At 35.2% G+C, this 72,089-nt stretch overlaps 3 protein-coding genes across 3 annotated transcripts; all 3 read right to left on the bottom strand.

Moving 5' to 3' along the window:
• Nucleotides 1–29,479: 29,479 nt before the first annotated feature.
• LOC121739704 (UDP-glycosyltransferase UGT5-like) lies at nt 29,480–56,576 on the bottom strand. Its single transcript, XM_042132239.1, has 4 exons — nt 55,601–56,576; nt 55,306–55,528; nt 55,018–55,237; nt 29,480–29,768 (listed from the first exon to the last, which is right to left on the bottom strand). The coding sequence occupies exons 1-4, from the start codon at nt 56,423–56,425 to the stop codon at nt 29,480–29,482; spliced, it is 1,557 nt and encodes a 518-aa protein (XP_041988173.1). The 5' UTR covers nt 56,426–56,576.
• A 2,831-nt stretch (nt 56,577–59,407) lies between these two features.
• LOC121738533 (UDP-glycosyltransferase UGT5-like) lies at nt 59,408–62,229 on the bottom strand. Its single transcript, XM_042130669.1, has 4 exons — nt 61,258–62,229; nt 60,959–61,181; nt 60,193–60,412; nt 59,408–59,752 (listed from the first exon to the last, which is right to left on the bottom strand). The coding sequence occupies exons 1-4, from the start codon at nt 62,080–62,082 to the stop codon at nt 59,464–59,466; spliced, it is 1,557 nt and encodes a 518-aa protein (XP_041986603.1). The 5' UTR covers nt 62,083–62,229; the 3' UTR covers nt 59,408–59,463.
• Nucleotides 62,230–64,674: 2,445 nt separating this feature from the next.
• On the bottom strand, nt 64,675–67,663 carry LOC121739882 (UDP-glycosyltransferase UGT5-like). Its single transcript, XM_042132474.1, has 4 exons — nt 66,790–67,663; nt 66,432–66,654; nt 65,454–65,673; nt 64,675–64,982 (listed from the first exon to the last, which is right to left on the bottom strand). The coding sequence occupies exons 1-4, from the start codon at nt 67,615–67,617 to the stop codon at nt 64,694–64,696; spliced, it is 1,560 nt and encodes a 519-aa protein (XP_041988408.1). The 5' UTR covers nt 67,618–67,663; the 3' UTR covers nt 64,675–64,693.
• Between the last annotated feature and the right edge of the window lie 4,426 nt (nt 67,664–72,089).

Below are 72,089 nucleotides of genomic sequence, written 5' to 3'. Positions count from 1 at the left end.
TTCATTGCAATCGGTTCTGTAGTTTTGGCGTGAAAGCGAGACAGACAGACAGGCAGACAGAGGTACTTTCGCATTTATAATATTAGTATGGATAGTATCGATTAATGCTTTATATTTAACGTTAAGTGATAAACTCGGCAAGGCGACCCATTTTTATAGCTGTCCAAGAGGAAATATTCAATAAACTGAACTGTTTTGGGTGTGAATATTTCAGGCAATTACATCAGCCACTTAAGGTTTGCAGACGATATAGTGATGTTTTCCGAAATAATTGAAGAAGTAATAATAATAATAATAATAATAAAACACTTTATTGCTCACAAATACAAAAAATTACACAAAACACAAGCTTAAATTAAAACAGTTATTTAAATATGTGGGCAAAGGCGGTCTTATCGCTAAAAGCGATTTCTTCCAGACAACCTTTGTGTTAACTGGAGAACTTTAATGTAAGCGGAAGTATAGTTATTTGTTTCAGAAATAGGGACGAAAAATTTAAGTATATACGTATATTATTAAATATATAATTATTAATACTATATAGATATATACTCACTATAATAAATACTTAGATACATACATAAAATATTAATACGAATATTAAATAAAGAAGTTACAATCTATACTTTTTCTAAAAGATATTTGTGCAATTTAGATTTAAATATACCAATCGTGTCAGAGTGTCGTATGTCAGATGGTAGTGAGTTCCAAAGAGTTGTGGCCTTAACGGTAAAGGAATTATAATAGTAACCAGATCGAGCAAGAGGTGTTTCCAAAATATTATCCCTATCAGAGCGTAGGCAAAAATTATGACTAGCACCTAGAAATTTAAAGCGTTCCTTAAGATAAATTGGTGCACGAGGGTCATACAGAACTTTGTAAAGGAGAGTGAGAATGTGCTCTTCGCGCCGTAATTTGATGGGTAACCACTTCAGTTTTCGTCTGTATTCGGTAACATGATCAAACTTGCGCAACCCGTAAATGAATCTTATGCAGAAATTTTGGATCCGTTGGAGTTGATTGATCAGTTCCTCACTGAGATCAATAAGGCAGACGTCTGCATAATCAATTATTGATAAGAGAAGTGATTGGGCAAGTTCGATTTTGGTTGTAATCGGTAAGAAATTTTTTAACCTTCTGAGTGACCCAGATGCAGCATAAACCTTACGGCAAATTTTAGAGATGTGCGGAGCCCAAGACAGACAGGAATCAAAGCTGACGCCAAGGTTCTTGACGACACTGGTTATATTTAAGGGTACATTATTCAAAACGATTTGAGGAACTGTAAGATGTTTGAGTTTATCTAGTTGCTTAGTGCTGCCAATGATTATGGCCTGAGATTTTACTGGATTAATAGTTAGTCCATGAAATATGCTCCAATTAAAAATTGTAGTAAGATTTTCGTTGATTTTGCGGATAAGGGCATCAATTTCAGTAACCTCAGCTTGGGAGTAGATTTGAAGGTCATCTGCGTATAAATGGAACTGACATGAGAGCAGAGGTGTTATAAAATTTATAAAAATCGAAAAGAGTAGGGGGGAGAGGACTCCGCCTTGTGGCAATCCGACATCTACATCACACAACCCAGAGTCTTTGCCATCTACGCGGACGCATTGCTGTCTGCCGGCGAGGTAGCTCCTAAACCACGCGATCTCCTTATCTGAGCCAAATACATCTTTAAGCATAGCCAGCAAAATATCGGGGTCAACAGTACAAAAAGCGTTGCTAAAATCTAGGAGTACCATCGCAGTCACAAGTTGGTCTGACATTCCTAAACGAATATCATCTGAGACGTTGACTAAAGCGGTCGTAGTGCTATGTCCTGGACAGAACCCAGACTGATATTTGCTTAGTAAGTTAATTTTTCTTATGAACGAGTTGAGCTGGTTAGAGACTAATCGTTCCAGAATTTTGGAGAGGTATGGAAGAATAGATATGGGCCTAAAATGGGACGGATGTGTTGGATCATTAGTTTTTGGGATAGGTATAACTACTGCAGTGCGCCAACAACTAGGAAAGGAACCTGTACTAAGAGAAAAGTTGAATATGTGACAGAGTACTGGAATAAGTATCTCAGAGCCAATTTCAATCATTTGGCGGCTAATGCCATCGATACCTTCTGCATTAGATGTGATACCGTTCATGCATGTTCTAACTTCGCGTTCAGTAACAGGTTTAAATGAGAACAAAGAATCTTTAGGTTTATTATTGCTTCTTAAAGCATGCAGTGTGGCTTGTTTAATGTTTTTGGCAAAAGGTGGGACTGTAGTAAAGTGGTGATTTAGTGAGTCAAGGTTGACCTTAATTTGCGGGGCAGATCTGGATTTACCAATACCTAATGTCTTCAAAAATGACCAAACTTTGGTAGGATTTCCATTTGCAACAGTTTCATGTATATAGAGACGCTGAGCGTCTCGACACATTCTATTGCAGCGATTACGTAATTCTTTATACCTACGACAATTCTCTTCAGATGGATTATGTCTGTATTTCACCTTCGCAGCATTTCGTTTGGCCATCATGTCTTTAATGTCGTTCGTGAGCCAAGGAGCGGGGAGGTGCTTAAGGCGAACAGGTCGAAGAGGAGCATGAACGTCGAACAAGCGGAGTATAGTATTGTTAAAATTCTCCATCATCGAATCTATTGTTGTAGCACTTAGCACCGCATCCCAGTTTGCACTGCGTAGGTCAGCCATAAATTTTTGTCTATCAATACCGTTCAAACTACGTCTAAGTGTGATTCGTGGCTTAGGCTTAGGGCATTTGATTTTATAGGACAAATAGACAAGGTCGTGATAAGAAAAGGCTTCAGCAGAAAATTGTCCGTGGCAAGCAACGTGTTCGAGAGAAGACACTATACCTAAATCCAAGAGTGACGGCAGGCAGTGAGGTGCGTGATGTGTTGCAGCTGACGGTAAGATATTAAGATTTGTACTTTCAATAATAGTAAGTAATCTTCTAGAACGACTGTCCGCTTTGAGCAGGCACGTGTTAAAATCACCGAAAATTAAAGTGTGTTCGAAAGTCGGGACCAGTGACTCCAGCGTAGACTCAAAAGAGCTAAAATAATCAATGTGCATGTTGGGGCTGTATAATACTCCCAGTAGTATCTTTGTATGTCCTAAAAGAACCTCCAAAAATAAATGTTCGGCTGATTCAGAGTATTGCGATGGTGATGCACTGACGATGTTATACGGAATATGGTTTTTGAGATATATCGCTACTCCACCTCCACCCTTGCCCGTTCTGTCATTGCGGATTAAACGATAACCTGGTAGGCAATAGGAGTAGGAAGAAAGGCAAGGTTTTAAAAAGGTTTCGGACACAAGAATAGCATGCAAGTTTGATATGTCAGAAAAAGTACTTAGTAAATCCGGATAGTGAGCAGGGATGCTTTGTGCATTTATATGCACAACATTAAAATTTTTAGGAAACGTGGAAAAGGTGGAGCTCAGCTGGGAATCTAAGGATGGGGGCAAACTGTAGAAACTATCGTCTGACGACGACTCGCTTTCTGAATTATTGTGACATTGTGATATATTATTATTAGTTGATTGTAACATAAAAATAATTATGTAAATAATGTAATAAATATAATAGTAAAAAGTATAAAAGTAATAAAATAATAAAAGTAATACTACTTATATATTAATTCACAGAAATATATAATAATTATAATATGCAAAAATTTTAAAGTTCACACGCCGGCAGTGTAGAAGAGTTCACTAAAATACATCTAAAGTGTACACACCAAAGTATAAAATAAAACAATAATGTTCAGATACTAAAAAACTTCCACTAGGTTTAAATATAAAACAATACTATTTATGCAGAAATACCAAGCTAACTTCCAATGACTGACTGACAAAATGACTTATAAAGAATAGGTAATAGTTTGGAAAAAGTAATTATTGTGTAATAAGACCACAGAAGAAGTAGAGTTTATGTTAGAGTTGTTACTCGTTGTTAGAGTTGTTACACTTAGCCGCATTTACTGACAGTCCGAAATTGGCAGACCAGGTGTTTATAGCAACAAGATCCCGGTTTAAAGCATCGATGGCCGTAGAGAGATTTTCAATTGTTTCTTGTCTATATAGCTGAAAATCATCAGCATAATATAAATGATGCGCACTGCTAATTATATAGACTAATAAATTAATAAATAAGGAAAATAAAAGGGGAGAAAGTATACCACCTTGAGGAACCCCATCCTCGAGAAGGACCCAATCAGAGAAGGACCCGTCGACGCGTAGTAGGTGGGACAGGATGGACAAGAGGATATCGTGGTTCACATTATTAAAAGCATTAGAAAAATCAATCAGCATTAGGACAGTGACTTTCGATTCCTCCAGCCCTAATGTCACTGGTAATTTTTAACAAGGCGGTAGTGGTACTATGTCCAGGCTTGAATCCAGATTGTAGTGGAGAAAGAAGGTTGTTATGGAATATAAACCTGGACAATTGCTTGTGAACACACGCCTCGATTATTTTAGAGAGGAAAGGGAGTATTGAAATGGGACGGAAATGGGAGGGTTTTGCAGGATTTGGAACTTTTGGTAAGGGACAGACGTAAGCCTTACGTCAAAGGTCGGGGTAGGTAGAGGACTCGAGGGAGAAGTAAATAGTATGGGAAATTGCAGGCAAGAGACTGTCAAGAATGGTGGTAATCATTTGACGACTGATGTCGTCGTAACCAACAGCCTTAGAGCTCAAAGATTTAATTGTAGTTTTGATCTCGTCTGCAGAAACAGGTTCAAATTGAAACAGATGTTTAGCAGCACGTGGTTATCCGTTTACGTAACTAATAGTTGAGGATTTTGTACTTGCATCTAGAGTTATGAAGAAGAGAAATGGGTGTTGAGGTCATTCAAACTAATAGTACTCGGCAGTACCGTTTGATGGGACTTACCTTTTTTTTTTTAATGAAAGAAGGGGGTAAACGAGCAACCGGGTCACCTGATGGAAAGCAACTTCCGTCGCCCGTGGACACTCGCAGCATCAGAAGAGCTGCAGGTGCGTTGCCGGCCTTTTAAGAGGGAATAGGGTAATAGGGGAGGGTAGGGATGGGAAGGGAAAGGAATAGGGGAGGATAGGAAAGGGAATTGGGCCTCCGGTAAACTCACTCACTCAGCGAAACACAGCGCAAGCGCTGTTTCACGCCGGTTTTCTGTGAGAACGTGGTATTTCTTCGTGCCGAAGCATGGCTCTCCCACCTACGCCTAAGGTACCTAGGAACTTCCATAAGTTAGCTGAGGAAGATGAGTTGCGTTTAAGAAAATATGTCGACTTTTAGCATTTCTGACGATTTGATTACATCTATTCCTGGCTGCTTTAAAGTTCACCCAATTACTGTCACTACGATTCTTTCTAAATTTACGATAGGCACGGTCCCTAAGTCTCATGGCTACTTTTATGTCGGGGGTCAACCAAGGCGCTGGAACGCTCTTTATTTTAACTTTCCTAATAGGCGCATGGACGTCATAAAGAGCATGAACCCTATTGTTAAAAACTTGGACTTTGTAATCGATACAAGAAGCAGCAATAAGTGGATCCCAATCGACATTCGCAGCATCTGATTTAAGCTTATCAATGTCCATACGAGAAAAGCAACGCTTATGAATAATCTTTGGTTTTATTTTAGGGGGCTTTAAAACATACTTACCTAAGAAAGATAAGGTCGTGCAATGAAAACCCAGGGGCATGATATTGTCTGTGAGAATGAACCAGTGAACGGTTTGACGTTAAAATTAGATCCAACCAGGTATCATCGCCATTGAAGTTATGGTGTGTGGCTTGCAAAGGTAACTGTTGCAAACTAGTTGACTCCAGATTGTGTAGTAATCTGCGTGCGCGCGAAGAAGATGCGTCAAGCAAATTTGTATTGAAGTCGCCCATAGTAATGTGGTGTTTATAATCAGCACTCAACGACTCCAGAACGGACTCTAATTGGCTAAAGTAATCGATGGAAGGAGGGCAATATACAACTCCAAGAACAGCTTTCGTTCCTCTAATGCAGACCTCTAGAAACAGAAATTCAGCGGAGGCGGAATAATGTGGAGGCGAGCTAGCAATTATTTTATATGAGAGGTCACTCCGCAGGTAGATACTTACACCACCACCACGTCGGTCGCAACGATCATTACGAATTAAAACAAACCCGGGCAAACTGTAAATTGTGGAAGGTAGGTTAGGTTTAAGCCAGGTCTCTGAAGTCAAAAGTCCGTGGATATTGTAATTGTTATATTTTGTTAAAGGTTAAATTATGTTAACACGTGTGTATGATAATAAAATATTTCTACTATGAAATCACCCTAGCGTCTAATTTTAATAATGACTCGTGTGGATAGAATTTCATTAAATATATTATTATATTCACATTCTTCATAATTATTGCGGTTTACAATTGGATCTAGCCACAGAGGATAATTATTATATTGAATAATAATAATAGCTATTATGGCCGGTTTCATTGAAACTAGGCCGGCTACGCAGGAGTAATTTTATAGTGCCCAAGTGTGTGCGCAGTACACAAAAGCACTCTCTATTCCTTTACTCTCATAACCCAGTGGGACGGCAGACCGACACGACCGGCGAGAGATCAGGCGCAGGACCGACTTTTTACATGCCCATCCGACGCATGGATCATCTTACTTGTCAGACAATCAGGTGATCAGCAGCCTGCATTGTCCTAACCAAACTTGGAAATAACATGTTTCCAACGCGGGAATCGAACCCACGACCTCCGAGTCAAGAGCCGTGGCGGTATATTGAATGCTATAACTATAACAAGCCATAACATTTTTGAGGTTTTGTAATCAATGCTTTGATCAAATTAATTGGCGCAATAATTAAATTAGAATTTAAAAAATACATTATCTGTTAATTAGGTAAACACTAGAGATCGCCCAATGGTCGAAATTCAACCTTAGTCTCAACGACATTAGGACTACTACCTATATATTTTTTTTTAATATTGTCTTTATCATATTTTTTTCAACTCTTGTCTCTAGGACTCAGCTGATCTCAGACTGGCCGTGTAAGCATTGTCTAATAGTATCTAAGATTCAATAAAAAAAAACTATAATCCATTTTCAATTTGTCACCTTGTTGTCAACGGACTTCAACCATAAATAAAAGAGTATAATTCGTATATATAGGATTGTCACTCAAAAATCTGTCATTTTTCCTGGTGTGTGTGCTGTAGTGTGTGTAATATTTTATTTGCTAAAAAAATGTATGATAAAAGCATAATTTCAAAATAATATTAGCTCGATGCACTCCTTCACCATATAAACTATAACTGTGCAAAAGTTCATTCACCTACGTTATCCCATTTTTCGTCAAAAGGGATTCAAAGTTTTTAGCTCACGTATTAATATATAGATGTCGATGTTGGAGAAAAAAATGGAGTATTGTTTGATTTGGCGTTGAAAAATTACATATTAAAAAATGACTTCGCGAAAAGGTGCCCTTGCGATTCGCTTGGCTCGTCTCGGCGAGTGCACTGCCGTGCACTCAGATTACAATTGAATTTTAGTTAAAATTTTAAAGTTCAAAAACAGAATGTAACAATATTGAAAACATTTGTTACAGGAACCGAAAATTTCGTAATCATTTTTTTAATGTGATCAATTTGGTTAAACGTAGATTGAAACGTAGCATTAACGTATGAGTAGCTCTTAAAATTATAGTCACCAAACAATATGACACAATGTCTCTTTCTTATAGTGCCCCTATGTGTGCTCAGTAATGATTGTCACCAAAGTTTTTGAAATTGATTTTTCAAAATTTCAATCAATAATTTTTAGATAAAGTTTGATGATCTATAAAATATACCTACCTATAACAATTTTCATGCAGCGCTTTATTAAAAGTTTGTAAATATTATATAAGTATTTTATTCATTATACATACTAAATGTCCTTTTTTAACATCAAAATCCATATTTTTAATATTTACACCTCAAGGCGTGAATACCAATAAAAAGATGAATAATTGTAGCAATTTTCAACATAAAAATGATTTGTGTTTGAAGTAAAGAATTAAAAATGTTCTGCCTCAGGTGTTGCTGAGATCCTATTACTTAGGTGTAAAAGATTCGCTATTTACGATAATTTATAGAATGTTAAAGATATTTCTGAAAAGAAAAAAGTCAATTTTACAAGAAAATGTTTCCTGGAAACTTATTAGGGTGTCCATGGACGTATAAAACAAGTCGGACGGAGTCCTGCCAAGACAAAGCGTGTCACCATAATGGCGGCAGCTGTATATGTGTTTGTAAATTGGGGGTTGCCATGTCAGTCAAATTTACCCATCTTTAATAGGCTATTTGACAGTCAGATATTTTTTGTAATTATTTGCTTTAAATGCATAAAATGATGGTTGTGTATGTTTTTATTAATTATTTACTTACATAAGTTTTAATAAAAATAATAGCAATTGATAATTATATCTGAAAACACAAAAATATGTTTGGCTTTTTGTTATTCGCGCCACTTATTCGAAAACGATCCGGATTGGCTAATGTCATGATTACGTTATAGTCGCGAAATTCGTTTTTCAATGCGTTTTTTAACGCATTGCGCATGCGTAAAGTTGAAAATTAGTGTCAGTGCCAGTGTCCTATGCCAAAATTTGACAGAAATTGATGATATGCGAAAGCTGCACATGCGTGTTGTAAAATGAAACGAATACGACAATTGGTTTACACGATACTATTATGTGTATTGCGCACAAACTTGCGCACACACTTGCATAAAATTACTCCTGCGTAACTGGCCTGGTTTCATTGAAACCAGAGTGCTCTTGTGTATATTATTTTACTGTAATATTATATAAATTTTACTGTACTTAATATTTTTTACTGTATAATTATTTAATTGAAGATTAATTTCCACCAAGAAGTGTAGTACCACCACACCAGTACATTCAATATCACAATAATGTATTGTTCAAAGTTAAACCGCAATTCAAAGTTACCCAAAATTCAATATGTTTAATGAAAATAAAACTCGAGAATAGCTGAACCGATTTAACTAATTTTAGTTTTGAAATGTGGAAGTCCAATGAAGGTTATAATATTAGGTTATGCGGTGAGAAAATTTTGGAGTTAAGTTATACTAAGTTCATCGGGCCATTCAGATAAGATAATACAATTTTGTTTAGTTTTATTTAAACATTAATTATTGCACACAAGACACTATTTACATAGAAATTGTCATAGAAAGACGACACAATTTTACTGTTAGATAGGAAACGGATTGCACCGAACAAGTACCTACCTAACGAAGATTCAAACTGTAGTGAAGATGGATTCGAATACTTTCCAATCCACCTTTATGCTAAGTACTCACATACGGTTTTGCTCGATAGTTTTACTCCAAATCGAGCAATAACCACCGTGTGGACCGCAAAACTGACAGCTAGAAGGCTCGCTTCGAGCCGGCCTCGATGGAATTAAATATGTCAAATATGTCATTTCCTTCGATTCGGAGTAAAACTATCGAGCAAAACCGTATGTGAGTACTTAGCATAAAGGTGGATTGGAAAGTATTCGATAACCTACTTAGCATATGACAGTTTGAATCTTCGTTACTTGTTCTTTTTTAACCGACTTCCAAAAAGGAGGAGGTTATATGTTCGGCTGTGGATATTTTTTATAGTAATAAATACAAGGCACCGGTTCTGTATTTTAGTAGGTACAGTAAATAAATAAATAAGTAAATAAAAATAAACAATTTTGCTAGTACCAAATATTTACTTTGAGAAATGGTATATTATAATAAATATAGGGATATTATTAAATGCACATCAGAATAATTTTCCAGCACACTACCTTAACTCCGCTAATTAACTGAATGCATACCAGAAAAGCTAATGCTGATAAAAAAAAACAATTGATTAACTGAACAATATGTCCTTCAAAAAAAACTTAAACATCATACATAACGAGTCGACCTTTATAACCGAATTCACACCAAAAATATGGTTCATACATCGGATATATTATTTGTAAAACTAAAATTTAAATTGTTCATCAAACATACTAACTTGCACTCTAAATTGGACAATCTTACAACGGAATTTCTAAAAACGATATCGAAAGGTGCACCACAATAAAATCAATTTCTATTATCAAAACAAGTCTACAAATTGACAAATCGTGCAACTAAAATATTTTTAACCTAACTTTATTTTCTTTTTGTTTCTCTGTTTTACTGACAAACATGTTGGGGCCTTCTCGTCTAACGCCGCACTCACTCCTTTGCGCTCGCTCCTTACTCTTTAGCGACCACAGATATATCTTGATCTATTTCTGTATTAGCGACAAAGATTTTTGGTAATTATGATGAGATATGGTGAAAGACTTTATCATTCCAAAACTATATAATTCAAGGTTTCTTGATAAAAATTAAAAATTAAGAAAAATTATCGAAATTCACTACTGTATTGTAATTGTATGGGTTATTAAATTTATTAATGATTCTTAAATAATTAATAGCAATGTTGCTCCAGTACGACTTGATTGGGTTAGGCTAAGGCGGGAGCGTAGCTCCCGCCTTAGCCATCGTGAATATTTTTTGTGAACCACCCAGAAGTAGGAGCCGAAGGAGGTAGGAGGAGAAGGTGAAGCCAGTTGTTTTTTTCTTTAGTAGCTTGTCAACCCTTAGAGCGCAATTCCTAAGCCGGAGGCTTAATTATTTTGCAATATATCGGTAAGGAACCCTTTGTGCGCGAATCCGACTCGCTCTTTGCCGATTGTTTATTATTATTGTTTATAAACTGAGTTACCATTCACTATGCCAAAGTTTAGTCCATGTTAAATTAGCACTTGATGATTTTTATGTGTTCTTAATTATGTTATGAACATAACAGATTAAATTGGGTTTTATTTAGAATAAATGATGTTCCTAAAAGTAATTTAGGTGATGGTTTTCCTTTAAAAAGTTGTAGTATGTTTGTTGAACTAAGGAATTGTTAGATATACTATTTAAATAATAGTTATTCGTTCAGTAAAACAGTTTCGCAAATAACTTTAAATAGTATGCTGAATTCGCATTATTTAGGGTGCATAATTAGTGTGCAAGTCAGTATTTTTGGTGAAACTTTCAAATATTTTGATCGAGAAAAGGGAATATACAGATATTGATTTAAATACATGCCATAAATATACAGACACGCTTGTCCACTCACAAAATAAACAGGTATTGTCGTATACATAATTTAAGGTTATTTCTTAGAATTTTCGACGATTATGTAGTAAATAATAACACAATTGGGTTTCTGGAAAAAACAAAGTTGTTTATTTTAATCAAATGTGGATTCACATAATATAATATAAACTTTAAATTACTTATTACATTTAATTATAACAAAATCTTACCTGGAAAAAACAAAGAAACGACATAGTGTTTAGTAATAAATTATCAATCGCCGAAATCAAAAAAATGCTTTCTAGTGTTTAGTCCATTCAGCCATCTTTTCTTTTCATAGATAACTGTACATAGAAATCGTAGAACGGAAGGATCTGTTAAATAATAATCTAAATGGCGGCAAAATTCAAATACAGAAAAATACATTTTTCTTTACATATATATAAAGTCTAAAGTGAATAGATATTCCTACGGCATCAGACTGTTGCAAGGCTTTAATGAGCAAATCCCAAGACAGCTCATCAGATCTCAAGCAGAGCTTACGAAGATTTCCCCAGTGTCAACAAAAATAGCATGTAGAACAAGGACTCTGCTACATTGTCAAGTAAATATTGAAGCAAGTTAGAATTTGCAGCCATTTTAACCAACTTCCAAAAACGAGGAGGTCATATTAAGTATCCCTTTTACCAAATTATAATTTTTTAACAAAAAGTTGAACGCGACTTCCAAGGTAAAAACAATATTCTTAAAATGACATACAAAGTATGAAATCTATATATTAATACGTGAGCCAAAAACTTTGTATCCCTTTTGACGAAAAATGGGGAAATGAATTTTTGCACAATTATAGTTTATATGGTGAAGGAGTGCATCGAGCTAATATTATTTTGAAAATATGCTTTTATCATACATTTTTTTAACAAATAAAACATTACACACACTACAACACACACACAAGGAAAATGACATATTTTTGAATGACAAGCCTATACATACGAATTATACTCTTTTATTTATGGTTGAAGTCTGTTGACAACAAGGTGACAAATTGAAAATGGATAATAGTTTTTTTTATTGAATCTTAGATACTATTAGACAATGCTTACACGGCCAGTCTGAGATCAGCTGAGTCCCACGCCCAGAGACAAGAGTTGAAAAAAAATATGATAAAGTCAATATGTTTTACAAAATATAGGTAGTAGTCCAATGTCATTGTAACTAAGGTCGAATTTCGACCATTGGGCGATCTCTAGTAATTATTTTTATTGATTAGTGTCTTTTTCAAAATTCGACTAAATCTCAACAAATTCTGTACTCAATTTTTATTCTCTTGAAGTCGGCACTGGCTAAGTTTTACTCTTTTTTTAGTTATCTACAAGACAAGGCCTTAGTCGTAGATAACCACTACGAATATTAACTATCCACACTGTAAGTGAAATTGTGGTAAATGTTTGCAGTTATCTAAGCGATGCTGCAATTTCTAAACATTTATCTTTATAAAGGTTCAGGAGTTCTGTTCAGTGCCTTTGGATCAAGAGACACCTTCGTATGAAATTTCTCTTATTCGTAACATAATATTATGTTTAAGTTATTAGAAACAACATTTTAACCACTTTGAGTGTTTTGATAAATTTCAATGATTTCCCTCGATTGCTCATAGATCTCATCATCAGTTCATCACTTTCGTAATTGTTTGACAAAATTAAGATCATAAATTTTGAAAAAAGGTTCACAAAAAGTGAAATAATCATCAAAAACATCAGCTTCGATGCAAAATATCACGAAAAGTACTAATAATTGGGTTATAATGTGATGACCCATGGTATAATTATCGTTGTGATGATGATGATCGATCAAATTGATGTGTTGGCTTATGTTTTCAGCTATTTAAACAACGCCGAAATCCCTAAACCTGTATCTATGCTGACGACGGGTTCCTCCTTGTTGAAGGCAATACGCAAACTGAAATAGAGAATAAGGCTAACAAGTGCCTAAGCGTAATTGCGAGTTGGGGTCATAGAAATCGTTTCTCAAAACTTATCAAATTCTTTTAAAAGGCTCTCTTATATCAACTCCCCGCATTAAACTTAACGAAACAAACATAAAACGTACACAATCACTCTGTTATCTTCAACTGATTTTAGAAAATAAATTCACATTCTTAGAACATATTATACAAACGGATGAGAAAGCAAAAAGAAATTTCTATAGTTTTACTAAAATATCGACGTCTACATGGGGTCTCTCGTTCAAGACGTTAAAAATTATAATATATACAGCCACGTACTTGGGCAGAATATGCTACGGCTCACCGGTCTGGGCAGATAGGGCTACGATAGGCGCAGCCCGGCGTAAACTTTTACAAAGCCAACGTCTCGCGTTGATATTCTTATGTAATACTTATACAACGCCGAGCTGTGTTATATTACAAAAATGATAAAATTACGACCCCAGATTTCTTAAGCATAAGAGACAGAAATAAAGTGAATAGATTATTTGAACCACTGACGTTATACTACAAAATCTTATATCCGAGTGGCAGGATCGGTGGGACACCTCTATCAAAGGTGTCCGTGAACGACTCGCTATGCATTGGATAGAAATAGATCACTGCGTTGCGCAATTCTTAACTGGTCACGGCAATTTTAAAGCTAAACTTCATGGATTCAAGCTAGTTCCATCTCCTCTTTGCGAGTGCTCGACCGAAGGCAGCCCACAAGAACAAACTGCTCATCACATACTCTGGGAATGCGATCTCTGGCATGAGGAAAGAACCGATTTGCTAAACAGCATCCAATGTGTTTCTGGAGCCGTATATTACGATGATCGCGTAGGCAGTGCAAACAATTTCCGTGCTTTCAAACGTTTTTGTCATAAATACTATTGGAAACAATCGAACACAAGTTTGCCATTATAAATATATTATATCATTTTTAACCCCCGACAAAAAAGAGGGGTGTTATAAGTTTGACGTGTCTGTCTGTCGGTCTGTCTGTCTGTCTGTCTGTCTGTATGTCTGTCTGTCTGTGGCATCGTAGCATCCAAACGGGTGGACCGATTTTGATCTAGTTTTTTTTTGTTTGAAAGCTGACTTAATTGAGAGTGTTCTTCATCATCAGCCTGCTCCGTGCTGAAAAATCGCGGTTCATCTGGTTCGTGAAGGGCCGATTAGCAACTTACAGTCGTTTTGTGGACCTTATTGCATTCTAGTTCGTGATATTTATGAATATTTACACATTAATGGAAAGTTGACCTGGTGCTGCAAAAAAAAAAAAAACTTAATAAACAATAATAATAATAATCTCGACATGGTCGCCATCGCACAGACCTAATCAACCAATATGTAGATAAAGCAGCATCAAATGCATGGTTACGACGCGGTGAGCTATTTCCTGAAACGGAAGGCTTTATGATGGCAAACCAAGATCAAGTAATTGACACCAAAAACTATAGGAAACATATCATTCGTTCATCAGACACAAAGAGTGATCATTGCCGACATTGCCACAAATACCCCGAAACAATTCAACACATAACAGGCGCTTGTTCATCCATCACACAAACAGACTATAAACACAGACACGACCAAGTAGCAGCAATAATACACCAGGCACTCGCACTCAAACATAACCTCATTACAGACAGCACCCCATACTACAAGTACACACCACAAATTACTGAAAAAATTATTGTTGAGCAGATTACTACATTCTTAGAACAGCATAGTATACTCAGTGATATACAGTATGGCTTCCGGAGAAGGCGCAACACTACCTCTGCATTGTCAGCATTTTCAAATTATATTAACGAATGCTTAGACTCCGGTAAACAGGTCATTGTCCTATTTATCGATTATAAAAAAGCGTTTGATACTCTGGATCATAATATTCTCCTGCAGGCAATGGACGAATGTGGAATACGCGGGCCCACAAGAATGTGGATAAAAAACTACTTGTCAAATAGGAAAATAACTACTGTAATATCTGGTGTGGCCGGAACAGAGGCGGATGTGGAGCTCGGTGTCCCCACCGGCTCGGTGTATGGGCCAGTAGGCTATACTATGCACGTCAATAGCGTAACTAATCTTAATATATATATTTCTTGTGTGCGTGTGTATGTGACTGAACTCCTCCTAAACGACTGGACCAATTTTGATGAAATTTTTTGTGTGTGTTCGTGGAGATTCGAGAATGGTTTAGATTTACAGTTTGGTCTACTGGAAAATGTTTTTTCAATTAATTTCTTATTTATAAGGAGTTGTTGATTTTGGAATGTTTTACATTAGATCCGGCGGACGGCGCTATCATCGCATTCAATATTATTCTATTTCAATTTTAGTTTGTCCTGACAGATGGTGCTACGATTAATTTGAAAAAAAATTTGTTATTCAATTCATGTGCTGATTAAAATATTAAATAAATAACACATAGGCTACAATTTTAACCGACTTTCAAAATGGGGGAGGTGTTATGTTCGTTTTCTTATATTCAACGATTACTCCGCCGTTTGTTAACCGATTTTCAAAATTTTTCTTTTGGTATATAGGGTATCATCCCAATTTGGTATTATATTCAGAAAAGTGGTGATCTGATGAAGGATCCATAAGTAATCGAGGGAACTCCTCAAAACTTATAGGGAAACATATGGTGACTTCGGTTTCGTGAGAAGTATTCTAAGCATATGCTACCAACAAGTAAGATTTTGCACCGAGATATACCTGGTATACCGTGGTTCGGAAGGTGCTGAGAGAATTCCTGATTCTTTATAGATACAAGTTTGGGAGTTTCGGCGTTGTTTTAAGAACAGAAAGCATATGCTACTATGCAAATTACATTCTTCATCATCATCATCATCATCATCACTACCATATTATACCATTTCATAGTCTTTTAGATCGAGACTCGAGTTTGTCAAGCGATAATTTAAAAAAATCTATATCTACCTAATATTATAAACCTGAAGAGTATGTTTGCTTGAACGCGTCAATCTCAGAAACTACAGGTCCGATTTAAAAACTTATCTCAGTGTTAGATAGATCATTTATCGAGTAAGACTCATCATTTATCGAGAAGGTTATATTATATTATTACTCTAAGACTAATACGACAGAAGAAACTCAGGAAAATGTGGGAAAAACGGGGGAAATATTTTTTATGGGAAAATGTACCTACGGATTCTGTAAAATTTCTAATTTACGCGGGCGAAGCCGCGCGGGACATCTAGTGTCATTGTAAAATGTAAGGGATTCATATTGTGTGCAGATGACATGTGCCTCATGTATGCTTCCAAAGACATAAAAATGAGGCCCAGAAATGCGTACAGGACTTCGAGAATGTTAGTAAATGGGCACATGACAATGGCATTATTTTAAATCTCTTAAAAACGAAATGTATGCATATACATTCGCCATACAATAGGAGCGCTAAATCTGCAAACGACGGGGACTTCACCATAGTGGGACATACCTACGAGTGTATGCACTCGAATAAATCTAATTGTAAATGTTCTGCGCTCGAGTATGTTGATACAATAAAATATTTAGGACTAATTGTTGATAAGCACTTTAGCTGGAGGTCACATGTAAATAACATCTGTAATAGGCTGAGGTCGTTGCTAGGGAAATTTTATCAACTCAAGAATATATTGGATAAGAAAACCTTAAGAGAGGTGTACTTTGCACTAGCTGACTCACAAATAAGCTATGGACTTTCTATATACGGGACAACATTTAAAACATATTTAGAAGATATAAAAACCATACAAAAAAGGCTATTAAAATATTTGGTTAGCAATAATGTTAAGAAAAAATGTAAAAAAGATTATGACAAGTTATTTCCAATCTGTGAGATTTTGCCTATTGATAAAAAAAATCAATTTATTTTTTTATCAATAGGCAAAATCTCACAGGATTAGAGCATTATTACGTAGATAAGTATAAAACAAAAATTATTAATAGGTGCAATACACGTAAGGTTATCGAAAATAAACTGTACCAGCCAAAAGTTAACAACTACTAAAAATATAAATATAATATAAGGTAAAAGGACATTAAAATTTATAGTACCTAAATTATTTAACAAAATAGATATACTGAGACATGATATAAAATTAAATATAGGTGCGCATAAAACAAAATTTACGTAAGTAAGTAAGTAAGTAAGTAAGTAAGTCTTTATTTCCATTAAATTGGTTACAATGTTCTTATTATTATTATTTATATAGTTCACAATTTCTGCCTCTAGGGCGTGGAAATATTTTTAAATATAAAAAATCATGCTTTATTACTATAATTAATAACAAACAGATATTTAAATAGAATCTAAAATAAATTATAATACAATCCTCAAAAAGTTATGAAAAAAATAAATGTAAATACGAATACTCAGTCAAAACATCCTAAAATCATAAAAAAAATATATAAAACAGTCACATAATGGTCCAAGATATAGTTTGTCAAGAAAGTCATGACAACTATATATTTAACTATACAATTAAATAAATTAAATGTCAATTAATTCATATGTAAATTAGTAAATTCATTTTAATTTCTTAAAAATAATTACAATCAATTAAATAATACTTAATAATTAGTAAAATTCATTTCAATTCCTTAAAAGAAAATATAATCAATTAAATAATAATTATCATGATATAATCATGACAATAAAAATATGGTGCAAAAAATCATAGAAACTGGTTAAGATACAATAAAGGTGGTTAAAATACAATAAAAATTCTAAATGTCAAATCATTCTTATCATAAAATATAGTTTAATTAATTTGACTTCTTAAAAAAATAACTACTCAATTTAATAATTAAAATCTATTAAAATTAAATTTCTTTGCGACTATAATATCATTTAAGAAATCTTGGGTCGTATAGTAGCATTTGTCTAAGAGCCAGTTGAACAATTCTTTTTTAAATTTATTTAATGTAATATTTTTGAATTTATCTGGTATATTGTTGTATATTTTAATACTCATGCAGTACGCATTTTTACTATGGATTGCTAAACGTTGCGTTGGTACTGTAATTTTCTTAAAACTTCTTTTATGTCTATTATTTTCTGTGTTTTTTTCTTGTTCAAAATGTGTATAATATTTTTTTATAAATAAACAAGATTCGAGAATGTATAAACTCGCCAGAGGAAGTATTTTCAAGTTCTTGAATAGCGGTCTGCAATGAGCACGTCTATCAGCTCCGGCCATAGCTCTAATGCATTTTTTTTGTATTATGAATGCTCTGTTTAGTTCGACTGAATTACCCCATAATACCAGCCCATACCTTAATGTCGATGAGACATAGCCGTGATATGCTGTTAGAGCTGCATCTTTGGAGACGATATTTTTAATCCTTCTAAGAGCAAATACAAACCTATTTAGTTTATTGCATACATGATATATGTGCTCTTTCCAATTTAAATTTTTGTCTACGACAAAACCTAAGAATTTAGTTGAAGATACGCATTTGATTGGATTGAGTTCGATTTCTAGTTTTTGGTCACTATTATCACTTGATTTATGAAATTTGATTGGTTTTTTCTAGATTCACCTGTAAATTATTATCGTTTAAAAATTTCGTTACTTTTTTAACTTCCTCTAGGATTTCGTTATTTAAAAGTTGTTTTAAACATTTAATTATTAAAGTTATATCGTCTGCAAACATAACCCCCTCGTGTTTTAAAATATTAGGTAACTCATTTATATACATTTTAATTAAGTCAGGTCCTAGCATACTACCTTGTGGTATACCACAAGTGTTGACTCTATATTCAGATCTATATGTAATTTCTCTATTTTTCACAATACGAGTTATTTCAGTGCATTGCTTTCTGTCTTTAAGGTAAGATTTAATCCAATTTCTCTCTTTAACGTAAGCATCTTATGGAGTGTAGATAATAAATAGACACCAAGTTTTATGCATTGCATATTTGCGCAATTAAATATGCATATGCTAATATTATATATATATATATATATATATATATATATATATATATATATATATATATATATATATATATATCGGGGACCGCTAATGTAGATGTTTGATTTCACATAACATTATAGTTTAAGGGTCAGTTTTCAGCGAACCGAATCGAGACAATGTGACATATTATGGCGATACAAAATGCAAAAGACACTGTTGGCGGTCCCCCGACACACCGTGACAACAATTATGGACTAAAATATCACTTTACACTTAGGAATTATTTAAACTGAAAGTCAGTAAAATATAATATTATTTCATTACTTTTTAAAGTTGTTTGGCGGGGTTTTTTTTAAATTGTTTATTTAAATTTATTATGAAGTAGGCATATTGTATTAAGTATATTTTTTCCCGTGGTGCTTCCCCCTCTTATTCGGACATTAACTGTCATTACAATTATTTGGCTGTCTCCCGCTTTGCTTGGGGAGGGAAATTGGATATCTCCTACTCCTCCTACCTTTCTTCTGAATAATTTCGTTGCGGGTCCCAAGACAGATTTAGCTTGTCCCTCGGGCATCCCTGAGATCATATCAAAGGGTTTTCGTGATTGGTTGCCACTGTTGATCCTGGCGACACAGGAGTTGCAGTGGTGGGAATGTGTGGTGGGCCTTTTGCCCGATAAAAAAAAACCTGTCTAAAAAATCTATATTAAGGATTCAAAAGTTCTGTTCAGTGCCTTCGGATCTAGGGCATAAAGTGGTGCAAAATCTTATTTTTTGGTAGCATTTACCTCGACTGCTTAAAAAAATCAAAATCACTATGTGTTTCCATACACATTTCAAGGAGTCCCCTAGATTCCTCATAGATCCCATCATCAGATCACCATATTTGTGAACATGGTACGAACCTCGGATTCAACCCTGTACAACAACAAAATAATCATGAAGATCGGTCCACGAACGGCGAAGTTATGGTTGAACATACAAAAAAATATATGTATAAACACGAACATATTATAACCTCCTCCTTTTTGGAAGTCAGTTAAAAAGCGGCCGATGGATTGTCAGCTTTTATTATCTTAAGAACTACTGGAGCAATATTTAGGTAATTTGGCACACATGAAGAATAGGCCACGTGAAGGAACATAGGCTATTTTATGCGGAAAAATGTACGGTTCCCGTGCAATTCCTAAATTATGCGGGCGAAACCACGTGGAACATCTAGTATAATAATATTATAAAGAGGAAAACGTTGTTTGTTTGTTTAATTGTAATGAATAGACTCAAAAACTACTGGACTGATTTTAAAAATTCTTTCACTTTTCAAAAGCTACATTATCCACGAGTAACATGGCAAAATTTTATTTAGGAAAAAAATAAGGTTCCGTAAGATATTTGGGTTTTTCTGACACAAGGTGTAAAAAATAAACAAGAAAAGTTACTTATATAATATATTGCGTACGCTGCCTAAACTATAAAAGATAGAACCATAAAATGTTGAACCATAAATTATTAAATATGTTTACATATTTAATAATTACAGATATCACAAAAAAATCTGCGACACAGTATACCTATCTATGTCGAGTGAGGCACAACAACCATTTTTTTATTTAAAAATCTTGAATTTTTTTGGACTACATTTAAACATGTTTATTTTACTCATGCTATTAATCTTTATCAAAATAAATTACTTCATTACTAAGTACGGCTTATGTAAATAATATTATTGGTCTTTGAATGATTTAAATTGGACGTTTGGTTTTAAAGTTATTTCGAAATTAAAATATTACGATTTCTGCTGCATGGCCCGTTGCGAAGTGGGTGTCACCGTGCGTATGCTGGAGGGGAGTTTTTTTTTTTTTTTTTTTATTAATTTTTCGTCCCCCTAACATTATCAGGGCTATTTATTTTCTATAAATATTATGTATTTGTCTATAAATACATACAATTTGTCTAATCAGCCTTTGATGTAACAGTTATTATGTTCACAATATTATAATTTGTACAAATTTATAAAATTTATAAAATTAAATTATAAAATAAATTACAAAATTATAAAAATTTCAATAAAATAATCACTTTTGCTTGAAATTGATTTTTAATTGAGGAGCAATACGGCAACGCACACACAATTTTGAAGGCCCACTCAGATCTACGGGGATACTAGTTTATAGACCGGGAGATGGTGACACAAAATTCTTGGTCATTTGTACCAGTATGGCGGTTCTACAGGGGTCTAATTACGTAAAGGCAAAAAGGAAAATGATGGTCATAGCGCTCGCACTGGCAGCCCAAACGCGTGGGCGTTAATCGAACGCGTCGGATAAATAACGAGTGTCGAACGGCCGTTAATATGTTCGTAAGAAAAGTTGTAATGCTATTTCACGCGCTGTCTATTTTCACGAGCTGATGCTCATGATGATAATGATTTTAATTAAAACAAATTTGGTATTCAATTTGTAAATTTTGACCTTTAAAAACAGCATTTGCAGCTTGCCCATTTCCATGAAATTTTATTGTGACTTTTATGTTAATTTCGACATTTAGATTATCTACATAACGAGTTAACAACTCAATGAAATGTGGTCGTCCAAATTAAAAGGGACCTTATGGTGGAAATGAGTTATCTACAGAGCTAGACACTACATAAACATTAAACGTACTTACCTAACTAGAGACCCAAGAACCAACCTTCTCGCCACTACCGTTATTTTTAACCGACTTCTAAAAAGGAGGAAGTTTTATTTATTATATTCGGCTGTGGTTTTTTTTGTATGTTCAACGATTACTCCGCCGTTTGTGAACAGTTTTCAATTTTTATTTTATTTTATTATAAGTATGAGGTTTCACTCCAATTTAGTACCATGTTCACAAAAGTATAGTGACCTGATGATAGGATCCATGAGTAATCGAGGGAACTTCTCGAAATTAAAATAGAAACATAATATTATGGTGATTTTGGTTTTATATGAATTATTCTAGGCATATGGTAATGATGTATCCACACATGCCGCCAGCTTCTACCGCCGGGTTTGCCATCGGCTTTCAGACTGCCTTGCCGCCGAAGCCGGCGGTATGTGTAGATATGTTACGCAGTACGCTCAAAGACCGAAAACGCTCAGTGAGCGGAAAAATAGCACTGCCAGGGTAAAAACAATAATAATTTATAATGAACAAAAAGTGTTAAATAATTCTTACTCTTTAATGTGCCTTATGCATAACTCTCCTAAACCTCAACTATTTCTAAGTACACAATCTTCATTATTTTGAAGACGGTACCAGCTAAGAATGCTGAGTTCTATGACAAATTATTTTTAACATTTAAGATAATGATGATGATGAATGTAACTTGCATAGTAATTAGTAGCATATGCTTTCAGTTCTTAAACCAACTCCGAAACCCCCAAACTTGTATTTATAAGGAATCCGGAGTTCTCTTAGCACCTTCGGAACCATCGGTATATCTTATTGCAAAATCTTGCTTTTTGGTAGCATATGCTTAGGGTACTTATTAAAAATTGAAATCACTATATGTTTCCATATAAATTTTGAGGAGTACCCTCGATTACTCATGGATGTATGGTGGTGATGATGATGATGATTAATGAAATTTGTATAGTAGTATATGCTTTCAGTTCTTAAGACAACGCCGAAACCCCCAAACATCTATAAGGAGTTCTGTTCACCACCTTCGAACCATGGTATATCTTGGTGCAAAATCTTACTTTTTAGTAACATATGACTGGAATACTTCATATGAAACCAAAAAAATCATATGTTTCCATTTGAATTTTGAGGAGTTCCCTCGATTACTCATGGATCCCATCATCAGGTCACCACTTTTCTGAACATGGTACCAAATTGGAGTAATACCCTATACAACATAACAAAAATTTTGAAAATCGGTTCACATACATAAAAAAAAACCACAGCCGAACGTATAACCTCCTCGTTTTTGGAAGTCGGTTAAAAATATCCATAGTTCCGTACTATCCGTACTAATATTATTACTGTCTGTCTGTCTCGCGCAACGTGTTGTTGTTTGTTTTTTTTTTATAAGGTAGTCTGATGTCAATAAATAATAAAAATATAGTTTTATTTTATATAATTTAAATGTTATGTACCCACTACTAGTTGATGCCCGCAACTACGTTGCGCCAGACAGACAGACAGTAATAATATTAGTACGGATAGTATGGAACTTTGGATATTCATTATTTTATAAATAGTAATGATAAATACGTTATGCAGTGATTTAGTCAAAGAAAAAAATATTTTGTAGTACGCGTGGTAATCCATACTATCCATACTAATATTATAAATGCGAAAGTATCTCTGTCTGTCTGTCTGTCTGTCTGTCTGTCTGTCTGTCTGTCTGTCTGTCTGTCTGTCTGTCTGTCTGTCTGTCTGTCTTGCTTTCACGCCAAAACTACTGAACCGATTGCAATGAAATTTTGTATACAGTTATTCTAGAGTCTGAGAAAGGACAAAGGCTACATTTTGATGTAGGAAAATATCTTATTTCCATGAAAATTTCGATGAAAATGAATTCGCATTGCGCGTGGCCAGCGCTCATCCCGGGGGTCCTGGGTTCGAGTCCCGCAGGCGGAACAAAAAGTTTTCAATGTTCCTGGGTCTTGGATGTGCATTAAAATAAAATTTCAAAAATCTTAAACATATTTTATGTATAATATTATAAAAAATCCAGAAATATATCGATGGAATGAACATTTTAGTTCTAATACGATTCAACAGATGGCGTTTTATTTTTTACTTTATTGTAACATAGAACTAATCATACTTATTAGTTAGTATGTTTTTGTTTATAGTTTTTAATACGTTAGAATATTATCTATACTAATATTATAAATGCGAAAGTATCTCTGTCTGTCTGTCTGTCTGTCTCGCTTTCACGCCAAAACTACTGAACCGATTGTAATGAAATTTTGTACACAGATAGTCTAAAGCCTGAGAAAGGACATAGGCTACTTTTTAACTGGAAAAGGGGGTTGTAAGGGGGTGAAAATGCGTAAATTTGGTCAAATTAAGTTAGTTCCAAAAACTCAAAATAGATGGCGCCAAGAGTACCCTAGATCGCGCTATTGCTTGCTCATGTGTATTTCTATAAGAGGTTGTACCATGTTAAACATGGGTTTTCGATTCGATTCTTTCGATTGTTATTTTTTTTTTATATGAAATAAGGGGGCAAACGAGCAAACGGGTCACCTGATGGAAAGCAACTTCCGTCGCCCATGGACACTCGCAGCACCAGAAGAGCTGCAGGTGCGTTGCCGGCCTTTTAAGAGGAAATAAGGTAATAGGGGAGGGTAGGGATGGGAAGGGAAGGGAATATGGGAGGGTAGGGAAGGAAATAGGGTAGGGGATTGGGCCTCCGGTAAACTCACTCACTCGGCGAAACACAGCGCAAGCGCTGTTTCACGCCGGTTTTCTGTGAGAACGTGGTATTTCTCCGGTCGAGCCGGCCCGTTCGTGCCGAAGCATGGCTCTCCCACGTTATACACGTTCTATACTAATCTATACTAATATTATAAATGCGAAAGTATCTCTGTCTGTCTGTCTGTCTGTCTGTCTCGCTTTCACGCCAAAACTACCGAACCGATTGTAATGAAATTTTGTATACAGATAGTCTAAAGCCTGAGAAAGGACATAGGCTACTTTTTTACTGGAAAAAAGGGTTGTAAGGGGGTGAAAATACGAAAATTTGTTTAAATTAAGTTAGTTCCAAAAATTCATACTAGATGGCGCCGTGCGTCTTTTACATCGCGCTAACGCTTGCCCAACATCTTTCTATAAGAGGTGGTATCATCATACACTTAAATTTTGTTTTTTTTCGATTGTTCTTTCTTTGCGTTATTTAATAAGCCTTATATATTTTACATTATATTATTATACTAGCTGTTGCCCGCGACTTCGTCCGCGTGGACTTCAGTTTGTAAAGTGTGCAAACAATAAGTACTTCATTTTTTTATGTTAAACTTTATATATTATGCCAAATTTTAAAGCTTATTTAGCCCCCCAATTACACAACTTTACCCATAAACTATTTATCATTGATAGGTTTAGCCCCAATTTCACCAACGTCTGTTAGTGTTAACAGCTTGTTAAAATATCCTGTCTTCTCTTTCATTCATATGAAAAACGAAACAGCTAACGTGATACTAATTCGAGCATTAACTTTAACAGTCGTTGGTGAAATTTGGTCTTAAGGTTACGTCACTGCCTGCACAGATAAAGTACTGAGTTATTTAATACCGTAGAATAGATATAACAATCGAAAAAAATCGAGACTTTAATGTAAGATGATACCACCTCTTATAGAAAGACTTTTGAGCAAGCGTCAGCGCGATGTAGAAGACGCACGGCGCCATCTATTATGAATTTTTTGAACAAATTTACGACCCTTACAACCCTTTCTTCCAGTAAAAAAGTAGCCTATGTCCTTTCTCAGGCTTTAGACTATCAGTATACAAAATTTCATTACAATCGGTTCGGTAGTTTTGGCGTTTGGCGTGAAAGCGAGACTGACAGACAGACAGACAGACAGAGATACTTTCGCATTCATAATATTAGTACAGATTATGTGCACACTGCACAGCTGTTTTTGGGTATTTTGATTAATTAAGGGCCGCGCTACACCGGAATGGCAGCGGCGAGGCGAGCACTTTCAGCGCTGCCATTCCGGTGTAGCGCGCTGCGCGGCCCTAAGAGGGGTACCACTTACCAGGGTTTTAAAAAGTTTTTAAATTTGACACAAATTTTGTTGACACCGCGCGCTATAAACTAAAGTCCACGCGGACGAAGTCGCGGGCAACAGCTAGTTATGAATAAAAACAATAATATATAATAAAGTAGGTATGATTAGTTCTGTTATGATAATGAAGTAAAAATAAAGCGCCATCTGTTTTCATATATTAGAATTAAAATGTAAAAATATTTTCTGGATGGAATATAGGCCAACACAACACACTCGAACTCCTTAGAAATGCAGTAGGAGTTCTATAAGATCAGATAGATTGATTATTATTATAGCAAGTGATAATATTATTAAACATAATATTCTAACGTATTAAAAACTATAAACAAAAACATAGTAACTAATAAGTATGATTAGTTCTATGTTACAACGAAGTAAAAAAAAAGCGCCATCTGTTGAATCGTATTAGAACTAAAATGTTCATTGCATCGCGTCGATATATTTCTGGATTTTTTATAATATTATACATAAAATATATTTAAGATTTTTGAAATATTATTTTAATACACATCCAAGACCCAGGAACATTGAAAACTTTTTGTTCCGCCTGCGGGACTCGAACCCAGGACCCCCGGGATGAGCGCTGGCCACGCGCAATGCGAAGTAATTTTCATCGATATTTTCATGGAAATAAGATATTTTCCCACATCAAAATGTAGCCTATGTCCTTTCTCAGACTCTAGAATAACTGTGTACAAAATTTCATTGCAATCGGTTCAGTAGTTTTGGCGTGAAAGCGAGACAGACAGACAGACAGACAGACAGACAGACAGACAGAGATACTTTCGCATTTATAATATTAGTATAGATTACATAGGGTGACGTAACCTTAAACCTATCAATGATAAATAGTTTATGGGTAAAGTTGTGTAATTGGGGGGCTAAATAAGCTTTAAAATTTGGCATAATATATAAAGTTTAATTTAAAAAAAATGAAATATTATGTACACACTGCACAGCTGTTTTGATTTAAGGGGTACCAGGGTATTTTTTATAATAGCTTTTGACACCAATTTTGTTGACATCGCGCGCTATAAACTGAAGTCCACGCGGACGAAGTCGCGGGCAACAGCTAGTTCAAATATAATTTAGGAAATTCAAACTTAGGAACTTTGTTTGGAATAATTTGAATATAAACTTACTGGCTAGTCGGTAATCCGTACGCTGCCGATACAGTGGACGTACTGTAAAAAAAAATATCCGTTTGATGCGAGACGTCCGTTGCGTACAATACCGACCTGTGGAGGCTTACCTTTAGGCGGTACGTCACAACTGCACCGCCGACACGTGCCGTTCGTCTATAAGCGCTCTTACAGACCTATATTACCGACTCTTAGAAAAATATTTTCAAAAATAATTTTAAAACAGCTATTGGTACACTTTAATTCAAATAATTTATTACACGACAATCAAAACGGTCTTCTATATTATAGTACCTATATTAGAAGCTTGGGAGGAGTCGCAGGATGCCTTAGGTGTCTTCTTCTGTGTCAAACATGCTAAATTGATTAGGAAATTGCACCACTATGGCATAAGTCAACAAGGAACCCTTACAGTTTCGGTCTGTTCGTCCGTCTGTCCGTCTGTCTGTCCGACTGTTCGTCTGTCCGTCTGTCCGTCTGTCCGTCTGTCCGTCTGTCCGTCTGTCCGTCTGTCCGTCTTACCGTCTGTCCATCTGTCCGTCTGTCCGTCTGTCCGTCTGTCCGTCTATCCGTTTGTCCGTCTGTCCGTCTGTCCGTCTGTTCGTCTGTCCGTCTGTCCGTGTGTCCGTCTGTCCGTCTGTCCGTCTGTCCGTCTGTCCGTCTGTCCGTCTGTCCGTCTGTCCGTCTGTCCGTCTGTCCGTCTGTTCGTCTTTCCGTCTGTCCGTGTGTCCGTCTGTCCGTCTGTCCGTCTGTCCGTCTGTCCGTCTGTCCGTCTGTCCGTCTTTCCGTCTTTCCGTCTTTCCGTCTGTCCGTCTGTCCGTCTGTCCGTCTGTCCGTCTGTCCGTCTGTCCGTCTGTCCGTCTGTCCGTCTGACCGTCTGACCGTCTGTTCGTCTGTCCGTCTGTCAGTCTGTCCGTCTGTCCGTCTGTCCGTCTGCCCGTCTGCCCGTCTGCCCGTCTGCCCGTCTGCCCGTCTGCCCGTCTGCCCGTCTGCCCGTCTGCCCGTCTGCCCGTCTGCCCGTCTGCCCGTCTGCTCGTCTGCCCGTCTGTTCGTCTGTCCGTTTGTCAGTCTCTCCGTCTGTCCGTCTGCCCAATTAAAATGAGCCCAAACACGAAACCATTGCTCTTATTTAGTGAGGAGTTCGGTATCCTATAATTGATTACCAGTTGATGCTGCAGCACAAGGTCAACTTTCCATTAATGTGTAAATATTCATAAAAACCCAAAGTGGAGGTTTCATGTTTGGACTCATATTGACGGCCTCATCCAAAAGGACGTTCCTAAATGGTATTAGATATAATATGATCCTGTTGATAAGAATTATTCTGCAGTTCTGCACTATAACCAACACAAGTTTAAAAAGCATGAAATAAAATTAAATTAAGAAATTTAAAAAAATCCCCGCCAAACAACTTTAAAAAGTAATGAAATAATATATTTTAGTGACTTTTAGTTCTAATAATTCCTAAGTGTAAAGTGATATTTTAGTCCATAATTATTGTTGTCAAGGTGTGTCAAGGGACCGCTAATGTAGATGTTAGATTTCACATAACAATAGTTCAAGGGTCAGTTCACAGCGAACCGAATAGAGACAATCAGTGACATCGCGATACAAAATGCAAAAGATACTGTCGGCGGTCCCCCGACACACCGTGACAACGACAAACAATTATTATAAGTCTAAAATATCACTTTACACTTAGGAATTGTTCAAAATGTAGCATCACCTCCCCTACAAGTACTCTATGGTATTACTTATTAGTTATTAGCAACCATGGGTAGCGGTGAATATATTTGTAGACCTAGCAGGCCTGCCTGTCTGCGAAAAAAAGAAGTAAAACTAAAGGAAGGTTTACAAGTAAGTAATAATTTTTAAAAAATATTTTTGTTAATTTTTTTAATATGATGATGAAAATTGAAGACGAAAGGGCATAGTGTGGACATAGCTAATGATTGATAAGAAATCATGTGAGTGGAGCATGTCTATACTTTAATGAATTAATTATACAGTGTGTTAGTGTAAACACTGTTATCCTTGAAACCATCAAATGAGCCCGTCATAATGAACAACTTTTTATATGATAACAATACTGGGAACTCAAAAAAAATGTCGTCTTCATACCTATAGGCTATACGGATGCCCGGATTGACAATTTGAATATGAAGACGGTTTTTTTTAGTTCCCAGCATGATTGTTCTCATAGAAAAAGTTATTCATTTTGACGGGCTCATTTGATGGTTTCAAGGATAACGATGTTTACACTAACATCTTGTATTTTAAATAGATAATATTACACCTCTTCAATGATAAGAAAAGAATACATTTCTGCAAATTAGTGATGATAAATAGTCTGATTAGAAACTAAAACATCTTTCCTTTGTCTAACATTTTTATATTGATTTGTTGCTTATTATTATAATAACACTTATAGAAAAGTTTATATATTACAAATTAATTCACAATATCGTTATTTTGATTCAGATAGACTTAAGTTTTTGGCTGACTTTTACGTTTCCCTTAACAAAATTATACAAACGTCTTAAAACAAGAATAACAGCAACTAATGACACTAAAACAGCCGTCAGTAGAATCAAAAGGAGGTCAACTTCATAATACTGTGCCCATGTCAAATGTCTTGTTGCTGGAAGCAAATGCTGTCCGCCCTTGTTCCGGATGACATGGTTGATCCAGAAAACTGCTCGTTCTAAAGGCTTCAATGGCTGATCGTTCATCACCTTCCGTAGTTTCACAATGTTCTCACGATACCTGATAAAATTCGCGAATTAGTGAAAGTTTCAACCATATTTTCAAAGAAAATTGAACAACAGAATGAAGTGTTTTAGGGTTCCGTAAAACTGAGACCCTATTACTAAGACTTCGTTGTCTCTCTGTCTGTCTACTAAAATCAAAATAAATTTAAAATTTCCTATACAAAAACACTATTTTTTGGCCTATTTTTGCTCTATTATTACGGTACGATTCATGCGCGAGTCCTAGTCGTACTTGGCCAATTATTTATATATTACTAGCTGTTGCCGGCGACTTCGTCCGCGTGGACTTCAGTTTATAGGATCGTGCGATGTCAATAAAATTGGTGTCAAAAGCTTTTATAAAAAAACTATTTTACGCATTTTAACCCTTAACCACTTACGTACGTATGTGGTACGTTACCCACGCGGTTTTTCATTCAAAACTCAAAATTTCGCGGGAATTTCTGCGTGTCATTTTTGGTAGTTTTCTAGTTGCCAGTGACGCGTCGAAGGCAGGGAAGAGCGGATGCAGTGTATATCTGCAAACAGGTGATTTCGTCGACCTGACGTATGAGGTACGTAGCGTCAGTGTTAGTGTTACTTTTTTCAAGAAATTACTTTTTGTTTGTCCGTAGATAAAAATGAATTGTAGGCTGTCTTATTCATCTTGGGAACCCTCTACGTCTAAAAAAGGATAGTTGAACAGAATATTTCCAAAAACGACGAACAAATTGAATATGATACCGTAGCTTTCACAAGAGCTCTCTAGCCTTATTGGTTGGCCAAGGATAAGGGTGATGAAGTTGGTCAAAAAAGCAACAAAAGTCATAAATTTTACACAATGAAAATTTGCCATGTATATTTGAAAGAAAAACGTCGCAGAACCCGAAACGAATGTCTATTGCTTGCATAAATCGGTTCGCTTGCAGTGCTCTAAGTCGACCTGCAACAACTGTCCTTAAAAAGTGCCTTATAATTTGATTTGTGGTGATTGTGATTTTTTCCTAATTAATATAATCCTTAATAATTAATATAAACCAAAAAATAAGTTCCTATGTTTAGAAAATATATTTTGTTAATTTTATATAAAAAGTACCTATATTCTACTTTGTAAATCGCTAAAGTTGTTGTTAAGTACATAAAAATTATTTATAACAAATAAAATATATATTATTTTTTAATATCTTTATATCATTTGAAAGTATGCAAATAAAAAGACTGCAATTGACACCAGAATTAAACTTTATCAACACATGGAGGCATTCAAAATGACATACGTATCCCATATGTACGTGAGTAGTAATCTAACTTAATTGCACGTCAGTGATCCAGTAAAAAAATAGCCTATGTCCTTTCTCAGGCTTTAGACTATCTGTATACAAAATTTCATTACAATCGATTTAGTAGTTTTGGCGTGAAAGCGAGACAGACAGACAGACAGAGATACTTTCACATTTATAATATTAGTATAGATATAGATGTTATCTATACCTGAGTCATTAAGCTTAGACTTAAAACATAATTAGTGAATAAATCTGCAAAGCCTGAATATCCAACAAAAAAATTACCTTTAATTTATCCACTAGTTATGGTTTGAATTGAAGAAAATTAAGAAAAACATTTGTAAAAGTATTAAACCCTAATAGAAAAAAAATATTTTGTCTCATCTATCGATTCGATTTTGATTTTTACCTTTTATCTCCGATTATTTCTTCGACGGAATTTTTAACAACTTCTTCACTGATTTCTGCAAACGAGTATTTCTTTCCAATTCCATGTCGCTCGTATTTCTCCGCATTGTACCACTGGTCACCGATTACCGGGAAAGCAAGTAGCGGCACTCCTGCGGTTATCGCTTCATCTGTTGACTGAAGACCAGCTTGAGTTATAAAAAGTTTGAGTTTTGGATGTTCTGAAAGAAAAATAATAGTTAATCACCCTCAAGTTATTACAATACAAATACAAATATTATTAAAAAAACATACTTAAGAGATCTGCTTGAGGTAGCCATTTTGATAATTTAATGTTCTTGGTTTGTCCAGGAAGTGTATCTTGGTCCCACTTCCATAAAACATCATACGGCAACTGTCCCAAAACTTTTGCTATGATTTTGATTTTGTCTGTCTGAAGTACTGTTGACTTTGCATTTGTTCCGAAACTGACATAGATGACGCCATGTTTAGATGAATCGAGATATGCTTTGAGGTCCTGTTGATGAATACGATATTGAACATTACAATACAAAATTAAAATAAGTATAATAAAAAAAATATGGTAGGTGACCTACCTTTGGTAGTTCCTTTGTTTCCAACTGATGAAGACCTCCTAGGTATATAATACTTGGTGGAACAGGTTGGTTTTCAGTCCAAATAGGATGATTATTCAAAAATAGCATGTGCACATTCTTATACAATTCAGGAACTCCAGGAATATCAGAACCAAAATGCTTTTGTAGTAGTGCATGTTCCTCTTTCAAAATATCATTACTAATATGTAAGAAATTGAAATAGTTATAAAATTGGATTACTTTTTCCCAAAGGGATAAGTTATAAATTCTATGAGCTAATGGGTATGGATACATAATTGGATGAGTTTGTACTCCAAAAACTTCAAACGTATTGGGCATTCCACCAAACGAGCTAAACAGTACAACCGGAGCTTTGATTACGTGTGAAATTGCTAGGAACAGTCGTGCAAATTCTTCCATTAAGATTATATCGTATTTTGTACTATTATCGTGTATAACTTCCCTAACTTCTTTAAAGTTTAGGTGTACATTAAAAAGTTCATGCATGAACCGGAAGCAAAACTTTGGATCTGATAATTGTTTCCTTAGTTCACTTTTTGGTAAATTGTGATGTAAATCATGTACATATCGGTACGATATGTCATGAAGATCAATCTCTCTCAGATTTTCGGGACCATCTTTCTTTGGGAACGCCGGATCTGGCGTGATAACCGTAACATTGTGACCTTGCTTCACTAATTCTAAGGTAACTCGACGAAAAACCACTTGATGACTGATCGAAGGATTAGGATACACTGCTAGAATATTGGCAGAATCCGATCTCGCCCAAAACACCATAAACACAAATACAATTCTTAGCGCCATTTTATGAGTTCACTGATGGTCTTTTAATATTGACGTCTTGACATCTTCTAATTCGCAACTCGTTTAAAGCTCATTAATACTAAAGGTTACTTTATCTACATTTTTCCTTAGTCTATGATGTTACTAAGCGTATTTACGCTTATTAATGTTCAATTTCATGATTGGTTCTGTACAGTTTCCCATTTATATTTTGTTAAGTGATGATAAAATAATAAATAAAAAGCCTTTTATATCTTGCTTTACAGTAACATTACAGTAGACAGACAGTATGTTAATTTTGTAATCTATTATTATGCATGCAAAATCATTAAACAATATTATAATAACAAAGCCTATTTATTTACATGTTGATGGATTCAATTCATAGAAATGTCACGTAGGTAAATTATTGTAATTCATTATTATAACAAATTAACTGATTGATGTCATTAGTAATATTATAAGAATTATTCATTAATATGTCATGTAAATTCTAAGGAATTCATTATTATACTAGTTTTAGAACCCCTCTCAGAGGAAGGTATTATTTATAAGGTAGTATAATTATTTATTTATAAGTGATGATTACAGTAGCTTGAACTGGCTGATAACAGTAGCTTTATCTTAGCGCTAACTGCATACATAGATAACAAAAGAAACGTAAGAATGATCTAGACACGCGGCAGCGTGTCAAGCCAAGCTCCAGCATAAGCATAACAGAACTGGCGAGCAGCACCGTTTCTAATATTACACGAACCATTTGGAGCTACTTTTGACCCCATCATAATTCAGAAACTATTTCACATAAACGTTTCAGATTTGGCTCATATATAATGGACTTGCGAGATAAATATAATATGATCTAAATTTCATAAATACAGCTCAAACGGTCATTAAGATGTTAGCGTCCGAAAATCTACATTTTTATCACTGACTGACTGACTGACCTATAGATAAAATTCTAACCCAGTTCCAGATGGCTGAAATTTAGAATCCAGCTCGGTAATTGTGTGTAAGCGTAGAGAAAAATCAAAAAACAAAAAAAAGTCGGTGAAGTGCGAGTCTCGCAGCGTTTTTCTCTCTCTCTTGGAGTAGTTTAAATAAAAAAAAAACTTTTATCTATAAGGATTCAAAAGTTCTGTTGGGTACCTTCGGAACCAGGGTACATCCTGGTGCAAAATCTTACTTTTTGGTAGTATATGCCTGAAACACTTCAGAAAATATTGAAATCACTATATGTTTTGATATAACTTTTGAGGAGTTCCCTCGATTACTCATGGATCCCATCATCAGGTCACCACTTTTATGAACATGGTACCAAATTCGAGTCAAGCCATGTACAATACAAAAATAATTTTGTAAATCGGACCACAAACGGCTGAGTAATCGTTGAACATACATAAAAAATACATACAGCCGAACGTATTACCTCCTCCTTTTTGGAAGTCAGTCAAAAATAAATATTAAAGGGGGGTATAGAGACCCTGGTGAAGGTGAAGGTGAAGTGAAGAAACTTTATGAAATGAATAGAAGGTGTCTGTCTGTCTGTGACCTCTTCACGCCCAAACTGATTGTACCGATTGTTCTTAAATTTGATATGGAGATATAGCTTGAGTCCTGGAAATAGACACAGAATTCTTTTAATCCCTCTCTGTCTGTCTGTCCGTCTATCCACCTGTCCGTTTGTCCGTCTTTCCGTCTGTCCGTCTGTACGTCTGTCCGTCTGTCTATCTGTCCGTCTGTTCGTCTGTCCTTCCTTCCTGTAGGACCTTCAAAGCTGTAATTTATAGTATTAATTAGGGTTCCGTACCCAAAGTGTAAAAACGGGACCCTATTACTAAGACTGCATAAAAATTTAGTTTGTTATTATTTTTAGCAATATTCCGCGAAATAAACTTCCACCTTTAAGTAAATGAGTGAGTGTACGCATAGGCATGCGTACAGCACCTCCCTCTTCCCACACTGCCTATGCGTACACTCGCATGCAAGAACCTGCAAACACCACCACCACACAAGCAATAATGTTGGCAAATCCGTGCAAGGTCCCTCACCACCATGCAGGTTGAAAACCTCGACGCGCGTTTCGCCCCAACACCGGAGCATCCTCAGGATGTGGACTCTACTCTACGAACAACGTCCGTCAAGTGCCGCCACCGGCCAAAACACCGCCTTTTATACACTATCGAGCCCCGCTACTACTACTATCTCCACTACCCCCACTACCCTTACTAGTACCCCCGAACAATATTTCGCGGAAAATTGCTAAAAATAATAACAAACTAAATTTTAAGCTATGGATTTTCGCAAAGTAACGCCTATTAAATTAATAAATTCCATTAACTAAGACTTCATTGTCTGTCCGTATGTCTGTCTCCAGGCTGTATTTCAAGAACCGCTATAGCTAGACTTCTGAAATTTTCACCTTTTTTTGCTCTGTATCGGTACGGAACCCATCGTGCGCGAGCCCGACTCACTCCACCGCTACTGAAGCAGCTGAAGATCAAAACCACAGAAATAAATCAAGATAGAACGGCGACGCGCGTGCGTTGCTAAGGAATCGGTCGTGTCAATTTTTGCTTTGAATTTAGTTGGAACAAATAACTTACCCGTGGAAAGAAATACTTACCTCCTTTTGACCGATTCACTTTCGTACTTCTCTTTTTACAATTTGACACTGTACAATGAGGTATTTTTGCACAACCGCTCCGGTGTAATCAAGTTGAGACGTGCGCGCTGACTGAATGAACGTTAAACAAATCTTGCTCACAAGATTGAAACACGCGTACTCCACCCGCTTAGCCGTTCTATCTTGATTTATTTCTGTGATCAAAACTCTTTTATATTAGTGGAATACTATTATTGTTACGATTTCGCTCGGTATGAAATGACTATTCAAAATGTAGCATCACTTCCCCTAGCTATTATAGCTGTCCGTCGGTCTGTCCGGGCAGCTATAATAATAGCGATATGGTGGTACCCACAATTCGCCCAACATTCTGAGCGCGTCGGTATACAAGGTGTAACAAAAATAAGTGATAATACTTTAGGGTGTGTATGTGTTCCTTATAGAGAGTTTACTGTGAAAGTAGCAGCGCTGAAAGACCAAAAAATTTTTTCACTTTTGTATGGGGAAACTCGTGACGCTCAAGCCCTTGCCCATACAAAAGTAAAAAAATTTTTTCGTCTTTCAGCGCTTCTACTTTCACAGTGAACTCTCTACAAGGAACACGTACACACCCTAAAGTATTATCACTTATTTTTGTTACACCCTGTATATACGACAGCTGAGATGTATCACGTGGGCTTCGGCCTGACCGGGCATACCACCTCGCTCGGTCGGAAGATCTTCCTTTGGCCACTATGCATTATTCCCACATACTTTAAACCTCCGCACAATAAGTTGTACCCTATAGCTGTTAATGGTTGGAAATATACTTGTGTTATAGCCGTGTTATTCCAATGCCTCCTGTAGTTGCTGTTTCCATTCGCTTGGATTTTCTTTGTTTTATTTGATTGATACTCAACAAACCTTAGGAACTGTTTCCCCACTTCCTGATAAGTTTCAGATAGGCTATCCACAACTTATCTGACAGATGAATGTATCTGCCAGATAAGTTGCGGATAACATATCCAACACTTGACGGAAAGTGGGAAAACAGCCCCTTAAGGTTGCGATTGAATATAGTCGAATATTATGTATGTTTGAACTGGGAAGATTAACCCTCGGTTGGTAATTGTATAAAATATATAAGGTTTTGATGCTAAAAAGTCGTCAATGTTTAACATTCAATAGTTTATATGTTATTTGGACTTAGCTTCTTAAATTTCAATCTAAGTTATAGGAAATTTAACTGTTATTTTAGTTACCTATACGTTTTACCATAATTTTAAAATAATGTTGATTTTTTTTAAATTTTCTTAACTCACGGTTTCCACTTGAAATTTTTTTACTTCAATTTTTAATTTCTAAGTTTTGGTTATAAGTATTCAAAATATAATTAATCTTTTGATTAAATCGGATTAAAATTGAATTAAATAACAATAACTTACAGAAAAAAGTTAAGAAATATATAAATTTATGCCATTTTTATGTCATTTAATTTTCGGGCTTTCAAAGACCCCAGGTGACCAACGGCGTTATTTTAAAAGCGCCACCAACCGAGGGTTAAGGTGTCTACTCTTGCTCGGAAAGTTTTCTTTACAAAAAGTAATGATATCCCACCAAAAACATAAATGCAAAAATGGAGAGCCAAGTTCCATACAAACATTATTCTTGTCTATGGACTTCGCCGTTAAAAGGATTGAGATCTAAAACAGAACAATAAAAACTTTTTTTTGTTCTGTGGATCTAAATGAGTGCCAAGTTCTATGGAAAATTGAAATATGTTGTTGAAGTATGTACCTATGTATGGGAACCAAATAACATTATGAACAAAATACATAATAATATATTAGAGTCTATTTAATAAGGGTCGCGAGCCACAGGTTGAAAAACACTGACAGGTACTATTTTTCCTTGCTTTGCATTGCAGTGTTAGTATTTTAAATCAATAATTATTATATTCATCATAATATCACAGTGTAAATAAATAGATCAAGCTTCGGCCTTTGTATTGGACTAAGGAACTCTAAAAAATTCGGACACACAAAAACAAGGTCACTTAGATAAACTATTCATTATGAAAGTAATAGGTTGGGGTTTTCCCCAAATGCGAAAAGACTTTTTAGTCTTTTCGCATTATATTATACATGTATGAACTTGTCATAAAATCTCTTGGGCTATAACAATAATTGTATCTGGCTGATTTTGGTAAAAAAAAGTTTTAATTTTACAGAAGACAATTCCAAATTCAAATTAGGTAAATGTGAGATTTTCATTTGTTTTTCTTAGACTGGGTTGCACCAACTAACTTTAACTATAACTGTAAGTTTAACTTTAACTATAACTACAGTGCAAAATGTCAAATCTTTGGTTAAAGTTAAATATGGCGTCCTTACCTCCGCTCATACGTGAATTTCTCCGGTTAAAGTTAAAGCTAAAGGACGCCATATTTAACTATAAAAGTAGAGTGTTCTTAGCTATAGTTCATCATCATCAGCCTGCTTATCTGGTTTGTGAAAGGCCTTTAGCAACTTGCAGTCGTTTGATGAGTTTTATATTTTGCATTCTGGTTCGTGATATTTATGCATAACATACACATTAAATGAAAGTTGACCTGGTAATCAATAGGATATCCAACTCCTCACCAACTTAGTATTTATAAGTACATTAAGAAATTTAAAAAAGCCCCCGCCAAAAAACTTTAAAAAGTAATGAAATAATATTTACTGACTTTAAGTTTAAATGATTCCTAAGTGTAAAGTAATATTTTAAGGGTAGTGTTTAATCGAGTGACTGTAAATTATAGTTTTAAGTGTCGAAATTACTAAATTTGGGTTATAGAATTACTATTTGAGCGACTGACTGTGAGTGACGAGAAATTAACAGAACAGCAACTTACAAATTCTTTATTTGAGAAAATTCAAAATGAGCAGCTCCATAATATTTGAGCGACCTAATATCTGTTTGAGTGTGCTGTGTGAACATTACGTCCTGCATTTTTTTCAATATTTGGCAAATATATTTTTTTATACTGAGCGGCATTTTATTTTAAATGAAGTGTTTCGAATACAAAAATCACTTTGAAACATACTTTAATAAGCAGAGTATAATGAGCTCACATTAAAACAAAAAAAATGAATATGAAATAACTAGGTATTTGATGAAACACTTATAATCAGGGATCCCTAGAACATTTTTTTTAGTAGCAAATCAAGCAAAGTTTTTGAGTAGCTTCATTTTTTTTTATTATAAAATTGGGGTCTACAAACTGCGGGGCTAAAATGGTCGGTTCGCCCATATCCTTTTTTTTGTTATTTTATTATTTAGATTTTTCGCACCTTTCCACCACTTTCCACTTTCCACCACTTCGAGTAGCATCATTTGGATAAGAGGAACAACAATTTTATATGTGAAAAAAGTGGTAGCTAACAGAGATAGAAAGGATTTCATACTTTGATTTGATGATCCCAAAATATGTATTGTTCTATTTGTAGAAACTTAAAAGTTTAGAATCATGATTCATGCCCAACGATTTAGGGGGGAGTGGAGGAGAGGGGGAAGGGGTAAACCCCGTTTATATATAAAAATCATTAATAAATTACTTACACAAATTATATTCCTTAACAGAACGTCAAAGAAATGGATAAAATTTTTAATGGCGACCTATACCAAAAAAAAAACTGGCTTCAATTATGAGTCGACGGAGATCCACTACGCGGGGCTCCTACTTCTGGGTGGTTCACAAAAAAAACCACGATGTCTAAGGCGGGAGCTTCGCTGCGCTACGCTCCCGGCACCTTAGCCATCTAACCTAACCCAAAAAAGTCGTATTGGTCCGCAGCCCAACTCATGGGCCTCACCTGACTGCAACGATTCGTCGCCTCGCCCCATTCGAATTCGCACGCATTTTACAATATGTAGTTTTCATTAAAACATGTATCAAATCCATACTAATATTATAAATGCGAAAGTATCTCTGTCTGTCTGTCTGTCTGTCTGTCTGTCTGTCTGTCTGTCTGTCTGTCTGTCTGTCTGTCTCGCTTTCACGCCAAAACTACTGAACCGATTGCAATGAAATTTTGTACACAGTTACTCTAGAGTCTGAGAAAGGACATAGGCTACATTTTGATGTGGGAAAATATCTTATTTCCATGAAAATATCGATGAAAATGAATTCGCATTGCGCGTGGCCAGCGCTCATCCCGGGGGTCCTGGGTTCGAGTCCCGCAGGCGGAACAAAAAGTTTTCAATGTTCGTGGGTCTTGGATGTGTATTAAAATATAATTTCAAAAATCTTAAATATATTTTATGTATAATATTATAAAAAATCCAGAAATATATCGATGCATGAACATTTTAGTTCTAATACGATTCAACAGATGGCGTTTTATTTTTTACTTTATTGTAACATAGAACTAATCATACTTATTAGTTAGTATGTTTTTGTTTATAGTTTTTAATACGTTAGAATATTATGTTTAATATTATAAATGCGAAAGTATGTCTGTCTGTCAGTCTGTCTGTCTGTCTCGCTTTCACGCCAAAACTACTGAACCGATTGCAATGAAATTTTGTACACAGTTATTCTAGAGTCTGAGAAAGGACATAGGCTACATTTTGATGTGGGAAAATATCTTATTTCCATGAAAATATCGATGAAAATGAATTCGCATTGCGCGTGGCCAGCGCTCATCCCGGGGGTCCTGGGTTCGAGTCCCGCAGGCGGAACAAAAAGTTTTCAATGTTCCTGGGTCTTGGATGTGTATTAAAATATAATTTCAAAAATCTTAAATATATTTTATGTATAATATTATAAAAAATCCAGAAATATATCGATGCATGAACATTTTAGTTCTAATACGATTCAACAGATGGCGTTTTATTTTTTACTTTATTGTAACATAGAACTAATCATACTTATTTGTTAGTATGTTTTTGTTTATAGTTTTTAATACGTTAGAATATTATGTTTAATATTATAAATGCGAAAGTATGTCTGTCTGTCAGTCTGTCTGTCTGTCTCGCTTTCACGCCAAAACTACTGAACCGATTGCAATGAAATTTTGTACACAGTTATTCTAGAGTCTGAGAAAGGACATAGGCTACATTTTGATGTGGGAAAATATCTTATTTCCATGAAAATATCGATGAAAATTAATTCGCATTACGCGTGGGCAGCGCTCATCCCGGGGGTCCTGGGTTCGAGTCCCGCAGGCGGAACAAAAAGTTTTCAATGTTCCTGGGTCTTGGATGTGTATTAAAATAATATTTCAAAAATCTTAAATGTATTAATTTATGTATAATATTATAAAAAATCCAGAAATATATCGATGCAATGAACATTTTAGTTCTAATATATAATAAACATTAAAGTACTTTATCTGTGCAGTGACGTAACCTTAAATCTATCAATGATAAATAGTTTATGGGTAAAGTTGTGTAATTGGAGGGCTAAATAAGCTTTAAATTTGGCATAAAATATAAAGTTTAATATAAAAAAATGAAATACTTATTGTGTGCACACTGCACAGCTGTATTGATTTAAGGGGTACCAGGTTTTTTTTTTTTTAATGAAATAAGGGGGCAAACCAGCAAACGGGTCACCTGATGGAAAGCAACTTCCGTCGCCCATGGACACTCGCAGCATCAGAAGAGCTGCAGGTGCGTTGCCGGCCTTTTAAGAGGGAATAAGGGTAATAGGGGAGGGTAGGTATAAGAAGGGAAGGGAATAGGGTAGGGGATTGGGCCTCCGGTAAACTCACTCACTCGGCGAAACACAGCGTAAGCGCTGTTTCACGCCGGTTTTCTGTGAGAACGTGGTATTTCTCCGGTCGAGCCGGCCCATTCGTGCCGAAGCATGGCTCTCCCACTTTTTTTTATAAAAGCTTTTGACACCAATTTTGTTGACATCGCACGCTATAAACTGAAGTCCACGCGGACGAAGCCGCGGGCAACAGCTAGTAAAATATAAAGCCTAAAATAGAATATCAGTAACCAATTATCATTAATAAAGCCGTTCACAAAAGTTTGCTCAAAGTGAACTTTTTAGTAGCTCGTAATAAATAAGCTCACTTAGAAAAATTGAATCTATATTTAATAATAAAGTTGCCCGCTATGTATTTCCAGTCGCTCACTTAGTAATACAGTCGCTCAGATAGAATTTTAATATCTGAAATAGATTAATCGCAATCCACATTTTGTAAGCTCGTTTTGGATTTTATTATAAATCAATATTAGTCAAATGAATGCCGCTCATGTTATTAAAACAGTATGTTCATCATCAGTCGCAAAGTAATTTTTTATTCGCTCGTTTTATTATTTCCCATATTTTAATCCATAATTGTTGTCAAGGTGTGTCGGGGGACCGCTAATGTAGGTACCTACATGTTGATTTCACATAATATTATAGTTTAAGGGTCAGTTCACAGCGAACCGAATCGAGACAATCAGCGACTTGGCGATACAAAAGCAAAAGTCGCTGTTGTTGTAGTTTACTTGGCGGTCCCCCGACACACCGTGACAACAATTATGGACTAAAATATTACTTTACACTTAGGAATTATTTAAACTTAAAGTCAGTAAATATTATTTCATTACTTTTTAAAGTTGTTTGGCGGGTTTTTTTTTAATTTCTTAATGTACTTATAAATACAGAATAAAAAGTCACATCAGAGTCTGACCGGAGAGTGATTTTGCAATGTGTATATTTGGGATGTACCTAATTACTCACGAATTTTATCGATTTGGTTCTTTTAATGGAATAGCCAAACCCCCAGCTAACGCTGCCATATTTTCACAGCAGGCGCTGGGTAGAGGGGAGTATGCAAAGTATGAAGACCGCATTCTGTGAATGATGTTGAACTTAGGAATGCAGATTATGATTTTGAATGTTACCAGGATTTTTTAAGGAATAAAAATCTGGCCTAAACTATCGGTAATGTCATTTTGGGTGACAATTTGTGTAGGATCGTGGGAATCCTGGATTAGGTTCAGTACACGGTTGTTGTTGTTTTTAAGTTTTTGATTTTAAGAATTACTTTTTACTAGCCTTATGTCTATTGTAGCCGTGTTCTTACAAGTAGCCGTAAGATGTAAACAGGGTCATAAATAATAAGTTATTGTTAGAAATTAGTTATAATATTAAACCTTTTTAGGGTTCCGTACCCAAAGGGTAAAAACAGGACCCATAGTACTAAGACTTCGATATCTGTCCGTCTGTCTGTCTCCAGGCTGTATCTCAAGAACGGTGATAGCTAGAGAGTTGAAATTTTCACAGATTATGTATTTCTTTTGCCGCTTTAACAGAAAATACTAAAAACAAAACAAATCAAATATTTAAGGGGGGCTCCCATACAAGAAACGTGATTTTTTTGGCTTTTTTTGCTCGTAATCAATAATGGTAACAGCCAGCCACTTGAAGTTTTCACAAAATCCCTAATTATACTTGTACTTTAATAATCAATAATACTATTAAAACAAAATAAATAGTTAAGGGGGGCTCCCATACAAAAACACAATTTTTGATCAACTTTCGCTCTATACCGATACGGAACCCTTCGTGCGCGAGTCCGACTCGCACTTGGCTTATTTTTAAAAATTGTTTACTGTTTTGATATTATGTTTACCGTTACCACTTGTTATTGTTTTGATGGCGTGGGAAATAAGAATCAGATGAGTAGCCCGAGTATGAATAAGATGCTTTTTAGGGTTCCGTAGCCAAATGGCAAAAAACGGAACCCTTATATAGTATTAAGTTAGTCCCAAAGTAGAGTTCAAGATGCAAGGAGCTATCCCAAATAAGCTTCAGAGAAGTGAAGTAGTCACATCACATTATGATAATAGAGTTTGTACAATGTACAGTTAATAGTCCAGCATAGCTAGCACAAGCACGTAGACAAACGAAAGAAACTAAATTTTGACAGTTTTACCGGAAAAATATTGGAGAAAAAGTTTCTTTCGTATCTCGATATCTTCCGCTTTTGAAAATCTATAACGGCCGTTCCCAATATTTGATCTATCTCTGGTTTTGCCCTACTAGAGATAGGAATAGCTCACAATTGACATAAAATATATGTCTCTAATGTCTAATGTGAGCTATTCCTATCTCTAGTAGGGCAAAACCAGAGATAGATCAAATATTGGGAACGGCCGTAAGTCAAGCATGACGAACCGCTTTTGACATTTAGTTTCTTGATTCTTTTTTTTATTTTTATTATGGCACTTGGCTATAAAACCATGGCTAGTGTCGAGTAAATGGCGGCAAATTAAAAAAATCGATGTATAGCAACCCTGTCTATAGCCGGAATTATAGTTATGATCTACAAACTACGAATAATAAAGTTACTTAGTTTTTATTTTTCGTATTTCGTAGATCAAAACTTTAATTCCGGCTATAGACAGGGTTGCTGTACGTCGATTTTTTGAACTTGCCGCCATTTATTCGACACTGGCCATGGTTTTATAGCCGAAGTGCCATAATAAAAAAAACTGGCCAATTGCGAGTTGGACTCGCCCATGAAGGGCTCCGCAGCAACAATAAGGTTTATGTTTTATGAAATTAAAAGGTTTTTGATTCATTTTTATGTTTCAGTTGATTTAATCAAAGTTGATTTAATGTTTACCATTTATGACGTATAAAAAAAACTACCAGCTAGATCTCGTTCAAACCAATTTTCGTTGGTAGTTTTTATAGTAATGTACATCATATATTATTTTTAGACTTATCATGCCCCTTCTTTAGAAGTTAGAGGGGCGGACACAAATTTTTCCACTTTGAAAGATTCTCTTTCGCAAACTATTCAGGTTACAAAAACATTATAGAAGAAACTTCAATATGATTTTTAATGACCTATCCATAGATACCCCACACGCATAGGTTAGATGAAAAAAAAATTTGTATTGGTTTAAGGTTTACCATTTATGACGTATAAAAAAAACTGCTTCCTAGATATCGTTCAAACCAATTTTCGGCATGTAAAAAGTCGGTCGTGCGCCTGATCTCTCGCCAGTCGTGTCGGTCTTCCGTCCCACTGGGTTATGAGAGTAAAGGAATAGAGAGTGCTCTTGTGTACTGCGCACACACTTGGGCACTATAAAATTACTCCTGTGTAGCTGGCCTGGTTTCAATGAAACCGGCCACCGTCACCGAAATCGGTGTGGGAGCTATTATGTGAGTACTTAGCATTAGCTTCCGAAGGCAGGGTATTTACTTGCAGTAGGTAGCTGTTAGTGAATAGAAAAAAAACTTATATTCATTATCTACATCTAGATTGCCAGTTTACTATTACAAGCAGTAGCCCTTCATGCATAGTAATATTATTATCTCCTTTGTTTAAATTATCACAACAAACAATCTGCGAACAACGTCTAACTTCACCTGTATATTCCAATTTGTGGCGCTGGCCCCTCGTAAAGTTCTAACAAAGTACTAATTACCTTCATTTTAAATCGGATTAAAGACCAGGTAATTAATACATTATTCAGCTTTGCATAACTTGCCAGCACGAGTTACTTCATGATCTAAGTCTAACTAAATAATAATATAATTAATATCAATAATGCTACGGATTAAGAGGATGGATAAAGCAAAAAATCGGCCAAGTGCGAGTCGGACTCACGCACAAGGGTTCCTTACCGGTATGGAGAAAAAATAGGCCAAAACTGTGTTTTTTGTATGGCCCCTTAATTATTTATTTTATTTAAATATTATTATTATTTATTAAAGTACACATATATTTAAGACCTTTGTGATGATGTTAAGTGCCTACCTCTTATCATTATTGATTACGAGCAAAAAAGACAAAAAAATCACGTTTGTTATATGGGAGCCCCCCTTAAATATTAATATTAATTTGTTTTTAGTATTTGTTATTATAGCGTCAACAAATATACATAATCTGTGAAAATTTCAGAAGTCTAGCTATAGCTGTTCTTGAGATACAGCCTGGCGACAGACAGCCAGACAGACAGACGGACGGACAACGAAGTCTTAGTAATAGGGTCCCGTTTTTACCCTTTGGGTACGGAACCCTAAAAATCAAACATCGTCCTTCTCTCTTCACACTCACGCCCGTCTGGCATATAAATGCCAGGTGAAAAAAATGACGCAGAATCAGCGCCAAGTTATTTTTTTTAGAGACTACAATAAATATATAATATTTTAAAAATCCGCTAGTATAGTCCCTCGTTAATCTGGGGTCACGGTAGTGCCCCCGCCAAGACGAGCCAAGGAAGCGCAAGGTTTTTCCAATTAGTGTTTCGTCGTTTTTTGTAACCCTCATATAGTTGGTTTCCGATGTACCAAATAGTTTATATTCTCAGGATATGATGTCAATAATATACTAATTAAACATAATATAAAATTTAAATTGAATAGCTAGCTAGATTTTATTGATATCTTAAAATACACTGATTTCAAAACCGACACACTGATGATCATCAAAATGTTTGGCTACTTCCAGCTGAAGTGATAAATAGCCATGAAAAGGTGAAAGGAGAATGAAATAAAGTGGTCCAAATGTTCACCACTGACAAGACCCATATTGACTCATTATCCATTAAATATGGAGCAACTTTCAGTATAAGTCAAAATAATGATAAGCTTTCAGTAAAAAGTTATGACCATATGAATGAAAAATTTTTTTTTTGAGTGAAAATGTTGATAATTCATCTGCTTTAGTGAAAACCTAATAGGGAATATCGAGCGGCATAGCATAACATAGATTAAGTACTTACCTAGTTAAAAATTCTATGCATCATATCAATACTATTTTATGGAATATTTTTTTTTTAATTAGTTACTTATTTAAGTTAGCTGTTACCGACTTCAAAATAGTGAAAATTGGGTGCTGAACAATGATATAATATGAAAAACTCAAAGAAGATATTATGTTACTACCGCGCGCGTTGTGAAGATTCAAATACGGCCTAATTGGGCCGTCTGTTGTTTAGTCTGCATCGAGCGCAGTCACGAACGTGCTGCGTCTTGTCTTACCTAAATAAATTGAAAATGCCGTCGTGTTTCGAAAATGTACCAATTATGTCTCGAAAGTAAACAAAACACACGGAATTTCTTACCACATGAATAATATGAAATAAATACCTCGATTATTTACATTTTCAATTTTTTTTTAACAATCTGGAAAAAAACGAATTTTCCTCATAGCTCAGGCGAAGAAAAGGACAGCGATACGGTTTTATGTATACGGAAAGTATGAACGTAACAGATCTGTATGAGTAGAATATCATTGGTGCTGAAGTACTTTATAATAGTTGAATTTTGAAAAAGGCACTAAGTAATAAAAAATAAGAATTATTTCATGCTTTGTAGATCATAATATTATTAAAAATATCGTATTCCTACGTGATGTTGTTACAGGCCGAATTCCCTGTCAAGTTCTTCTTGAGGGTATAGTTATAACAGTCTCTAAGAAGCGCTTACAGGGGCAATAATTCAAATTAAATAGAAGTCTTTGCAATAATTACGGCAATAATAATTGCTCGGCGACATGACTGGAGCGATCTGGAGCAATTAGTGGAGCAATATGGAGCAATTTATTTCATATCGCTCTATGTCATATCGTTCAAATATTCGATGGCCACATCGCTCAATATTGTATTGCGCAATATTGTTGCTTGTTGCCGCAAATTGCTTGATGTAGTCGTGACGTCAAAGTTGATGAGAATTGACTGGAGTTGAGCAATTTTAGTTGCCCATATAAGCGCACCAAAGTAGAATGCACGACGTAAATCTATTATAGGAGTTTTACTTGCAATACTTCTATGAAACTTTGCTCTTAAAATTTTTAAAGGCGCGAATAAAAAATAAATAAATTCGTAAATCTCTGGTACCTAATAGTACCGATTCACAAAAAACAAAAATATTGTACGGTAAAGACTATACCAAAGTATTTTTCAGTACGGAATACAACTGCGGAAATCATATTAGAGGAAAAAAAAAATATTTCAAATCTCCTGAGACTACTTGAGTTGTAGGAATGAGATAAAGCACCTACAAAATTTGTGTCTCTTAATGATAAAGATCAGCTAGATAGCAAGATTACAAACCCTCGTAATTAATTTAAGTAAAATAAATAGGTTTTTAGGGAGTTAAAAAATGAGCAATTTAAAAAGTTATTTTCTCAAAAACCAAGTAAAATGTGTACACGGGAGTTCTACTCTTGCATTTGAAATATAAGACGCCATCGACTCATTGCATTAACTTAGTCATGTCCAATTTTGGAGGTTTCTAAAACACTGTGTGTCCTTTTCGTAGATCTAAATTTTTCTAAACAATGTTGTATTGTCTCTGTTCTATGAGCGTCGTAATATTTTTTAATTTCCTTGTTAGTGAATTTATAAAGGGCTTTTAACTTTTCTTTATCGGCTCTGTAGAGTTAGAGTTTATAGCTTATTTTGTATCCTATTCTTTTCTTTCATTAGTTCTATCGCTTTCTCTGAGAGTATTTTTTTCCTTTCCGTACCCTTGTTTCGTTTTACTTTTATGCTTTGAACAATTTTTTGCTAGTATTCTTAACCGACTTACAACTAAAAACAATGACATTACTTATTCTTAAATGAACTAAAAAGTATTTATTAATTCTCACTCTTACCAGTCCCAAAAATTAAAAATTTTTTGTCATAGAATTTACGATTCTGAGGTCGTACCGAGTTCAAAATAATGAAGATTTGAATAATGAAGAGTTGAGGTTAAGGCAAATTCTGAAAGAGGTGTAGTAAAGAGTAAGAATTATATTTTAATACTTTTTTAGTTCATTTAAGAAAAGGTAATGTTATTGTTTCCACTTGGAAGTTAAAGTTCACTTTGAAGTTGAAAAATATAATAATAAAAGTACCTAGATGTTCAAAATCAAAATCAAAATATTTATTTCTAAATAAATTAACAAAGTTGGTTAAGTAAACTTTTAGAATGTCTACATGAGGCCTACCACCGGTTCGGGAACTAACCCGGCGAGAAGAACCGGCGTAAGAAACTCACACGGGGCCACCGGCCACCTTTTACCAAAAAGGTGGAAAATTACAATAATAACAGCTAATTTATATTAGGTGTGTGTAATGTGGTTCAATTATATAGAAGCGGCCTATGCTCTGTTTGCTTATTTTTGCCAAGGTGTGCTATCATTGAGACAATCAGTTACCTTATAATAAGCATTAGCACACAAACGTTGTTTAACAACTTTTTAATTTATTAATTGAATGATTTGGACGTTTTCTGGGATTTTATTGTTTAGGCGTATACATTGACCTTTGAAAGATTTGCTTCATTTGCTCAGCCTGGTTATTGGTATATCTAGCTTGTGTTTATTCCTAGTGTTCCTGCAGTGAATGTCACTTTTCGTTTTTAAATTATTTACATTTTTTCTCACCTAAAACACACTAGATGTCCCGCGCGGCTTGGCCCGCGTAAATTAGGAATTTTACAGAAACCGTACGTTTTCCCATAAAAAATAGCTTATGTCCCTACTCCCTTCACTTGGTCTACTCTATATCTGTGCTTAATGTTGCCATAAAAATTGCTCCAGTAGTTGGTAATTTCTTATATTTCCTCCGTTTTTCCCACATTTTCCTGAGTTTCTTCGGTCGTATTAGTCTTAGCGTGATAATATTTAGCCTATAGTCTTACTCGATAAATGAGCTATCTAACACTGAAATAAGTTTTTAAATCGGACCTGTAGTTCCTGAGATTAACGAGTTCAAGCAAACATACTCTTCAGGTTTATAATATTAGGTAGGTATAGATTTTTTTTAATTATCGCTTGACAAACTCCAGTCTCGATCTAAAAGACTATGAAAAGTACCAATAACAGGGTCATTATAGGCTCATAAGTCATAACCATGGGACGATGCATGGTATAATATGGTAGTGATGATGATGAATGTAATTTGCATAGTAGCATATGCTTTCCGTTCTTAAAACAACGCCGAAACTCCCAAACATGTATCTATAAAGAATCAGGGGTTCTCTCAGCACCTTCCGAACCACGGTATACCAGGTATACCTCGGTGCAAAATCTTACTTGTTGGTAGCATATGCTTAGAATACTTCTCACGAAACCGAAGTCACCACATGTTTCCCTATAAATTTTGAGGAGTTCCCTCGATTACTTATGGATCCTTCATCAGATCACCACTTTTATGAATATAATACCAAATTGGGATGATACCCTATATACCAAAAGAAAAAATTTGAAAATCGGTAAACAAACGGCGGAGTAATCGTTGAACATAAGAAAACGAACATAACACCTCCCCCATTTTGAAAGTCGGTTAAAATTGTAGCCTATGTGTTATTCTGATGTATAAGCTACATTATTGTAAAGTTTCATTAAAATCCGTTCAGTGGTTTTTGCGTGAAAGAGTAACAAACATCCATACATCCACACATCCATACATCTATACATCCAAACAAACTTTCGCCTTTATAATATTAGTAGGATAAGTAGGATTGTCCAAAATGTATTGAAACCATAAAGTTAATATACCTACCTTCCGCTAGGTATATTAACTTTATGATTACGGTCAGAATTCTTATTTCTTTAAACTCAGTTTCAAAGGATGACATTTTATAAATAGATCGTAGATATATGGGTATATCTCGCTTCTGCAGTACAAATATTATGTTAATATCAGCAGAACTTCCCCTTAGAATGCGGTAAGAAATTCTACTATGAAAATAACAATAACAAACTAATTTCGCCGTGTCTTCATCACTTTCTCAAATTTTCCTGACTGCAGTATATGATGCTGCCATATTATGATGCGGAACTGAGCTTATCGGTCAGTCGGTCAGTTTGGCAATATTATGAGGACCATACTGCAGCTTACAAGTTATAATCTAGTGTTACTCCCTACGAATAATATTACAGTTTTTGTTATTCGTAGGTTACTCCTAAAAACACGGTAATGTCAACTAAAAACAAAGTAGTGTGTCTGGCTTATTTCTCTGTCACTCTTGCAACTAGTACCAGTAAAGATTTTCTGGTATATTATTCTCATCTATGTAAATTAAACTCAATTTAGTGTAGTAAAGGTGTGGACATGGCTTTTATTTGTATTATGTAAAAAATAAGTACAATACTTGCAAATGTTCCAAAAAGTAATTATATTATGTATAGAACTCCAACAAATTAACTAAAATCCAAATAAAAATTGCTAAAATCTGCAGCGCTTTTTGAAAACTGTTTTAGAATAAACTAAAAGTGCATTCGAAATTACTTTTTTTGTGAATGCTTAATGCGTGCTTTGATAAAGTCACCGCTATGCGAACCGAGGGAAGCAGTTAAAAGTTTGTTTAATGTTCGCTCACAACGGATTTTGGTTAACCGAAAACAGCTAACATAATTTTATGAGTTTCATTAATTTTTAAGGTTGGGTTGCTCTAGAGGCGTGGTTAAAGTTAAAGTTTAACTAAAGTATTTTTATAGTTAAATATGGCGTCCTTTAGCTTTAACTTTAACCTTTACTTTTACCGGAGAAATTCACGTATGAGCGGAGGTAAGGACGCCATATTTAACTTTAACCAAAGATTTGACATTTTGCACTGTAGTTAAAGTTACAGTTAAAGTTAGCTGGTGCAACCTAAGGTTAGTCGTTCTGAGTTCATGCGTTTATACTTCTTTTGTATTTCGCAAAAATTGACCTGTGTGTGTTACATTAGTCAGGTAGAAAAAAACCTCAAAAATATAATTAAAAAACACACAACTTGAGGAAACAGTTTTAAATGTATGATCAGGATTCCTATAAAATGATGAATCACTGTAATTATTTAAAATCACCATGATGAGACAATACCGTTTATTATTTAAATAAGCACCAGCGGGGCTAAAATGGTCGATTTGAAGAATCATGATATGAATCATAATATGGTTCATTTTTCTAAAATCGCAAAATGCAGCTCTGCTTGCAATTCATTTCTGTATTTTTGAACTGATTTGATATTATTTTGTCAGTTTGACAGTTTTGACAATTCATTTGCTAAATTGATTGAGAGGAATTGCTAAATGTGACCATTTTAACCCCGCAGGTCAAACTATATTGACATAAACGCCACACGTACTTTAAACAATGAATATCTGTGTACACTGTACAGTAGCTTTACCATGAGTTTTTTTTTTATTTATTTATTTAATTTGGGGCCGACTATGGGCTCTGCGCCCATGTCCTTTTTTTGCTATCTTTGTATTGTTTTTCGCACCAAGGATAATTAAAATAATATTATTAATAATTGTAATAATTGTAGTCCATCTCTCCATGGACCAAATTTTTTTAAATAATATAATATATAATACTTATATATGTAATAACTAATAACAATAAATATATAATATATAAACATATTTAAATATATACATTTGTGTTATAAATTGCATAATAATTATAATGTTTTGAACGGTGTGGTTCCGGTGTGGCGGTCAGTAGATCCGACATTTTTGGATTTCCTAAGATATTATGCTGCTCCACCCTTTGCCTTTGGATGTTGTGACATTGGCTTGGTGGAGAGGGGTCACTCTACCATGAGTTTAAAGCTATAACATTTATCGATACTCGATACCGACTACGTAAATATTTAGTATGTCGATTTTAATTCCGCAAGTGACCGCTAGACGCGCTGTAAAATTTGCCAAACTAAATATTTACGTAGTCGGTATCGAGTATTGATAAAAACTATAGCTTTAAACTCATGGTAGAGCTACAGCATATAACTAACGTAATTAACGTTATATAATAGGAGGAGTAGCCTTGAACATAAGTCCACATTGTAGAGGTATTATCAACAAAAACATTTTAATGAGTAATTACTGTTGCTTAACTTGAATGTCTCAAGTGTTGCTCACTGCCTCATGTTGATTAAAAACTTGCATGAACCTAAGCCAAACTTTAAAACTATAATAGAATTAACTACATAGTTAATTTATTAAAGAAATTAAGGATTATTGTACAAAAATATCCAATATACAGAATTGACTTTCCAACAATTTTATCATATACGAGCTTTTGCCCGCGGCTTTGCTCGCGTTAAGAAGTATTATTGTATACAAACTTTCATCACCTATTTAAATCCCTTGGGGTTGGAATTTATCAAAATCCTTTCTTAGCGGATGGCTTCGTCATAAAATCTACCTGCATGCAAAATTTCAGCCCGATCACCATGTCAGTCAGTCACCTTTGAGTTTTATATAATTATATAGATGTTCCGCGCGGCAACCGTACATTTTTCCGCAAAAAAATAGCCTATGTCCCTAAACGTGGTCTATTCTTCATGTTTGCCAAATAACATAAAAATTGCTCCAGTAGTTCTTAAGATAATAAGCAATTTCATAAAATTTCCCCCGTTTTTTCCACATTTTTCTCTATTTCTTCGCTCCTATTAGTCTAAGCATGATAAAATGTAGCCTATACTATAGCCTTTTTCGATAAACGTGCTATCTAACAATGGAAGAATATTTCAAATCGGACCAGTAGTTCTTGAGATTAGTGCGTTCAAATAAGCCCTTTCATATAATTTCCCCCGTTTTTTCCACATTTTCCCCTATTTCTTCGCTCCTATTAGTCTAAGCATGATAAAATGTAGCCTATACTATAGCCTTTCTCGATAAATAGGCTATCTAACACTGAAATAATTTTTCAAATCGGACCAGTAGTTCCTGAGATTAGCGCGTTCAAACAAACAAATTCTTCCGCTTTATAATATTAATATAGATAATATTATGTTAGCTACATAATATAAAACTCTACAAAAGGAAATATTCAAATGATATAAGACTAACTCATAAATCAGGTACTTGGAATCAGCTATCGTGACGGAAACCTTTCTTAAATTATTCTTGATCACGAAACATCGAAATAAAATAGAGTACTACGACCGCCAAACAGAAGTTACCTGTACCAGTATGGAAACATGCGGAGATGTAGATATTTATACAAAGCCACTAACTGTACAATCGCTCATGCAACGTCAATTTTCAGTCCTTGGTAATGAGCACTTTATTGTATACCTGATTTTTGTTACGGTATTTTCAATTTATTACTCTTTGGATTACTTTACTGCGGATTCGAATTTAAATCATTAAGAGCCGCCATTGCTAGCGGTGAAAATATTATATTTTGTAGATCTGGCAGGCGAATGACTGCTCCTTTTCCATCAAAAACTGTGCTATTATACGCGCAGAACAGGAAAAAAAGAAGTCAAACTAAAGGAAAGATTACTAGGAATAAATTCTTAAACACATTTTTTTTTTCAATTTTCTTTAATACTGCAACAACTGTGGTGTAATAAATATAAAAAAATCTGCCTTGCCATGAAGTAAGGTATAAGGTATTAATGACTGATAAGAAATCATGAGAGTGGAGCATGTCTAGACTCAAGTGGATTATTATTATATGAATATAATATGATAACACCTCTTCAATCACAAGATAAGAACAGATAATATTCTGCTAATTCATGATGATGTAACATTACATACCTAAAATTTTTTATGATATTTTGATCTTTATAATAATAATATAACTTACACATTTAGAAAATATAAATTAGTATCACTGAGAATATATTTTAACAAACTTTTAACTATGTTAGAATAATTAATATAACACAGGTAAAAATCAGGTGGACTTAAGTTTTTGATTGACTTTTACGTTACCCAATGCAAAATTATACAAACGCCTCAAAACAAGACTTACAGCAACTAATGATACTAAAACTACCGTCAGTAGAATTACAAGAAGATCAAGTTCGTAATATTGTGCCCATGTCAAATGTTTTGCTGCTGGAAGCAAATGCTGTCCGCCCTTGTTCCGGATGACATGTTCGATCCAGAAAACTGCTCGTTCCAGAGGCTTCAGTGGCTGGTCGTTCATCATCTTCCGTAGTTTCACAATGTTGTCACGATACCTGATAAAATGCACGTATTAGTAAAAGTTTTAATCAATTTTGTCAATATCTTGTTTTTAACTAAAGGTTTGGAAAATTTAACACTGGAATAGCTTAGGGTTTTTCTAAATTATGTAATTTATACGGATATCAAAAGGCTTAAGACACAATCGTTTGCAAAGCAGCTTTACTTATTTATATAATATACTAGCTGTCCCGGCAAACGTTTCTTTGCCATGTAAAGTATTTCGCCCGTATTTTTTTATTGAAGTGACTAAATAAGTATGTCACCATGGCAACGTCCATCGCTATCCCGTCGCACAAACAATGGTCACCGTCAGTCTCGAGTTGTAATAATTTACTATTATTTATTCAACAAATGCACTTATCAATATAAGAAGTACCCAGTAGCCGATTCTCAGACCTACTGAATATGCATAGGTATAAAATTTGGTAAAAATCAGTAAAGCCGTTTCGGATGAGTACGGTGACTAACATTATGACACGAGAATTTTATACATAAGATTATGCTTGGATACCCTACATTGATTTTTCAAAAACCTTAAATAAACATATTATTATTATACATTAGTTTTAATTAAGAAAGGAAAAAAGGAAAAAGAAAAAATGATTAAAATATGTTGACGAAAAGAAATAGTTTTTTATCTTTAGATTTTTACCTTTTATTTTCAATTATTTCTTCGACTGAATTTTTGACAACCTCTTCACTGATTTCTTCAAACAAGTACTTCTTTCCAATTCCATGTCGCTCGTATTTCTCCGCATTGTACCACTGGTCACCGAGTACCGGGAAAGCAAGTAGCGGCACTCCTGCGGTTATCGCTTCATCTGTTGACTGGAGACCAGCTTGAGTTATGAACAGTTTGATTTTCGGGTGTTCTGAAGGAAAAAAAAGTTAATCGTCGTCAATCTATCACAATACAAACAAATATATTTAAAAAACATACTTAATAGATCTGCTTGAGGTAGCCATTTTGATAATTTAATGTTATTCGTTTGTCCAGGAAGTGTATCTTGGTCCCACTTCCACAAAACATCATACGGCAACTGTCCCAAAACTTTTGCTATGATTTTTATTTTGTCTGTCTGAAGTACTGTTGATAATGCATTTGTTCCAAAACTAACATAGATAACGCCATGTTTAGATGAATCGAGGTATGCTTTGAGGTCCTGTTGATTAATAAAATATTGAACAACTAATTTACTACAAAATAATAAATAAAAAAATATGGGGTAGGTCACCTTTGGTAGTTCCCTGGTTTCCATCTGATGGAGACCTCCTAGATAGATAACATTTGGTGGAACAGGTTGGTTTTCAGTCCAAATAGGATGATTGTTCAAAAATAGCATGTGCACATTTTTGTACAATTCAGGAACTTCAGGAATATCAGAACCAAAATGTTTTTGTAGTAGTGCATCTTCTTCTTTCAAAATAACATTACTAATATGTAACAAGTTGAAGTAGTCATACAATTGCCTTATTTTTTCCCAAAGAGACAAGTTATAAATTCTATGAGCAAATGGGCTTGGATACACGATTGGTTGAGTTTGTAATCCAAAAACTTCAAACGTAGTGGGCATTCCACCAAACGAGCTAAAAAGTATAACTGGGGCTTTGACAAAGTGTGAAATTGCTAGGTACGGTCGTGCAAATTCTTCAATTAAGATTATATCGTACTTTGTGCTATTATCGTGTATAACTTGCCTAACATCTTTAACGTTTAGGTGTACATCAAAAAGTTCATGCATGAACCGGAAGAAAAACTTTGGATCTGATAACTGTTTCCTTAGTTCACTTTTAGGTATAGTGTGATGTATATCATGTATATTTCGGTACGATATGTCATGAAGATCAATCTCCCTCAGATTTTCAGGTCCATCTTTTTTTGGAAACGCTGGATCTGCCGTTATAACCGTGACATTATGGCCTTGCTTCACTAATTCTAAGGTAACTCGACGAAAAACCACTTGATGACTGATCGAAGGAATAGGATACACTGCTAGAATGTTGGCCGAATCCGATCTCGCCCAAAACACCATAAACACAAACACAATTCTGAGCACCATTTTATGTTTTAACTGGTGATCTTCTAATACTGACGTCTTAACATCTTCTAATTTGCAACTCGTTTAAAGTACATTTATACTGAAGGTTACTTTATCTACATGTTACTAAAAACGCTTAGTAATGTCATGTAATGTTCATGCCATGATTGGTTCTGTACAGTTTCCTATTTATGTTTTGATAAGTGATAATGACAGTAGCTCGTTAACTGCACACATAGATAACATAGACAAAAGAAACGTAAGTATCATAACTGATTGGATCGATTGTATGGAATTGGATGGATTGGAATGTAAAAGCACTAAACACGGAACTAATAGATGACATTTACGAAAAAAAGACAATAAAATAAGAATTATTTTAATTATTTTTCAACACTGTACATTTTATAAGCTTCTCAAGCTATCTGTTGATGTGAAAAATATAAGGGATGCCTTCGGGAACAAAATTTTAAAATTGGATCAGTTTTCGTAAACAATGTGACCGCGCCAATACGCGCTCGGCAATTTCTTAGCAAATAATATATTAAGGAAGGCGAAATTTTGCACGTAAGTTTTGAATACATTTATTAGATTTTTTTTTAATTTCTATTGATTTCATTGGATTAATGGTCATGTTGCATACGCTAATTAATATTTATTTTTGATTTTTTATCCATTTTCCCTAACAATAGGGTGTCTACTAATAGTTCTTGAAACTGTAAAAAACCTATAATAGATGACATGGATCTAATCTTTTAGTTTTGCAATACATACTAAATTTATTTTGTTGTTTATTCTAATGCAAATATCATCACTATTCCCTGAAAATATAATTCTGTTTACAAACCAACAACTAAGAAATACTGCACCTAAAAATGGACATGGTGTCTTATATTAGACCTTGTGCTGATCTAGCAATATATTGTTTTAGTTTTTTAGCAGTAAAAAAAAGTAAAAAAAAGAGAGCAGAGAAAAAAAGAAGAAAAAATAAGAGGCAAGAGAAGCACGGAAACTAAAGTCTGTATGAATAAATAAATATATGGAAAATAAAAATAAGAGGAGAGATAATTCCAACACGGGAGAAGAATGGATATAATCTGGAGACAACGTGGATGATATTTCTAAAGCATGTAGTTACTATGATGAAGTAAATGAAATCTAAAAAAAAACGGCAAATAAAGTCCTTACTACGAAAAAATATGTAATGTAATATCATAATATTATGTCAACTATTAGCTGTTCATATTGGTGTCTACTTATTAGTGATGTTAGTTTTTTTGTGATGTCATCCATTAGGTCTTATGACTAAGTTTACAAAAAGACCAATAATATATTTTTTTTTTAAATTTTTCAGACAATAATTATAATAGATTTATTTTGTAAGTGAGTGACTGAAGACATAAAAGAAGTTATCAAACTTTTCTTTTCATAAAATATATATTTTATTACCTTAAAATGTTTTAACTTTCCTTATAGTGTCTACCATTAGTGCATAACCTTATCTTAACTTAATATTTTAGTCGCCAAAATACACTTACTAAACCTTTTTAGTTTTCAGTATTGAACACAGAAAAAGATTTAATTTTAAGTTAAAAAAAATCACCAAGAATATGAAATGTTTGAGCTGAAAATGGTTAGCAATTTTAGATGTAGGTACAGCACAATTTTAGTGTTACACAAATGATAATTAGATGACGATACATGATAAATAATTAAGTCAAAAAAATATTATAAGAAGTAAATACGTAGTAATCATACGACGTAAACATGATCATTATACAAAGCAGTGTTTTTCAACCTTTTTTATGATGTGTCCCGATATGAAAAAATATTTCACGACCCCCTTTGCTTTTTATCATGTTACATAATATTATACATAATATATTATCTATGTTTATGAATAAATATAAAAACATATTAAAATTTTCCTACTTCTATATGTATATCAAAATTTTAAATCTTTATAGTTTTTTTTTTAATAAAATAGTTTTCTCGGCCTCTGGCAACCCACAGATGTTTAGCGACCCCGCTAGGGGTTATAAGTCGCGACCCACAGGTTTAAGATCACTGATTTAAAGGTACTGACATAAAATGGAGGAACCGTTTGTCTTGTTTTGCATCGCGGTGCTAGCATTTTTAAGGAATCAATAAACGTAATATTATTTTTATGTTCATTATCAAACTTCGGCCTCTGTCTTCTAATGGACTATGGAACTCTAAAAAATTCAGACACACAAAAACAAGGTCGCTTAGATAAACGATTCATCATGAAAAATTATGATATTGTGTTTATTCTCTGACATAATTAATTTATGTCATCATCTATAAAATATAATATTATAAAACAAAATCGCTTTTTTTCCTTCATGTCCCTTTGTTCCCTTTAATCTTTAAAACTACGCAATGAATTTTGATGCGGTTTTCTTTAATACGAGTAGATATAATGATTAAAGAGCTTCGGTTTATAAGTATAATAACATTCAAATAGTAAATAGAATTAGGCGTTACTTTGCGGAAATCCATAGCTTAAAACTTAGTTTGTTATTATTTTTAGCAATATTCCGCGAAATAAACCTCAATCTGTAAGTCAATGAGTGAGTGTACGCATAAGCATGCGTACAGCACCTCCCTCCTCTCCCACACTGCCTATGCGTATACTCGCATGCAAGAACCTGCAAACACCACCACCACACAAGCAATAATGTTGGCAAATCTGTGGACTCTAGTGTCCTGAGGATGCTCCGGTGTTGGGGCGAAACGCGCGTCGAGGTTTTCAACCTGCATGGTGGTGAGCACAGTGGTTAGGGACCTTGCACAGATTTGCCAACATTATAATGCGGGCCACAGGTAGTAAATGAATATAATTAAAAACTACTGAATCGATTTTAATCATTTCTTCAGTGAGTGACATAGGCTATAATATATTTTATACCCGTGCGAAGCCGGGGCGGGTCGCTAGTATCATTATATAACTTACACATTTAAAAAGTTTAATTAGTATCACTAATAAAAATATTTAACACACTTTTAACTATGATATAATATAACACAGGTAAAAATCAGGTGGACTTAAGTTTATGATTGACTTTTACGTTACCCATAACAAAATTATACAAACGCCTCAAAACAAGACTTACAGCAACTAATAATACTAAAACTACCGTCAGTAAAATTACAAGAAGATCAAGTTCATAATATTGTGCCCATGTCAAATGTCTTGCTGCTGGAAGCAAATGCTGTCCGCCCTTGTTCCGGATGACATGGTTGATCCAGAAAACTGCTCGTTCTAAAGGCTTCAGTGGCTGATCGTTCATCACCTTCCGTAGTTTCACAATGTTCTCACGATACCTGATAAAATTAGTGAAGGTTGTATGTGTTTTTATTAAAGTGAAGGTTTTATTCAATTTTGTCAATATCTTGTTTTAACCGACTTCCTAAAAAGGAGGAGGTTTCTCAATTCAACCGTATTATTCTGTTCTTTTTTTATGTTTAACTAAAGGTTTAAATTTTAACACTGGAAAGAAGTGTTTTTATGTAATATGTAGTCTATACGGATATTAAAAGTCTTAAAACACAATGGTTTGCAAAGCAGCTTTATATTATTATACTATGCTATGCTATGCTTGAATATCCTACATTGATTTTTCAAAAACCTTAAATAAACATAATATTATTATAGGTACATATAGTTTAAATAATTAAGTAAGGAAAAAAATTTAAAACTATTAAATGTTAACGCTAAGGAAATTGCATTTTATCTTATCTAGTGATATAATTTAGATTTTTACCTTTTATCTTCAATTATTTCTTCGACTGAATTTTTAACAACCTCTTCACTGATTTCTTCAAACAAGTACTTCTTTCCAATTCCATGTCGCTCGTATTTCTCCGCATTGTACCACTGGTCACCGAGTACCGGGAAAGCAAGTAGCGGCACTCCTGCGGTTATCGCTTCATCTGTTGACTGAAGACCAGCTTGAGTTATGAACAGTTTGATTTTTGGGTGTTCTGAAAGAAAAAAAAGTTAATCATCGTCAATCTATCACAATACAAAAAAAAAGACGGGTTGCACTCCGGGAGTGCCAGCAGAAGTGAAAACTTGATTATTAACGTTGTGCATTATTTTTTTAACCCATTTTTTATGAAAATCTATTTTTAAAAAAAACGATTTTTTAATTAATCGAAACCCTTGCAATCGATTAAATTTTTAACCCATTTTTTATAAAAATCTATTTTTAAAAAATCGATTTTTTTAATTAATCGAAACCCTTACAATTTTTTTAACCCATTTTTTATGATAATCGATTTTAAAAAAATCGATTTTTTTAATTAATCGAAACCCTTACAATCGATTAAAAATATCAACAATCGAAAAAAACAATCGATTGTTCGATTAATCGATTTCGACGTTACAACACTACTCTCCAACCGTCTTACGGTTTTTCGATCAGCACGAGAATCTGACGCGAGTTTCACAGTTTTTACCCATCCCACAAAAGTGCTCAACGCCGCTAAAGAAGTTTTCACTTCAAAAATATATCAAAAAAAACATACTTAATAGATCTGCTTGAGGTAGCCATTTTGATAATTTAATGTTCTTCGTTTGTCCAGGAAGTGTGTCTTGGTCCCACTTCCACAAAACATCATACGGCAACTGTCCCAAAACTTTTGCTATGATTTTAATTTTGTCTGTCTGAAGTACTGTTGATAATGCATTTGTTCCGAAACTGACATAGATGACGCCATGTTTAGATGAATCGAGGTATGCTTTGAGGTCCTGTTGATTAATAAAATATTGACCATCTAATTTGCTATAAAATTTAATAATAAAAAAATATAATATAGTTGGTCACCTTTGGCAGTTCCTTTGTTTCTAACTGATGAAGACCTCCTAGATATATTATATTTGGTGGAACAGGCTGGTTTTCAGTCCAAATAGGATGATTGTTCAAAAACAGCATGTGCACATTCTTATACAATTCATGAATTGTAGGAATATCAGAACCAAAATGTTTTTGTAGTAGTGCATCTTCTTCTTTCAAAATAATATTATTATTATGTAACAAATTGAAGTAGTCATACAATTGCCTTATTTTTTCCCAAAGGGACAAGTTATAAGTTCTTTGAGCAAATGGGCTTGGATACACGATTGGTTGAGTTTGTACTCCAAAAACTTCAAACGTAGTGGGCATTCCACCAAACGAACTAAAAAGTATAACTGGGGATTTTATAACGTGTGAAATTGCTAGGTACGGTCGTGCAAATTCTTCCATTAAGATAATATCGTATTTTGTACTATTGTCGTGTATAACTTGCCAAATATCTTTAATACTTAAGTGTAAATCAAAAAGTTCATGCATGAACCGGAAGAAAAATTTTGGATCTGAAAACTGTTTCTTTAGTACACTTTTAGGTAGAGTATGAAGTACATCATGTATATACTGGTACGATATGTCATGAAGATCAATCTCTCTTAGATTATCGGGACCATCTTTCTTTGGGAACACTGGATCTGGTGTTATTACCGTGACATTATGGCCTTGCTTTACTAGTTCCAAGGTAACTCGACGAAAAACCACCTGATGACTGATTGAAGGAGCAGGGTATACTGCTAGAATATTGGCAGAATCCGATCTCGCCCAAAACACCATAAACACAAACACAATTCTTAGCACCATTTTATGAGTTCACTGATTGTCTTCTAATACTGACGTCTTAACATCTTCCTATTTCAACTCGTTTTAAATACATTTATACTGAAGGTTACTTTATCTACATGTTACTAAAAATGCTCAGTAATGTTCAATGTCGTGATTGGTTCTGTACAGTTTCCTATTAATGTTTTGTTAAGTGATGATGACAGTAGTTTTATCTTAGAGTTAAGTGCACACATAGATAACAGTGCTAACTAAATAAACGTAAGTATGATAACTGATAAGTTTTTATTAGAAGCAATCAACTTTCCTAATATTTTAGTCGCCAAAATTTACTTGCTAGCCGTGATTTGCATTAGGGTTGTTGAGGAAGTGATTATGAGAAAGAGGAGGAGGAAGAGGAATCGACACGCGCAAATTGAGAGGATGCGGATGATAAAGAGGATATTTTTTGAGGAAGAGGATGCGGATGAGGAATGGGATGATAGGAAATTATAAATACTAGCGGATCTAGCTTTTGTCCTGCCTGTACATAACTAGGTACATAATACATATATTACACAAAAAATAATTAAAAGGGCATTTTCCAGTGGACCAAACTATGAAACGATTCTCAAAACACACACAATAAAGAATCATCAAAATCGGTCCAGCAGTTAAGGAGGAGTTCGGTAACATACACAACACACGCACACAAAAAAAAGATGATTGAATAATACAATTCTCGCGCTCTGGCGTGTGCGTTGCCAGATTGATTACGCGACGCGCATGCGCAGTGAAATTCCTCATAAATTCCTCTTAAATTTTGAGGTAGCGATAGCGGAAGAGGATTTTTTATTTATTTATGAGGATGCGGTAACGGTTGAGGAACCCAAAATATTGCGGAACTTCCGCATAATGAGGAAGCGGAAGAGGAATCCTCAGGAACCCTACTTTGCATCGCGGTGTTTGTGTTTTAAAAATATTTTTATTCTATATAAAAGGAATCAACACTGTAATATAATAATATTTTAATATTTATCAATAACATCAAGCTTCGCCTCTGTAATGGACTACCATGGAACTCTGAAATATTCAGACGAACAAAAACATAGTCGCTTAGATAAACTAATCATCATGAAATTATGATATTGTGTTTGCCAGAGAGCGTAATTTATGACGAACGCAACTGCGTTGCGCCAAAATTCGTTTAGTCTGTGGGAACCTGTCTGTCTGTGTGTTTTATACGTGGGAGAGCCATGCTTCGGCACGAATGGGCCGGCTCGACCGGAGAAATACCACGTTCTCACAGAAAACCGGCGTGAAACAGCGCTTACGATGTGTTTCGCCGAGTGAGTGAGTTTACCGGAGGCCCAATCCCCTACCCTATTCCCTTCCCTACCCTCCCCTATTCCCTTTCCTTCCCATCCCTACCCATCCCTACCCTCCCCTATTACCCTATTCCCTCTTAAAAGCAACGCACCTGCAGCTCTTCTGATGCTGCGAGTGTCCATGGGCGACGGAAGTTCCTTTCCATCAGGTGACGCGTTTGCTCGTTTGCCCCCTTATTTCATAAAAAAAAAACATATATTTTTCCGGGATAAAAAGTATCCTATGTCCTTTTCCGGGTCTCAAAGTATCTCTATCAAATTTCAGCAAAATTGGTTCAGACGTGAAGGGGTAGCAGACAGACAGACAGACACACTTTCTCATTTATAATATTAGCTTAGATTATAATAATAGAAAAAAATCGTATGTACGTACCTAGGGGCACGACAGTGCCCCAGCCAAGGTTTTTAGCAAAGCCATGACTGTACCATACTTTTCTCGAAGCAGTTCGCAGCTATTTCACTGGCTGTCTGTAGCTATAATTTATAGATTATAGAACCTACAAAGCTATAATATGGCATATTATGCCGACAAAATAGTACATAAAATCTTAAAAATATATTTTTTATGGTACCTCCCCTGCACATGAAGCGGGGATTTTTTTTCTCTCGTCCACCCCATCGTACGGGGTGTCGTTGCATAGGTTTTTTAAAAAAAATTATGAGTACCTATTCAAAGATTATTTTTCGATTTAGAGATCCATTTGTGAAATATGAAGTTTTTAAAGTGGAAAAAATCGTTAGAGTCCAGTGTCCCTTCTACCAGCTAAACGGTTGTTTCTGGAAATGTGAACAAATTCACAGGAGTATTAAATTTTGCTAAATTTAAAAGGAAAATTATAAACACTTCACAATTTATTGAGTAATAGTCGATCAAGTAAAAAGAATGTATTTGGCGAAGTATAAAGGAACTTTTCGTTCAAATTCCTTCGAACGTAACTGAGATGATGTTGTTAGTAGTGTAAAACACGTTATTTTACATCCAATATCCATTGACCGTACAAAAACTAGCGGTACTATATTTCGCGTGGTCTGATACGCACTTGGCCGGTTTTTTTGTACTTTGTGTACGGAACCCTAATACTACTACTAACTACCACTTTTAAGATTATCTTTTTTTGAACATTTTTCACAAAACAAAACGAATTTTTATTCTTATTGGCAATTTTATTTAAAATCTTAATTTAATTCAAAAATCTTAAATTAATATTACAAAATAATTTATTAACATAATTCTATTTGTACTATGTACACTAATTATCAATTAGTTATGTTCGTTTAAGTTTTCGACTAGCTCTAAAATGTTTAGTTATATTTTTGTACAAAGCGTATAGAAGATAACTTGACGAAGCTAAAGATACGGAGACGGTTAACAAAAGTAGTAAAACGAGATCAAATTCATAATACTGCGCCCATGTTTTGTTCGCTGCAGCTGGAATTAAATGTTTGCCACCTTTGTTTCGAATAATATGATCTATCCAGAATATAGCTCGTTCCAGAGGCTTTAAAGGTTGGTCATTCATTATCTTCTGGAGTCTTAGAATGTTTTCCCGGTACCTGCGACATAAAGTAACGCATTAGAAAATATAATTTAGCAATGGAGCATCTATACATATAAATAAAATTGGAGTGTCTGTTTTTAATATTGAAAGAATCGTTTTTTACTACATGCATATGAATGTACAAACGGTACATATACCAAAATAGCACTTTTTACAATTTTTGTCTGTCTGTTTGTTCCGGGTAATCTCTGAAACGGCTGGGGCAATTTTAACGGAACTTTTTTTGGCAGATAGCGGATATAATAAGGAGTAACTTAGGCTACCTTTTAACCGACTTTCAATAAAGGAGGAGGATATATTTAAAATTTTTATATTTGTTCATACATATTTTGTAATTTCAACTTTCTAGCTAGCGCGATGCTTGAGATATATCAGCCTGCAGACATACTACTATAATATTATTGGCAACAGCTAGTCTTAAATAATATTATTCAAAACGCAATCATTAATCAAAGTTCAAAATCACCTTTTGTTTTCTATTATCTCTTCGACTGCATTATTTACAATCTCCTCATTAATTTCCTCAAACAAGTACTTCTTTCCAATTCCATGTCGCTCGTATTTCTCCGCATTGTACCACTGGTCACCGAGTACCGGGAAAGCAAGTAGCGGCACTCCTGCGGTTATCGCTTCATCAGTTGACTGAAGACCAGCTTGAGTTATGAACAGTTTGATTTTTGGATGTTCTGAAAAGAAACATAATATTATTATTTTGCAAATCTAATATATAAAATTCTCGTTTCACAATGTTAGATAGCGTACTCCTCCAAAACGGCTTTACTGATTTTAACCTTATACTCGTATGAGGGGTCTGAGAATCGGCTACTGGGTACTTTTTATATTGATGAGTGCATTTATTGAATAAAATATAATACGAGTAGTACATTATTACAACTCGAGAGCGACGGCGACCATTGTTTGTGCGACGGGATAGCGATGGAAGTTGCCATGGTGACATACTTATTAAGTCACTTCATTATAATAATACGGGCGAAATACTGTATATGTCAAAACAACATTTGCCGGGACAGCTAGTTAAATATAAGTTAAGTCTAATAGATACTTTTATCGAATTTTCTATTTTAATGCTAATACTATAAAATATATTGTATTCATATGTTATGATTTACGTAATTCAGTACTTAGTTTATTGTTTTTAGAATACTAAATTATTGTAACTTAACTATTTTAGACTAAATTAGATGGTAGTTTTAATATTTAAATCTGGCCACACTGACAACGTGCAATCCCAAGGCTACGTTCGCTTCACTTGGAGTGGGGGTTGACGGGTAAAAATTGTGTATAAATACCCCAAGAGCGCAGTATGATGCGAATTTTGACGGAAGAACAATTGTAAGAGGAATCTCTGCCCGAAAGTGTACCACTGTATAATATTGTAGAATAAATGTATTTGAAAGTCATCATGCAGTTTCTTATCACATACTTAAGAGATCAGCTTGTGGCAACCATTTTGACAACCTTATGTTCTTCGTTTGGCCAGGAAGTGTATCTTGGTCCCACTTCCACAAAACATCGTAAGGCAACTGTCCCAAAACTTTTGCTATCATTTGTATCTTGTTTGATTCAAGCATATTTGACAATGCATTTGTTCCAAAACTAACATAGATAACACCATGTTTGGATGAGTCGAGGTATGTCTTAAGGTCCTGTAAGTAATAAGTGTGATAGATAACATAAAGATTTATTAAAAAATCATGGAATATAATTTCAATAGTATCGTTTGAAAATTAAAACTTTATAGTATGGAAGTAAAATTAAATAGTGATAAATGTTTTCATTACCTGAGGTAATTCTTTGCTGGGCAACTGATGCAGTCCTCCTAAATAAATGACATTTGGTGGAACAGGTTGATTATCTACCCAAACTGGGTGATTATTAAGAAATAGCATATGCACGTTTTTATACAACTCACTAATCTCGGGAATATCTGGACCAAAGAATTTTTGCAGTAACTGGTGCTCTTCCTTCAATATTATCGATTGTTGATACAGCATGTTGTAATAATTGCGATACTTTTCTATTTTTTCCAACAGAGACAAATTGTATACTCTCAAGTCGAACTGAATTGGATACAAAACAGGATGAGTCTGCATTCCAAAAGCTTCAAACGTTGCAGACATACCACCGAATGAACTGAAGAGGATAACTGGAGCTTTTATAAAATACGATACAGCAAGGTACGGTCGCATAATTTCCTCCATTAAAATTAAATCATATTTAGTGTTATTATCTCGTATAACATCTTGGACTTCCTTTAGTTGCATCTGAGTCTCAAACACTCGTTGAGTGAAACGAGAAAAAAACTTGGGGTCAGATACGATTTTGTTCAGATCCTTCTTGTCTATAGTTTCCATTTCTCGACGTATAGTAGCGTACGATATATCGTGCAGATCTATTTCATTTAAGTTGTCCGGACCATTTTTATTTGGAAACGCAGGGTCCGGTGTTACGACGGTGACATTGTGACCTTGCCTCACTAATTCTAAGGTGACTCTTCGGAACACCACTTGATGACTTATTGACGGCACCGGGTACAGGGCTAGAATATTCGCTGAGTCCACTTTAGCATAATATACCACTATTAACAAACACAGAACTCTCGATAACATAATAATATATTATTGTTTTCAATTAAACTGTTCGACGTCCTGCACGAAAAAGTGACGACTGATATTATGGTTAAATATACCCGCGATTTATCCTTATATAATGTAAACAGATGTGCTTAAAAAATGATGAATCATGTCTCTTCGATTACACCACATTACAATCGTTCGATAAAAACATGAAGTACGGGAGCCCTAGACCAAATTTTTTGTGTGTAGCTTCATTTTGATAAGACGAACGACATTTTTATTTTCGAAAATTCTCGAAAGTGGTAGCTCACAGTCATAGCAGATGTGCTTTAAAAATGACGAATCATGTCTCTTCAATTACACCACTTTACACTTGTTTGATAAAAAGATACAAAAATGTATTTTCAATTGTGTTGGTCGACTGCTATAAATCGAACAGCTGAACCGATTTGGCTTATTTTCGACTTGAAATATTCTATATTCATACGTGGGAGAGCCACGCTTCGGCACGAATGGGCCGGCTCGACCGGAGAAATACCACGTTCTCACAGAAAACCGGCGTGAAACAGCGCTTGCGCTGTGTTTCGCCGAGTGAGTGAGTTTACCGGAGGCCCAATTCCCTTCCCTATCCTCCCCTTTTCCCTTCCCTTTCCATCCCTACCCTCCCCTATTATCCTATTCCCCCTTAAAAGGCCGGCAACGCACCTGCAGCTCTTCTGATGCTGCGAGTGTCCATGGGCGGCGGAAGTTGCTTTCCATCAGGTGACCCGTTTGCTCGTTTGCCCCCTTATTTCATAAAAAAAAATAAAAAAAAATAATATTATGATGAATATGCTGAACTTAAAAGGAAAACTATCACAGCTAAGAAGACTTCAGAATTATTTTATTATTTATTAAGTACTTAATAGTCGATCAACTAAAAATTGTATTCGGAGAAGTATAAAAGAAATTTTCGTTCAAATTCCTTTTGAGATGATGTTGTTAGTACTGTAAAACACGTTATAAATGTGCATTCATTAATTAACTACAACAAAAAATATCAAAAACTAGCGGTACTATAACGGAACTCTATATTGCGCGTGGCCCGACAAGCACTTGGCCGGTTTTTTCATCATAACTCGGTTCCCCTCTTCCTTATCGCTCTGTGCGGTGATCGTAAGGAAGACACAACTGAGTAGATCATCTTGGGAAAATGAGCGCAGCACGAACAGAATCCGCGCGGAATCCGCGTTCGTGCCGCGCGCGTGTTTTCCCAAATGCTACAGCATAACACGCGCAGAACACGCGCACGACCGCGACTGAACGCTTATTATTTTGTAATTTAAGTATATTTCATGCATTGTCATGATGACTCGACTGATACGATAACACTTGTAAGCACACAAGTTTTTAGGGTTCCGTAGCCAAATGGCAAAAAGCGGAACCCTTATAGATTCGTCATGTCTGTCTGTCTGTCTGTCTGTCCGTCCGTATATCACAACCACTTTTCTCCGTAACTATAGGAGCTATACTATTGAAACTTGGTAAAAAGATATAGTTTGTGAACCGCATTAAGATTAGATACAAAAATTGAAAAAATATTAAAAAAAATTAGGGGTAGGGTACAACTGAAACAAAAAAAAATCATCTAACCTATGCGTGTGGGGTATTTATGGATAGGTCTTTAAACCTTATTGCTGCTGCGGAACCCTTCATGGGCGAGTCCAACTCGCACTGGGCCGGTTTTTTTTGATAAACCATCGTTCACTGTGACGTGGAATATGTTAGTTAATAAATGCGTAATAATCGTAATGATAATATTGTCACATATGGCTGATGTTAAGCATTGGTGTTTCATCCCACATGAAATCGGGTTTTGAGTTAATAATGCAGTTTTGTTCTTTATAACATAAGGTTTACGACAGTGAAATCCATTTTTTTGAAAACCCACTGTAGCATATTCTAGAGTACAAAAATGGTAAATGCTTATTCCTCTTAGTGAGGTTTTGTATACAGCATTTATGTACTATATTTCTAAAATGATTTGCGCTTAAACCGCTGAACGGATTTTGATAAAATTTTGTATGCGGATACTTTGAATCAATTAAAATGACATTAGATACTTTTTGTCCCGGAAAATGTACGGTTCCTGCGCAGTCAACAAAAATGAACTTGGCTTATGATATGGATATTGAGTACATGTAGATAATACGTAATGTTTTGGAGAAGGACATAGGATAATATTTTTTATCATGGAAAATGTTCGGTTTTCACGCAATAAACTTCATTAATTTGCGTTTAAGCTGCTGAACCTATTTTGATTAAATTTAGTTAATGTAGAAATAATTAGTTTATCACGTGCAGAGTTGGGCAAAAAATAATTAGTAATTTTAATCAGATTACAAATTAATCAGATTGATGATGTAATTCGCCCATGACTATTAACAATGTCGGATGTGCAAAATCGTCATTTTTGTTTTATTTCATAAAATATGTCCTTATAACCAAGGCTATCATGAGCTGAAAAGAAAAAATCTATATTATGCGTAGTTTCTGAAATAGCCACATTAAAAATGTCGTATATGTTAGGAGTTCTGTGCCACTTACGACGGTATTAAGACAGCGCGCTGTTAAATACCGTCGTGTGTGGCACTACAAGTCAGCAGACTGGGATGGGATGCGGTCGTTTTTTGCATCCTATCCTTGGGGGCACGTGTGCTTCTCGCCGGATGATCTCGACAACACTGCCAACTCTGTTGCCGATGTGGTGATGCAGGGGATGGAACTTTTCATTCCGACCTCTGTAGTGCCAACTGGCGGCAGATTTCGTCCCTGGTTTGGTTCATCCCCCAAAAAAGCTTCTCGCCGGAAGCAGGAGGCTTACCAATCCTGGGCCAACGCAGTGTCTGCTCGAGATTTAAATACCAGCACATATAAAAAGGAGTACAACCTTGCCTCTAGGTCCCTCAAGAAAGAGATTACTCGGGCAAAGCAACAGCACGTCAATAGAATTGGCAAGAGACTTGAGCGCCTCCCCTCGGGAACCCGTGCATTCTGGTCTCTGGCCAAAGCTATTGAAGGAAATTTCTGCAAGCCAACCCTACCATCCCTACACGTAGGAAATGGATCGTTGGCCCAGGACGCAAAAGACAAAGCCGATCTTCTGGGCAAGCTCTTTGCGTCAAACTCGACCCTGGGTGACGGGGGGCAGAAACCGCCGACCATACCGCGATGCACGAGCATCATGTCGGATATACGGTTTCATCAGCGCTCAGTGCGAAAAGCCCTCTGTTCCCTTGATATCCAAAAGTCGAGTGGGCCTGACGGAATCCCGCCTATTGTGTTGAAAAAGTGTGCTCCAGAGTTGGCTCCGGTCTTGACGCGTCTTTTTCGGCTCTCCTATTCCACTGGCATCGTCCCGGCTTCCTGGAAGACAGCCTTGGTGCACCCGATCCCCAAAAAAGGTGATCGCTCAAATCCTTCCAACTACAGACCAATCGCTATAACCTCTCTCTTCTCGAAGATAATGGAATCCATTATCAATAGCCAGCTTCTTCGATACTTGGACGGCCAGGGATTGCTAAGCGACAAACAATACGGGTTCCGTAAGGGTCGCTCGGCTGGTGATCTCTTGGCATACCTGACTCATCGTTGGGCTCAGGCAATTGAGTCGAAGGGAGAGGCATTGGCTGTTAGTTTGGACATTGCGAAAGCCTTCGATCGGGTTTGGCATAAAGCGCTGCTATCAAAGCTTCCATCATACGGGCTACCCGAGAAATTATGTAAGTGGGTCACTAGTTTCTTAGCAGACAGAAGCATAAAGGTCGTAGTTGACGGCGAATGCTCGGAAACTCAGTCTGTTAATGCTGGTGTCCCTCAGGGCTGTGTGCTATCGCCTACTCTATTCATACTGCATATCAATGACATGTTACAAACCAAAGGCATTCATTGCTATGCGGATGATAGTACAGGTGATGCTGTATATACCGGCTCCCCTAATATTTCTCGGCAAAATGTCACTGAGAGTCGAAACGAACTTGTGTCTAAGGTGGAGAATTCATTGGAGAAGGTCTCTGAATGGGGTAGACGTAACTTAGTCCAATTCAACCCCGCCAAGACACAAGTCTGCGCGTTCACCACTAAAAAGTCACCAATGGTCGTTTATCCTCGTTTCGAGGGCACATCTTTAACCATCTCCCCTAGCATTGAGATACTTGGCGTCAACATATCGAGCGAAGTCCAGTTCCGATATCATCTTGAGGGTAAGGCCAAATTAGCCTCAAAGAAGCTTGGCGTTCTTAACAGAGCGAGACAGTACTTCAGTCCGGACCAACGCCTACAACTCTACAAGGCGCAGGTTCGGCCTCATATGGAATATTGTTCTCATCTCTGGGCAGGGGCGCCAAAATACCAACTGCTCCCTCTGGATCGTATCCAACGAAGGGCTGCTCGAATTGTTGACTGCCATAGTGTTTCAAACAGCTTGGACCCCCTGGAATTACGCCGAGATGTTGCTTCACTCTGCA

The sequence above is a fragment of the Aricia agestis genome, chromosome 2 (assembly GCF_905147365.1).
Source record: "Aricia agestis chromosome 2, ilAriAges1.1, whole genome shotgun sequence".
NCBI lineage: Eukaryota > Metazoa > Arthropoda > Insecta > Lepidoptera > Lycaenidae > Aricia > Aricia agestis.
This window is presented reverse-complemented; position numbering and strand designations above follow the sequence as displayed.

Coding starts and splice junctions, on each gene's coding strand:
- LOC121739704 (XM_042132239.1), bottom strand. CDS start 56,425: ATGGTGCTCAGAATTGTGTTTGTGTTTATGGTGTTTTGGGCGAGATCG. Junction 55,238..55,305: donor ACCTCAAGCAGATCTATTAA/GTATGTTTTTTA, acceptor TTTTTCCTTCAG/AACACCCGAAAATCAAACTG. Junction 29,769..55,017: donor GAAATAATTGAAAATAAAAG/GTAAAAATCTAA, acceptor GAATTTTATCAG/GTATCGTGAGAACATTGTGA.
- LOC121738533 (XM_042130669.1), bottom strand. CDS start 62,082: ATGGTGCTAAGAATTGTGTTTGTGTTTATGGTGTTTTGGGCGAGATCG. Junction 61,182..61,257: donor AAACAAAGGAACTGCCAAAG/GTGACCAACTAT, acceptor ATTAATCAACAG/GACCTCAAAGCATACCTCGA. Junction 60,413..60,958: donor ACCTCAAGCAGATCTATTAA/GTATGTTTTTTT, acceptor TTTTTCTTTCAG/AACACCCAAAAATCAAACTG.
- LOC121739882 (XM_042132474.1), bottom strand. CDS start 67,617: ATGTTATCGAGAGTTCTGTGTTTGTTAATAGTGGTATATTATGCTAAA. Junction 66,655..66,789: donor CCAGCAAAGAATTACCTCAG/GTAATGAAAACA, acceptor TATTACTTACAG/GACCTTAAGACATACCTCGA. Junction 65,674..66,431: donor GCCACAAGCTGATCTCTTAA/GTATGTGATAAG, acceptor GTTTCTTTTCAG/AACATCCAAAAATCAAACTG.